Source organism: Acipenser ruthenus, chromosome 8, assembly GCF_902713425.1.
Source record: "Acipenser ruthenus chromosome 8, fAciRut3.2 maternal haplotype, whole genome shotgun sequence".
Taxonomy (NCBI): Eukaryota; Metazoa; Chordata; class Actinopteri; order Acipenseriformes; family Acipenseridae; genus Acipenser; species Acipenser ruthenus.
The window spans coordinates 60,424,946-60,497,034 of record NC_081196.1 but is presented as its reverse complement, the minus strand read 5'-3'; the positions used below and the strand labels follow the sequence as shown (position 1 = coordinate 60,497,034).

The 72,089-nt window shown below is 39.8% G+C and overlaps 2 protein-coding genes across 3 annotated transcripts; one reads left to right on the top strand and one right to left on the bottom strand.

Annotated features, from left to right (window-relative positions):
• Positions 1 to 41,297: 41,297 nt before the first annotated feature.
• LOC117406628 (uncharacterized protein C3orf38-like) lies at positions 41,298 to 47,474 on the bottom strand. Of its 2 annotated transcripts, XM_059029408.1 has the most exons (4): positions 47,179 to 47,474; positions 46,208 to 46,395; positions 44,877 to 44,963; positions 41,298 to 44,692 (listed from the first exon to the last, which is right to left on the bottom strand). In XM_059029408.1, exons 1-4 carry the CDS (start codon positions 47,303 to 47,305, stop codon positions 44,108 to 44,110), a joined length of 987 nt encoding a protein of 328 aa, XP_058885391.1. In that variant the 5' UTR covers positions 47,306 to 47,474; the 3' UTR covers positions 41,298 to 44,107. The 2 variants fall into 2 exon arrangements, with proteins under 2 accessions (XP_058885391.1, XP_033866688.2); XM_034010797.3 differs by lacking the exon at positions 44,877 to 44,963 and having other exon boundaries at positions 47,179 to 47,472.
• A 984-nt stretch (positions 47,475 to 48,458) lies between these two features.
• On the top strand, positions 48,459 to 68,426 carry LOC117406194 (purine nucleoside phosphorylase LACC1). The gene is made up of 7 exons (XM_059029407.1): positions 48,459 to 48,555; positions 49,328 to 49,934; positions 50,495 to 50,676; positions 63,301 to 63,463; positions 63,894 to 64,122; positions 64,504 to 64,709; positions 67,332 to 68,426. The coding sequence occupies exons 2-6, from the start codon at positions 49,490 to 49,492 to the stop codon at positions 64,676 to 64,678; spliced, it is 1,194 nt and encodes a 397-aa protein (XP_058885390.1). The 5' UTR covers positions 48,459 to 48,555; positions 49,328 to 49,489; the 3' UTR covers positions 64,679 to 64,709; positions 67,332 to 68,426.
• Positions 68,427 to 72,089: the final 3,663 nt, after the last annotated feature.

The window sequence follows — 72,089 nt, the reverse complement described above, 5'->3', positions numbered from 1 at the left end:
CTAGCTTGTGAGTAAGTAGAGTAGTTCTGAAGCACAAACCACTGCCAGCAAGCATCATTTCAGTGAGATTGCTTGCTAATCAGGAGCAGGGCCCTATTAGTTTGAAAGCTTTGCGAATGCAGTTGCGTGAGGAAAGAAGTTTGGAAATTCGTGTTGTTCGTGCAGCAGAGGACGCGTGCAGCAGAAGCTGATCTCTCCTCGACCAAGGTTCCCGTATGTGGGATAACAGCCTCTCCTTGCATGATCAGAACACAAAGCGAGAGCATGACAGATACTCCCAGAATACCCAGCCTTTAAATATGCAGGAGCTGTACGCACGCAGAAGCAAGTAAGGTAAATGTATAAATTATATTAAATAAAATAAATCAAAAAGGTAGCGGACATCACCTACACCAGGCAACAAACTTTATAACATGCTAAATTGTGTTTCCAGACATTGCACACGTGCCAACTAAATGAAAACTACTACAAAAAAAATAAAAAATCTTAGATTTAACTCATGCAAATTATAGCTGCTATGAAATAAACATTTATGTGGCTTTTCTCTGATATAAGGTAACAGATACACTGCACTTGCAGTGATTAAAGGAATAACGCGGTGTACAGAAGAGCACTTCACTTTCCATTAGCAGATTTTTATTCAAGCTTTCTTTTTTTTGTCAGCTGCAGTGTACAGTAACATTCTCACCTCACTGTTTTTTGTTATAAAAGCAATTAGGAAATGAAAAATCATATCTGCCAGATTATTTCACAAACTGTAAAATAATCCATTGGCAAAAATACATCATTAAAAGTAGCTTTGCCTTGGGAGGATTTTGTTTGTGTTGTTGTTGTTGTTGTTGTTGTTGTTTGTTAACTAAGCTTCACTAATAATTTTCGAAGGTAAAACTTTACCAGGTCATCCAGGGTTTTTTTTTTTTTTTTTTTTTTAAACAAATAATTTGAAACTATAAATTGGGATGGAGATAAAAATTGAAAAATTAAGCATTCCAACTCCTAAAACATGAACTCATTGCCATAAATACTGTGCAACAGTAATTATACTTCATATACAACATATAGGTTTCTATAGCAACACAGCTGGCCCATTGGAACATGTACAGTATATACTCCAAACTGTACACATTTATTTTTATTTCTGTTTTTCATGCTACCAAATATAGAAATGGCTTCCTTTGGAACTGTACAGGTACAATAAAAACCTTTAAACATACATCATTCTCTAAGAGAATGCAAGAACCACTGCTGGTGTCAGTCATTTGGTAAAAGAGGAGTATGTTTCTGGTTTATACCTATGAACGCATCAAAAACCTTTCACCTAGCTTTTCTGTTAACTCCATCCAGCCCTGTTTCGTGCTTTCCAGAGCAATGCTGGGATAAGACAGAGCTATTTCTCTAGGCCTCCTTAAACTGCTCATAGCAGTGTGACTAATTTGACCATGCAAGCCATAGCACAATATTAGGAACCAAAAAAGAATCTTTCATTCAGCCCAAGCCAGAGAGAGAGAGAGAGAGAGAGAGAGAGAGAGAGAGAGATGAAAAAAAACATTGAATCCCTTATACTTTCATGCTGGAAGTGAGGACAGGGCATTAAAGATACAGTATAGAGCAAAAACAAAAAAATGAAAGCATTTTAAAATATCCTAATATGTGAAATACGTCAGAAAGAAAGGAGTCCCTTTCTCATGTACATTTAAAGTGGTTCATTCCTGGGGGGAAACAAATGGTAGTTTAAACACTTAGCATGCCAGTCTTTATTTACAAACTAGAAAAGGGGGATTTAAAGATAATCCTTCAAAGAGACATATGTTAAGTTCTTAACGTATCTATACATTACTGTCATTCTATTTTTAGTCAGTGCAGGTTGCAAAATATTTGTTTGATACAAAGGCCATGAATAATTGCTGCATTATTTAATAATGCAGTAAACCTGAGAGACTCTCCAAAACAAGCAAACAGTTCTGAATGCTTTGCCTGGCTATCTTGACAACCAAACTGACAAAAGAATCCCTTTGCAGTGCGCATTTAAAAATTCCACATTATTGTCATTTTTCTGCAGGGGGTTATGGGATTGTATTCATGAGGTTGATATTTGAACCAGTTGGTCCCATGCTCTATTAATAAATTCAATAAGTGAACCTTTTCGTTTCTTGTTACCGTTGTGAATTTCTAGACCGGGGATCTGCATCATTTTGTAATTCAAGTAATTCACCAGCCTCTGTTAAGGGGGCACAAATGAAAGAAACTCAAGCTTACATACTGTGCGTTTCCCTTAATGCCTTTATCTGTGTTATCAGGCAGGCTTGCACAGTACTTCTCCACGTTTGCTTTGAATTTAGATTTTTCAGACCAGTATACTCAATGCACTTTCAAGTTATTTCTCAAATAACAGGGTTTCAGTTGTGTAATAATCAGCTAAAGGAAGAACACTCAGCAATCTGACTGGTTGGTAAGCCTGCAACTTGATTTAATAGAAATGACCCGTGATTTTCAAAGTGCCTATATTCACCAACATATATATGTTAGGGTAAAAGTAAATGTCGTCATTTTTCCAAGCAAAACTGTAAATGTCCGAAATAAACATGATAATCACAAGAATAATGAAGTGACTTAGGCTAATGATCGAATGTCTGGCTTTCGTGTATCAGGAGGCTGTGTGGTCCAGTGGTTAGAGAAAAGGACTTGTAACCAGGAGGTCCCCGGTTCAAATCCCACCTCAACCACTGACTCATTTTGTGACCCTGAGCAAGTCACTTAACCTCCTTGTGCTCTGTCTTTCGGATGAGACGTAGTTGTAAGTGACTCTGCAACTGATGCATAGTTCACACACCCTAGTCTCTGTAACTCGCCTTGGATAAAAGTGTCTGCTAAATAAACAAATAATAATTGTTTGTAAGGCTTCAGGTGTCCTGTGTAAGTCCAAGTGCTACAAAATACTGCAGTGAGTGAGTCAATATATCTATTAACTGCCTGTCTTTGTGGCATAACCAGAGTTACATTTTTGGTAGAAAAAATGCAGGTCCTAAATGATTTCATTTGCATTTAACAGAATGTTATTTTTCATCAAACTACTAAGTATTTGGAGTACAATATTATTCAACACCATTGTGAATTGTTTTATACACAAATTTACCAGAATATTGTTCTACATAAGTGGATCACAGTACCATGTTGAGCTACTTTAAATTCCTCAATTGTGCATTACTGCAAGCTCATGAATAATTATTTTATTAATGGAAAATGTGTATGCAGAAATAAATATATTCTTTGACATTAATGATTATTTTGTTAATTGGTCATTTATATGCAGGAATAAATACATTCTTCGATGATATACCTGCATTTACCAATAAGCTTTGGTAAATCATAAGATTAACTGGTAAATGTTTGAAAAGCAATCTATTTCTTCATAACTGGACATTTGCCACCTTATCTGGTAAATGTTGACATTTACCAGTAAAACTTAAGATTGACCAGATTCAGACTTTCACCGTAACATATATATGTATTAGAGCCCTCTGCTGCTCAGACTAAAATGGATACAATTTGTCAGAACTCGATCTACATTATGAATGTGGGGAAATCCTACAGATGCACAACAGCAATGTAGTGGGAATGACTGCTTAAGAAAGCCCCTCCCTACTGCACCTGGGAGCTCACAGCGAGTCAATGCATCTCGGGGCTCTTGTAGATATCCACTGACATCATTAACACACAGTTAGACACACTGCTGGGGCAGCTTGAATTCTTATAAAAGCTGATAAGAAGCTGCTGGTCGTAAATAAAGTTCATGCACAGGAACTAAACCCAGATTACAGACTCAGTCTGCCATGAGGGAGACGTGAGTCTTTACTGGGAAAGATAGCTAGCTGTAGGAATAGTTCAGATTACAGACTCAGTCTGCCATGAGGGAGACGTGAGTCCTTTACTATGAAAGAGAGCTAGCTGTAGGAATAGTGAGCACAGAAAGAAATACAAGAAAAAAATAGGGGCTTCAAATGCTGATGAAGTGATAATTGGCCTTGTATAATTGTGCATAGATTATAACATTTAAAAACTTTTGATGAAACTTTTTTTTATATTATACATTAAAAATACAATAAAACTTTATTGCCTAATTGTAAAAAAAAAACAAAAAAAAAAAAAAACATATTGTCAAGTTGTGGCACTAGCCACACAAGTGTTTAAATAAACACTCCCTTTAGTTAAAATGCCTGGCCAGGTAACTTCTTAATTATGGTATCTATTTAATTAAGGATTCCCCTTTAAGAAGGCTGAACTCCCATGAGCCTTTGTTCTTTTTTAAACAGGTAGAGGGGGATGGGAGGCAGGTTTTTTGGTGTTCTGGGTTCCTCCATTTTGTGGATGGCAGTGTGGTTTGTGTGTAGGTACTGAATGGGTTCCAGTTTTTTGTTCAGGATTTTATTTACAAGAAAATTATGTTAAATAAGAACTATACTACCTTGGAGCATCTCTTGGACAACTGGTTGCTGTTGGACTGCCACTGGAACTACAGAATAAGCATCAACAAACAAACAAACAAACAGTCGGGTGAGATCATTCTGGGTTTTTTTTCCATTTTTTGCATTTTTGATTTGGATTTGTTTCTTTTTTGCTCGGTTGGATTACTTGGATTATTTTTTGGACTTGATTTGTTCGGGACATTGTTTTGCATGCCTTACCCTCTACTATTTGTGTGTTTGTCTTAAATCATTTACGATTCACTTGTGTATAGTTTACTGGTGTGCGTGGCATTAAATTTGTTAATCGAGGACCCTCATTTTTTCTATTTTATTCGCTGTCGGCTGAAGCTTTTAGTTTCAAACCGTTACAGAATTGGTGGCCCGTACGAGGACAACTTAAATAGGCATATTGGAATTACCACCACACCTGTGTTCGGTATACTTGAAATCCCATCATATTTTTATAAAATGGAGGGTCCAGATGGCATCACCACAAGTCCTCAGGACAGTAGTAGGGGTATGTTAGTGGATCTAGACTTCACAGCTGATCCATTTATTACACACAGAGCCACTGTAAATGAAGTAACCCAGTTGTTGAGTGGTTTATATGTGAGTGAACCTGAGATTGATGCAGAGGTTGAGAATGATGATAATGATGTGTATGTGACTCAGTCTGAGTTAGTAAAAATTAATGATGTTCTAAATAAACGCATTACAGAGTTAGAGACTGATTTTACTTCCTTTCAACAAAGTAGCATTAACAGAGAGGAAGGTTTGAGGAAACACCTTGAACAAATGTATAAAGAGCTTGAAAAGTTAGTTTCCACAACCACCTTAGAAAGGGCTGTGTTTGATTGTTTCCAGCGTCAGGACATTCGATGGCAGAATCAGCTAAGTAAAGTTTCAAGAAAGACTAGTACGCCTAAAATAAGATTTCAATCTTCAGTCCCTGGTCTGGATCTCAGTCCTGATTTTGAAGGCTCATTTGCAGGCTTGTCTATGGCCCCCATGGTGACACAGAAAGTGGACAGGGCTGTAGTTTCAAGTAAACTTCCAATTAAAATTAATTTTCCTGAATTTGGGGAAGGTGAAGGTAAATTAGATGCTGTAAATTACCTTGATCAATGTGATGAGTTTTTAGCATTGAGACCCATGGAAAATAATGGCTACCTTGTCTGCAGTTTTAAAAGGACCTGCTAAAAGTTGGTGGATTGCTGAGCGACAACATATCCATACCTGGGTCCACTTTAAACCTGCTTTTCTTAAAGCTTTCCTGCCAACTGACTACTTGACCGAGGTTGAAGACCGCCTAAGACAGCATGTCCAGTTGCCAGCTGAATGTATACGTGATTATGCTTATGACTACCGCGCGCTGAGTGTGCGCTGGAGACCAGACATAGAGGAACCCAACCTGGTTAGGAGGATTTTAAACAATGCCAACCCTAAGCTTGCTGGGAGTCTTCGTGGGACAGTGAAAACTGTGGCTGAGCTGGTCAGAGTTGGAACCATGGTGGAGAGGGACCTGTCTAGTATAAAGGAGTACTGGGCTAAGTTCAATGTACAAACTCCCGGAGAAAAGAAGACCATGAAAGCCCCCACCAAAAGAAACGCTGAGGTCAGTGTGGTTCAGGTTAAAAGACCCAACCCGGTGAAGATTACAAGACCCAACCTGGTGAAGATTACAGTGCGAGGAGAGCGGAGCCCAGCTCTATTCGACACTGGCAGTACCTACACTTTGATGCAAAGCCAGATGTGGGAAAAGATTAAAAGACTAAATGAACATTTGATCCCATGTGATGAGCTAGCTTTTACACTGGCTGACGGACAGTCTTACAGATCTCTGGGAAGAGTGACAGTTACTTTCGAGTTTCATGGGGAGTTTTGGTCATTAAACATCTTTGTCATGGCTAATCAATATCTGGCATTTCCTTTGGTCTTAGGGCTAGATTTCATGGAGAAAGTACAGCCGCAGCTGGATTTTGCCCACAGGCAGTATGGAGAGAAATGCCAAGATAAATATCATTTTTATCCCTTTTTAGAAAAATCTGAGTGGGAATCGGCTTGGCGTGGTGGAGACCTGGGAGACCCTAGGGTGAATGTGTATTTTGCAATTCAGAGCAAGCTAAGCACAAAACCTGCTGAATTCAAAGGGAAAGAAATTGGTGAAGTCCAGAGAAGAGATTCTAAATCTTTATCTTCACAGTTGATTTCACAGCTTGCTGAGGTGCAACATCTTCTGGACCAGTGGCCAACTGTTTGTTCCCCACACCTAAGAATGACGACTGTCACCCGACACTCCATTTACACAATCAATGAAGTACCAGTGAGAAGTCGGACTTACAGAGTATCACCCTTGAAGCGCTCCATCATCCAGCAACATCTTGAAGAGATGATTAAGGATGGGATTATTGAACCATCCTCTTCAGCCTGGTCTTCTCCGGTGGTCTTGGTGGAGAAACGTGGAGGATCATATAGGTTTTGTGTTGATTATCGTCAACTTAATAAGACCCATTTTGATGCCTTCCCAATGCCTCGGGTTCATGAGATCTTGGAGTCTCTCCAGGATGCCTCCGTGTTCAGCACTCTTGGCTTAAAATCAGGATATTGGCAGGTGGCGATGGATCCGGAAAGCATTCAGAAGACAGCATTTATTACTCCTTTTGGTCTCTATCACTTTAAAGCGATGCCCTTTGGGCTGAAGAATTCCGCTGCAACTTTCCAGCGCTTGATGCAGCAGGTGCTTGGTGATTTGAATGGACAGTGTTGCTTCGTATATATAGATGACATCATCATCTACTCCTCCAGCAAAGCTCAACACTACAAAGATCTTTCTCTTGTCCTTGATTGTCTTCACAGTGCCAATCTCACCCTCAATCTGAAGAAGTGCCACTTCCTCAAAGACTCTCTCAACTTCCTTGGACACGTCGTTTCAGGGGAAGGGGTCTCTCCTGATCCTGGAAAAATCAAGTCAATTCGGGACTATTCTGTGCCGTCCAATCTGAAGGAAGTTCAGAGGTTTCTAGGACTTGTGGGATGGTATCATAAGTTCATCCCACATGTTGCTGACCTTTCTGTTCCTTTGAACAACTTAAAAAAGAAGGGTGTATCATGGGAGTGGATTGAAGCCTGTCAGGACAGTTTCAATGCCCTTAGGAAAGCTCTGTTAACACCACCAGTGTTAGCTCAGCCCAACATGGCTCTACTCTTCAGGGTGAGCACGGATGCCAGTGAGGTAGGGCTTGGAGCAGTGCTTTCTCAGCAAAATGGAGAGGAAGAAAGAGTAATTGCCGATGCTTCCCGGAACCTCCATGCAGCTGAGAGTAATTACTCTGCCTCATAGAAAGAGTGTTTGGCCATTGTGTGGGCGGCGGAGAAATGGAGGCAGTATCTAGAAGGCCAGCAGTTTGAGGTCGTCACTGATCACGCTGCTTTAACTTGGGCATTTAATACCCCCAAGATGTCATCTAGACTAACCAGATGGACCTTGAGACTCCAGCAATTTTCCTTTACAGTTCACTATCGGAAAGGAAGTCTCAACGTTGTCCCTGATGCCTTATCCAGAGCACCTTGTTCAATATCACCCACAGTAGCTGTCTATGCTGGTAAGAAATAGGACTGCAGCCTAGAACTTCCTACAACCTTAGACCAGATTGCCACTGCTCACTCAAAGACCCATACATTCAAGAAGTAATCTCCAATTTGCACACGTCCACACAAGGTTCTGATAGGATCACCTTCTTACAACAGCAAGGACTGCTATATAGAAAAGTTCCTGTCTCTGGGATCGGCCACAAGTTCCAGCTAGTGGTACCCTCTGAGCTGATTCCAACATTCCTTCTGTACTTCAATGATAATCCTCTAGGAGGTCATATGGGGCGTCTTAAGACCCTCGTAAGAATTCTGGAAGTAGCTTGGTGGCCATCAGTCAGGAAAGACACCTGGCAACACACAAAGGAATGTACCATCTGTCAACAATATAAGCCCTCTAATACTAAACCATCGGGTCTCCTACAATCTAGTTCTGTTAGAGAACCAGGCGAGATGTTGGGACTTGACCTCATGGGGCCGTTTCCGAAGAGCAAAAAATGCAACGTCTACCTCCTGGTGGTAGTGGATTACTACACCAAATGGGTTGAGATGTTTCCCCTAAAAAACAGCAAGACTCCCAAGATCGTCAGTCTCCTTATTCAGGAGATATTTACCAGGTGGGGCACTCCTCGCTATCTTGTTTCGGACCGTGGACCTCAGTTCACAAGCCGCTTGCTAATGGATGTTTGTAAAAACTGGGGAGTAGTACGCAAGTTAACAACCAGTTACCATCCCCAGACTAACTTCACAGAACGCATTAACCGTACTGTGAAGATAATGGTTGCATCCTTTGTTGGTTCACAGCATACTACGTGGGATCAATAGATCGCCGAGTCCAGGTATGCCATTAACTCCGCTAAACAAGAGTCCACCGGCTATACCCCTGCTGAACTGGCATTAGGACGCCACCTTAAAGGACCTCTTGAACGACTAGTAGCTCCAGCTCCATCCACTCCTCAATATGTGCTCTTAGAGAAGCAACAGCAAATAGCACATGAAGTTAGGCGTAATGTAGACAAAGCTCAGGCCAAGCAGGCTAGATATTACAATGCCCATCGAAAAAACCTTCAGTTACAGGTCGGTGACATAGTCTGGGTCAGAGCCCATCCTCTTTCTGATGCCTCTGCTCAATACTCCGCTAAACTAGCCCCTAAATGGGTAGGTCCGGCTACGATCCTTAAGAAACTTTTAAAGAAAACAGTTAACCTCAAACCGTACTATGGTATGGTAACCCCAGCACCTCAACTGGGGGGGGGGGGGCTATGTGGCACTAGCCACACAAGTGTTTAAATAAACACTCCCTTTAGTTAAAATGGCTGGCCAGGTAACTTCTTAATTATGGTATCTATTTAATTAAGGATTCCCCTTTTAAGAAGGCTGAACTCCCATGAGCCTTTGTTCTTTTTTAAACAGGTAGAGGGGGAAGGGAGGCAGGTTTTTGTGTTCTGGGTTCCTCCATTTTGTGGATGGCGGTGTGGTTTGTGTGCAGGTACTGAATGGGTTCCAGTTTTTTGTTCAGGATTTTATTTACAAGAAAATTATATTAAATAAGAACTATACTACCTTGGAGCATCTCTTGGACAACTGGTTACTGTTGGACTGCCACTGGAACTACAGAATAAGCATCAACAAACAAACAAACAAACAGTCGGGTGAGATCATTCCGGGGTTTTTTTTCCATTTTTGATTTGGATTTGTTTCTTTTTTGCTCGGTTGGATTACTTGGATTATTTTTTGGACTTGATTGGTTCAGGACATTGTTTTGCATGCCTTACCCTCTACTATTTGTGTGTTTGTCTTAAATCATTTACGATTCACTTGTGTATAGTTTACTGGTGTGCGTGGCATTAAATTTGTTAATCGAGGACCCTCGTTTTTTCTATTTTATTCGCTGTCGGCTGAAGCTTTTAGTTTCAAACCGTTACAAAGTAAGCATATATGCTATGCTATGCTATGCTATGAGATGGCCATATTTAAAATATGTATTTTATATGCATCTTATAATATAAAGACAGGTTCTGTATTTCTACCGGTATATACCGGTGTGTGTATGTGTGTGTGTGTATGTGTGTGTGTGTGTATATATATATATATATACACACACACACATATATATATATATATTTGGTATGGGGGACCTTGGAAAAAACAGTCCTTTTTCTGCCAAATCTCTCCACCCCCCAACCCCGCCACCCCCTCCTCCAGCATGAACCCCTCCACACCCCCACAGACAGGACAGGAGCACAGGCTGAAAGGGTTAACTTTGTGTGGCTGCACCCCCTCCTGCAGCCTCCTACTTTCTAGCCTGCTTTGCAGGAGAGAGTCTGGTGGTGGGCGCATCCATTTCCTCCAGCGAGGGGGACAGGAGGCCTATCAAGCATGGCTAATCTGAAAGGACAGTTCCTGCTTATTATAGAACCATTGCAGATAATAAAATCTGAATCAAACTGCCGGCTGAAAACCACAGGAGACTTTCCTCCTCTTTAATTTTTAAAGTTATGGAAGCACTTGACACTGAGGTGGATCAGATATCACCAGTTTGCGTGCAAATACTTACTTAAGCAATCCAGTGTGCCTAAAACTGTGCAAAAAAAAAAAAAAAAAACATCAGGTGAGCACCAGTGCTATGGCAACTAATTATGATGTTCCATTCCCCTGCTCTGGCTGTCACAATTGTCCCTAAGTGGTCACGGTTCATTTGTTTCAATTCGTTTTCACAGGGCTAAAGTTATGACAAATTTATGTTTTGGCTGCAGGAAACTGGTAGCAATCACGAAACCACCAAAACATCAAAACAGAAGGGAGTGCGTCTGTGAACATGCAGGCTGCTGAAATCCCCAGGCTGACTGCGAGGCAGAGCTGAGTTCAGTGGATAAGAGGAGGCAGTGATGCCTGCTGGCTGCATGCAGCTCCTCGATGCTGGTTCTTTATGTCCTGCAAGAGATTCACTTTGGTAATTAGATTTGTTTTTTTGCTCTTTTGTTGCACTTCAAACAGCTAACAAGTTTGTCTCTCACATTGTGGGAATGTTCCTCTGAGTTTGAGTTTGAAATCCCACTTACAGTACACAGACAAAATGATGTAAAGTTATTGATCGTTTGTGTTGAATCTAAAACAGATGAAGTCCTAAATATCATTGCCAAAATGTAAGTGGTCTTGAACCAGTCCAGTTTCCAACTTGTTCCTGAACCAGTCCAGAAGAAATGTGAAATAAAAATTAGAAGGGGGATGTTTATGTGGAAGTTAATTTGTAATTATTTGTAATTATTATAACGTGATGGCAGTTTTTATATTTGCCACTGTTTAAATCATTACGGTAGTATTCTCAACATGCTATTCATTCTGTGAAAGGAAATTAATATTTAAATGTTATTGTTTAAAGATGACTAGCTCTTGAACCAGCATGACCAGTTGAACCTTTACAACCAGCTCTTTCCTATTTAAAAAAAATAAGCAATGGCAGTAAGATTGACTTGCTAAGGGGCAGACGTCTGTTATATAACAGATCCGCAACGCATGCCACTTTTTAGTGGCCCTTTTCAATTTAAACCTATATGAAGTTTTATAGCATTGTATAGGTTCAGATGCGATAACTGGAAGCTGCAGGGACAGGAAGTTGAACATCACCTGCCTGTTGCATAGAAAACAGTGTTACAGCTCTGTGTGCTATAAGAATGCACCTTGTTATCAGTTACAGCGAAGCGTGTACTAATCTGCAAACACCTGCGGGGCTGCCCATCTGTTTTGGAGGATGCAATGGGCAGGTTGATTTGTAGCTTCTGCAGAGAGATCCAAGCACATCAGAAGAACAACACAAACATACATGAACACAAACACCCTGGAAGAACACCAGGAGCTGCTCAGAATGAAATGATAAAAACACTCCCTCGTCTCGGTGATCAAAACCAGGGGTTTAATTCCCAGGCTTAATCCCACTTCATTTTTCTCTGTGATTGGGAATTTTCACATCCTTATCCAGAGAATGTATACATTACCACACTGAAAGTCACCGAAATGTCATTTTCAGATAGAAAATGTATGTATGGTCATACCAGACTGCTCTAGGTATAGAATAGTTTAGTAGTATAAAAGTGTTTTCTGTCCACAGACAAGGTGGTGAGGCAACCAGATGCACAGGCAGTGACTGGGAGCAAACACAGATGCACAGGCACTGACTGGGGCATAAACACAGATGCACAGGCACTGACTGGGGCATAAACACAGATGCACAGGCAGTGACTGGGAGCAAACACAGATACAAAGGCACTGAATGTGAGCAAACACAGATGCACAGGCACTGACTGGGGCATAAACACAGATGCACAGGCACCGACTGGGGCATAAACACAGATGCACAGGCACTGACTGGGGCATAAACACAGATGCACAGGCACTGACTGGGGCATAAACACAGATGCACAGACAGTGACTGGGAGCAAACACAGATACAAAGGCACTGAATGTGAGCAAACACAGATGCACAGGCACTGACTGGGGCATAAACACAGATGCACAGGCAGTGACTGGGAGCAAACACAGATACACAGACACTGACTGGGGGACAAACACAGATGCACAGACAGTGACTGGGGCACAAACACAGGTGCACTTTTTGAAATGTAGACAGACTACATCACTTCCTATTCCTTTATGCAGTTCCCTGTGAAAATTCCCATTTCTGAAATAGTGTAAATATACATTTAATCAGTTAAAAATAAATACAAGGGGCTCCCTGGTGGCACATCCAGTAAAAGCACTCGCCTAGAGTGCACGATGCGCCTTATAGTCTGGATGTCGCCACTTAGAGTTCAGGCTATTCCTTTGCCAAAAAGCGGGCGGCTAACGGCACACGCTTCAGAGGACAGCGTGTGTTCGTCTTCGCCCCTCCCGAGTCAACACAGGGGTGGTAACAGTTAGCTGAGCCTAAATATAATTGGACACTACTAAATTGGGGAAAAAATAACAAAAAAGGAATTGGCGACTACCAAATTTTAGAATAAATAAATAAATACAGCAAACGTTTGCCTTATTGATGCATTGCCTGTTACACTGCATTTAGGAACCTGCACACAGTTTCTTTAAAATGTCTTCAATGAAAAAGACACCAGCTGCATCAAAGTTGGGAAATATTCCTACTAACGATCATTCTGTCCAGTACAAGAAGGTTTCATTTGTCTGTTGTCATTTTTATATTTATTTATGTTTTTATTTTGTTTGATAATTCACTGCAGGTGAAAACAGAATTTAGCATATGTTTTTCAGGTAAGCATTTTAATATTTAGGAACATTTGTTGTATAATAACTCTAGAGAAAATTATACATTTTGAATGTGACAGTATTTTTTTCTGCTTTTATACATTATGTTTAATTGTGAAATAACTTGAAATATTTATTTTTAGACTGTAGAAAACTACAGACCTAACCATAAATCTTTGCTATTTACAATGTTTTCCTGTACTTTTTAATGTTTTTACCATGCTTTACTGCATTTCCCGATGTTTTAGGGTATACTGCATTAATCCTTTGAAAGCAGTGTACTAAAGACAGGTGTTTTTAGAAAGAAAAAAAATACAATAATTGAATCCCAATTAAGATGACTGACAGCACCCTGGTCTATGGAAGTAATTTCGTTTTTTTGTTTGTAAGCGACCAAGTGCCAATTACCAATAGCTGCTAGACAAGGGATATGATAAGTTGTCTCTTGCCAAAATCCGTCATTGGCAAGCATTGTATAGCAAGGGTCAGACCACAACCTTGAATGTGTTATTTTTCTGGCTGATAATTTTAAGAAATATGAAAGAGGTAATAGAGACTCTGACAGCCTAATGAATGACTTCACACACTTGAAAGGCAGAAGAGTTTTGTTTTTAACAACTGATCTTTATTTCGAACAAAATGTGCTATTTGTTAATTACAATAATATGGAATTTTTAAGCAGTCTATGAATCATTCTGCAGGTGTGAGGAAAATGAAATGACTCTTTGGGTCCTTACATTAATAAATGACCTAAGAGGAGAAGGGGAGAATGGAATATTATTTTGATAAAGTCGCCAGCACTCTGCCAGTAAGGAAGAGATCAACCAGCTGAGCCTGAAGAACTGTCACATAAACCAGACCAGAAAAAACATGTAATTGGAAAAATATCCTGGAATCCTGTCTGTTTTTTTTGTTTTGTTTTTTTAGTATTATTCTTAATATTATGCTGGGGCTGTCAAATTGGTGGCAATTATTTTTTATTAGGAACCTCAGAATTGCCATTTACCAATCAGGAAGCTCCATTGCAGGACACCACCACACAGTAGTTAACCACAGAACTTTCAGATAGAACCTCTAGCAGATGACATGACAATGCCCTTTTTTTAGGGTTCTATTGCGTAATGCATTCATTCTGCATGTGTACACTGCTCTCTATTTTATACAATACACACAGACATCTTCAACTTCCTTACAGGTTTTAGGTAAAAAAATAAAAAATAAAAAATAACATAATAACACTGTTTTGATCTTCCTAAAATGACCTATTTTGAAATCTTCTTTTTGTGAACTTCAATATCTTCATTATATGATAAGTATGTAAAGAACTTACAACTGGATCTATATTTTTTTAACAAAGGATTATTACTGTTTTTGATGAAATACAAATAGACACAGCAAAAGACTGTAAGTACAGTTTAGGATAAGTACTCCAATATTACTCTTGTGACCAGAATCTGTTCCCAGAGATTTGGAATTAGCGAGGGTAAAATACTCTACTGTACATGGCAGGCATTCTGTTTTTTGGTCTAATCTCAGGATTGTGTGTGTGTTAATAAAACAAAGAGATATAGACAAGATTCAAGCTTGGCTTGACACATGGCAGATGCAAAAACATTAGAGGCAAGTACAATATGAATAGTAACGAAATAGAGGAGGCAATGTATAAAAAGGACTTGGGGGTCATAGTGGATGAATCTCTTAAACCAACTAGACAGTGAGGAGAAGCTATAAAAAAGGCAAATAGAATGTTAGGTTATATAGCCAAGACAGCTGAATTCAAATCAAGAGAGGTTATAGTAAAATTATACAATGCACTGGTATGACCACACCTAGAATACTGTGTACAGATCTGGTCCCCATATCATAAGAAAGACATTGAGGCATTGGAGAGAGTACAGAGGAGAGCAACACGATTAATCCCAGGATTGAAGGGTATGTCATATGAAGATAGACTGAAAGAGTTCAATCTGTATAGCCTAGAAAGCAGCACCAGAGGCGACTTAACAGAGGTATTTAAAATTGTCAAGGGGTTTAACAAAGCAACTGCTGAGAATTATTTTTCACAGGTCCCAGAGAACAGAGCCAGGGGCCACGGGTGGAAGCTGAAGCAGGGCATATTCAGAACCCTTTCTTTTTCACAGAAAGGGTGGTGAACCATTGGAACAGGCTGCCGGGCAGAGTTGTTGAAGCAGAGACTATCAGATCCTTCAAGAATAGACTGGATGCGGCCTGTTTAGCCACGGAATCCCAGAGGTTTCATTTCCCCTACTAACCTGTTTTTTTAAATTATTATTTTCCTCTCCTGAGTGCTAACAGACCACTCTGGCATTCTCGTTCTAGAATTTCTTATGTTCTAATGTTCTATGGGGCTTCCATTGAAACATCAGCAAACTTCAAATTGAAATCCTGTTCTGTCATCTGTCTATTCTGCTGCCATTATCTCAAACATGAGATAGCTTAATCACAAACAGGTCTATCTGTGGGCAAATGTTCAAATAGATATAAAAAAGATACATACCAATCCAAACAAGCTACTTATATACTTTGCAAGAAAGGGGCATCTATATATCAGAATCCCTACACTAGCTGTGTGAGAGAAAGAAAGAAAGAAGCAAAGGAACGGCAGAATTCTGCAATAAAAAAAACAATTTTACCTTTGCTAATAGCAGGGGTAAGAGTATTTTTTTTTCTTTTTTTGTGAAACAGAATAAGCTGCCATTATTATCTCAAATTTAATTATTGCTTTATCGCCCACACTAACCACTTTCAGGCAAAATCAGGTATTTATCAAGAATAATTAAATACCCATAAAAGTCAGGGCCTTTACACTACAGTAGCTGGTTAACCTTTATATTGTTGTCAGTCAGTGTTCATTTTTAGGCGGATGGGGAAAAAATGAAAAAAATATGCCCAGAGGGTGAACTTGAAAAATGATTAGTCTTTTCAAGCAAATATTCTGAAGTGGAATTGGCTTTATCGTCTATAGAAAAGTGAACTTTAAAGATGCTGAGATATAAAAATATAATTAGAGTGTTACTAATTGCACAGGCATATTAAAAGGACCCCAGAAAGTGACCTCCTTTAATAGGGGGAATGTGTGTGTGGAAAAATATGTCTTAATCTTCCCACAATGCTTAGATAAATGTCAAGTGTATCTATCACCTCAATTAACCACAGAGAAAAAAGCTGTCAGGATCTAATTCTTTTTGTGACAAGGCGTTTATACTGCGATCGGCAGAGGAGGAAGCAGGCATCTGCTTAGGAAGAGCTGTGAGTCAAAGGTACTGAGACACATGCTTTGGATTCCACATGCAAACTGCTGATTAGCACCATGGTGAATGCACAGTGCCTCTGCAGCCTGCACTGAATACCAGGGTTATATAACAGGGATACTGTACCACAACATGATGAAAGAGTAACATTCGGAATTCAGCAAGCAAGTTCACTGCTCGGATCACTAGTGTGGTAAAGTTACTTTTCCAGCTTTCATTGTTAGGCATGTAAAGCATCTCCCATAGTGTATCTGTACCTTTATGAGGAGCCATGTCTTTATATTACAATACGCTACATTGAGGTTTTAAAATCCATTTGCTTATCAAGGTTTTTATCAGACAATTTTGTCTTCCCGTGACTCGGGTGTTTTTCGGGTGGGGTTGTGGGTTCCATAGATCCTACTACAGTATTTCAATTGTAATCATTGTTACAATAGTCTGTATCTTGTTCAATAATAATGTATTAATACATTTTACATAATATACTAGGTGTGTCTATAAACTATTTCTAAATAACATCTTGTGGGAGAAGAAGACTGGATCCGAGTGTTGTGAGACACCATATGAAAATCAAACTGCTCAAACTGTGCCAGGATAAACTGCTCTTAATATTTATTTTTATTTTTTATTTTTTATGTAAGTCTGGTAGCTGAATAAGTGCACTGTATAGAAGCAGCTGTAATAATTTATACAAAATGATTGTATTCATATATCATACATGGTAGTTTTGGTATTGGGACATGAAGTGTACTACTCCAAACAGCTGTGTGTGATTTGTAATTAGGGCTTCTGATTGTCAGTGTTTTCCAGGGTTTTTCCATGAAATAACTAAATGGGCTTTTAAATCGTAAATCTTACTTTTTCATTACAAAGCAGAAGCGACTTCTCTTTATTAATATAAATACAGTCACGCAGAACAATTGTAATAAAGTGTGTCCAGCAAAAATACTGTATTTTTCATTCTAGCTTTCATAAAGATGAGTCGCTTATTAACATGTTGCAATCTAGTTTGTACAGTTCTGCTTGTTCATCAACAATTCAGATTTGGCCAATTTAAAAGCTAATTTAGTTGTATCACAGAAAAAAAAACATAAATTAAATACATTTTCCTATTAACATGTTTCTCTGTTGTGGTTGAGATACACGAATGGCTTAACAGGGAGAGAGAGTAGAAAAGTTGGCAGAAGACACTGAAAATCAGAAGCCCTGTTTATAATTCAAATCTCAGCATCCATATAAAAAAAGAGAGAAATAAAAAAAGCGGATTGTAAGTTTGTTTCACTAGCCCTGCTATCAACTGTTAAATCAGATGCTGTTTGGGTTTTAAAATGTACATTTTCAATGTGTTTCCTTTGCCCTGTACTGTGCATGTGGGTAAGTTAGTTTTCTTCTTAACAGTGGGATTGTTTCTTATAAAAGGCTCCTTCCACCATCTATATGTTCAACCATTCCACCTTTTACAAGATGCTGCAACTAAAGAGAAGTCAAAGAGGGTAAAGCAAGCAACATGTTATCACTGCTGCCCCACGTGTTCTGCTTAGGATCTATTGGTTATCCTTGTATTGCATACTTCGGAGTCTTTCATTTCTCAGTTTTACTACAAAGTTCCAGCTGCACTCACACCATGTGACCTTCTGAACAGCAAGTGATTAGATGACAAGTTGAATTCTCTTTTTTTCTACAGCTGTGTATCCTGAATTAGTATACAAAACAAGCAAAGCAACACAGGTCTTGTTAAAATGAGAACAGGTCCTGTATAAAAGGTTACCATAATAAAAGTGTAGCAAAGTGTAAGAAAGCTTAGTGAAAGCATGGTAAAGCATAGAGAAGTATTGTAAAGAATAGCGAGCTATGGTAAAGCATATTAATGAACATGGAAAAGCTGGGTAAACTATGGTAAATGCATATAGTATAAACATGTGAAAACTGCAAAAATACGGTGTAATAATATCATGGTAAACGTTTATAAGGGGTTGGGGTAATGCTTCAAATGGCAATTGGAGATAAGCAAATGGATTTTAAAACCTTGTGTTTGTCTGGAGCTGAGACAGAACTCGGAAGCTAAAGAGCTTAGATGGAATGGGTCTCCATAGGATTTGATAAGACTGCAGTCCGGCTCTGCGAGCGTGGCAGCTGCAAGCCTTATGGGAAGCACCACAGCAATCTTGTGTGGTAAACTTCCAATTTAACTTAATTTCCTGCAAAAAGAGGCAGACTGGCGTTAACTGATAGATAGGGTTCTGTCTTGAAAGATGAAGTATCCGTTATACTTTGTGTTTTTCTTTCTGTGCATAGCTGCCAGGAGGATAATTGCTGGGTAATACAATCATGATTAAGAATTAAGCTTTTTTTACATAAGTGTGCAGACTGCAGATCATTTCAAATGTTGACTGTGCATTAGGCTATCAGATGTACATTATAGAAAAGGAGAAAAGACTACATCTGGTTTACAAATTAAGGCTAAAAAAATATGCAGTACGAGACTCAAGCAATACATCTGAGAAAAGGTGGAACTCACAAAACAAAGGTGAGCAAAACAAGTTAATCCTTCTATCTATCATTGTTTACTTCAATGTAGTAATAACCTATTTACAGCAATAGTCACCTATGCAACAGCAACACAAATGCAACCCACACCATGTAAATATGCCTGAAACTATTCTGTTAAATGTGTAATTAAAGCCTTGCAGTTATACTACAGTCCCAGAATGAAACTTGGTTCACAGTTGAATTAGATGCCATTTATGTGTCATGATTCAGTTCCAACACGCCCAATGTTGTGTTCTCCAGTTCTCTTGTGTTTTAGTACAGTGACAGACTCGGGGTGGTTATTGTGCCATGTTCACATGAAAATGAACACAGTGTCTATATTTATCCACACATATGCTCTTTGTTTCTTTTCTCTGAATAAACACACCAACTATGACTGACAGCTGTTCCATGCTGCTTTAATTGTGTTTAAATCACCCAGCGCGGTGCCACGGTAAGCAGTCTTTATATTTTTACAGGAAAGCTGGTTTTCTTTAATTGTTTTCAGGGTACCCACCCAAAACCCCCTCCTGCCACACTGTACGTCAGTGTGCTGGGACCTGTGGTAATGTGGTACCAGCTGGAAGCACTCGTTTCAATATACAGATAGAGGCTTTCAGACTAGCCAGTAAACCAAAAAACTGAAATCACAACCAAGTACGGTAAAACTACTAGGTTAGGGTTGTTCTTATTAACACGTACTAATACATGCATGTTCTTTCACAGCACCCGGGTTACCATGGCACTAGGGCCTTGCCATCTGCTACCCGTATTCAAATGATAGCTCTGGTTGAAAATTATGTTTAACAATATGGGGTGCTCATGGTAAGAGACAGGACTTGCCACACAAAGGTATCCAGGCACCACTCCAGCAAACAGTGGACAATGACATACTGGAGAAACAAAGCTTTAACAGAAAGAACCGATTTGATTGGTCTGTAATTGCATCCTTTTGAAAATGGTTTGAATGCAATACTAATTACAACCAAATTGAAAAGAGCAGCATGTACTCCAGTTATATTCCATGAGAAATGAAATATGTATTTCAGTGAAACCAGTGCAACTAGAAAATGGCTTATGGTATAAATGCCATGGATGAATAAAGACCCTGTTCAAACAATCTAAACACCTCCACGTTTGGGTTTTATAATGCCGACCATTTAAACACCCAATGATACAAGCATCACCGCTGCTGTTTTCACACAGTCATTGTGCTGTTTCCAGGATAGCTGCTGAAACTATGTGGAAGTAAAGTTAATCTATAGCAAGGTAGAGGTGGTTCACCATATCCCAACATGTCACAGTGTCCCCTACCAGTAAGGCACACAAGGAGGCCAGGCGGAGACTAGCCAGATTGGTCCTTGCCTACAGGTTCAGTTGCTTTGGTTCATCGGATGAAATCAGACGTTTGTCTTTACTGCCAGGATGGAGGTCGCACTTTGATCCTCAGTCCTCCTGACCGGCATCTTGCAGCTTTGATGTGATGGAGTCAAATAATTGAATTAGCAAAAAAGAAAAAGAGGCTAAAACTAAAACTACAACGATCTCAAAACTATAAATAGAGAACTTGCTTTTGTGTGTGTATGTGTGACAAGGGGTGTCGGCAAAAGACTTTAGCAGAATGAATAAATGTGTTAATTGAAAATCTCTCATGCCAAAAGCAAGAAATAGCACTCAACACTTTCTGAAAAAAAGTGAAGTTCACAGAGGTGTATTCTCACAACATAATGGGGATGGATGTCTTTGGAAGACATGTGCTATTGTCTTTTGAGACACTGTTGAGCTTGGAAATGTGTTCTCATTAATGGATTTTCCTGTCAGTTGATTTGGGGAGTCCGCTGATGTAGAACAATGTGCACACTTGGACCGGTTCTAATCCTGTATGTTAATAAAGCAGGTGGTACTTTATCAACAAGCCCAGAGCACTGAAGTCGATGCATTATTCAAAGTCACTTTGACAATCTGTTTATTACAATCATGTCACATTTTTGTGTTTTGTCTTTATTGCTGTTGGTATTCTTGCATCTTTCATTTGCTATTTGTAATTAGATTCCTGAGTACTTAAATCTTTGCAACGTGTGCCTATCACAAGGCATTTTACCAGCTGTATGTTTTCTTCATCTTGCATTTCTTACACGTTTAAGATCCCTTTTGCATTTGCATGTGCTGTATCATTCTCTGTTGCAGTTTCTGGTTTGAACATTTGCTGCCATGCCACAGTCTACAATGTGGAGGTATTTGGATCATTTTGAATAGGGGGTTTTCATTTGATGCAGCATTTATACTATGATTTGTTTTTTACTTATACTGGGAACTTTGAAACAAGAACGACAATCATACTGTATAATGCTTTCTGTTATACAATTACCGGAAATAATAGTGTTGTGTTGATGTTGACAACTAATGATTGCCGTGATACCTCAAATATTACCTGTTTACTACCAGTGCAAAACGACTGAGCGGAACATTTGTTTGTGATTTTAACCCCATCAGAAAATGTCTTTGTGCAATATTCACTGTCGAGACTGGTACTAGAAGACCAGGTAATCTGCAGAGGCAGTACAGTACTTTCTGGATCTTGCCAGAGCTGATGCCTAGAAGCCAGATACTTTCTGGCAAAACACACTGGGAAGAAAAATTACTGAAATAAATGTGATGGGAAAATTTAGGCTTGGTTAATAGAGAGATCCACTAGGATTGTTTCTGACCCATCGGCAGTGCTCCTGCTGCCTAGTACATTGTTGTAACTCCAACGGGATGTTGTGAAACAGTAAATCACATAAAACAATGTCCAACACATTTGCAAGTGCTAGGAAGTTCGTTGGGCAGAGGTTTGTGGTCCAGAACCCATGTCTTATTACAGTATAAAATTTAAATAAAGGCCAAGGGGATGGAGGGGCCTGTTTCATCTAAATGCTATTGAACACAGCTAGCAGGAAGTGCAGCAGTGTCTCAGGTCAAGGTCTCCGGGAGCTTAGTGCCCAGGCTATCTATGGAAGTGTGCCAGAAACATGTGCGGACCACGTCTCCCAGACTGTAGGAAGAGATCCAGGATAACACAGAGCTAACATACTATTAAGGCATTGTGTACATTGATTGGTTTTATGCACTTGTTCAAATAACTTTTGGCAAATTAAGTTTTGCTTCGGTTGTGCAATCCCATGACCAAGCCAGTTGTCTCTCTGCAGGTGTCTGCTTGAGCCCACCAGGCGACTGGCCAGTTGGGTCCTCTGTAGCACAATGAGGAGAAATAAGCACAAAAGTATGAAAACCGGCGACTTTACACAGCCCGGACGCTCACCTGCGCTCACCTGCGCTCACCTGGCTGTATAACTCTCCCTGTCGACCGCGCAGCCGTGTTTTTACCAAGTAAGCCACTCAGGGATCCAAACCTTAAGTAACATTTGAGGTATTTATTATCACAGTTGGGTGTACTTCAGAATTGGTTTGGAAGAATTGATGTGAAGATTTAGCAGTTGTCCGTATAGTTTTAAAACCTACTGTTTATAACCTGGACACCACAGAGTGAAGCATCACACCTGAGGGACGGCACTTCCTTTACCTAGGTTCCCCTCAACACCATGCTTGTTTAACGGACATGCAGAGGAGCCTGGCTCTTTAGCATAGTGGCCCAATCTCTCCCCTTACATTGGTGCCGTGACTCGGCTCTTACAGATTTATAGTGTGTGGCGCAGATGTCTGACTTATAGGACACCCTGTAGAATACACTTGTGCTTTGTGAGATAATCATGTATATTGCTGTTGAAAACAGTTCCAGTTGATTTGATTTTATTATTTGAGATCTGATCTAATACTTTATATTACCACCCACCAAGTCAATTAAAGAGGGCTTAAGTAAGGGAGGACCCACCAGTCATTCATTTCATGTGCTAAAATAATACTTTGCTACCACATTTCCTCACCTCCAACCCACCTCAGAGAAATAAGTAGAACCGTTTTTCACAAAGGCTGTATCTCTCACTATCTCTCACTTATTCCATTTTCACTATTCAAGTCATTCTAGCCTGCAGTTCATATTATTTCCATTTTCAGAATAGATTACTTTATTAGCCTTTCGTACCTTCTGTATTAAATCTTTCAAAATTTATTTCAGGTTTGCTTTTGAAACATGTGTCAGCCTTGTTCTCCAAAACCACCAATCAAAGTCTTTTTCCTGTATGTCTAAATCCCTCTCTGATCTCTTTTCATGTTTTTCCCACTGCAATGTAAATATTATTTGTGGGCTACAGGCCGTGTCAAAATCTAGATAACATGCAACACTACACAGATGAGTTTAAGTATAAGGTTTTCAACTACATATCTGTCATTTTAAAGCCAAGAAAAATGAATTCCTAACTATTTTGTTAAGGATATAACCAAACGAATAAGCCCTTAATATTCTGGATTTGGGTTGGTGCACATTCCTAAGTAAGACCTCTCATAAGCCATACAATCCTCTTGGGTATTATGGGGTTTACTCCCTTGCTATTCATTTCATATGCTAAAATAATGCAACATCTTTCTTTCACCTCAAACCCACCTCAGAGAATTAGGCACAAAGGGCATGTATGAGGCAACTTCAGAAAAACTGGTTGATGCATCCTTTCTTTCCATTTCTCTCACTCCATATTCCCTACTGATGTTAACTTCCATATCCCTGTTCTATTGGGTCGTATTATCAAGTAACCGCTGATATGATTGCCCTGTCTTACTCATTGATGATTCATTTTCTTGGAATAGGAAGACTAATTTCCAAAGAGAAAATGTGGTTCCTGCAAAGCAATGCGTATATCATGGTAAAGCACATTTGGTTTATAAGGAATGATTGAAGGGAAAATAAAAGCCCAACAAACTACAGCCAGCATTCAGTGCTTCAGTCAAAAATAAGGCAGTTTAGTCAGCAACAAGTTGGCAAATATAACATCTTGGAACATGCCCGGCTGAGATTTTTGTATAAATCAGAGAAGTGGTTTCTTCATATTTTTCCCTGGTATTGAGACAAATGTTCATAACCTTGACTGACGTCTGAAATAAGTAACATGCATTCTACTGCGTAAAAAATATTCTAATATTCTAAAAAATCCATGTTTGTCCCAAAACTCTCCCCCCCCCCCCCCCCCACCCTTAAAAGGGGGACAGCTGCTGCTCAATTATCAACACGAGCAGTTTGAAGGTGCAAGGAGAGTCATATAAATGGGTTTAAATAACTATCATCCATTTGTAATGTATTTAGGGTTATAAATTAGTGATGCTGCTTGCTGAAGGCACCATCGTGTTTGCTTTAATCTCTGTACTCAGATTAGTAAACCAAACATCTCAGTAGCAGTTTCAAAATAGTTAGAAGTCGGAACTATTGAAAAAACTAAAACATGCTGGTAGGCCGTTTTGTAGGCTACCTAGTGTTAGCTGCCTTCATAACTTACCTTGTGGAATTACCTACAGTGTAGTAATGATATACACAGGTAATCCATTGAGATACCTTGAACTATATCAGTTCTCAAAAGTGATTCTGTGTCCGGGCTACTGTGCAAACATGTGGAAACTCAATGATACTTAGTCACAACGTCTGCATCAATTCTATTTCAGTTAGATCTATAGTTGGTATTGGTGCAGTTTTTAATTCCAGGTCAAGTGTCAGTCTTCTGGATTGCAAAGGCATAACAGTTTCCAAACCATCTTACACATTTCTCAAGCGTAACTACATTGTGTCTGCTGTGCAAGGTCTGAGGCAACGTGTGGAAAACTGCGTTCCATATTTACATACGTTACGTGTTTAATTAGACATTCATCACTAGATGGCAATACCACAGTGTTGCAAAAGCACACATTCAACAAAATGGCTTCACTAGCAAAGCTAGAGCTACATTTGAACCTGGCGTGGTTACCATGCGTTGCAGTTTGTCAGACACAGCCCTGAAACTCACTTATTTGTACACACACCATTGCCTAGCTTTTGTTCAAAAAGCCCCCTCAGTTTTTCACACAAGTCCATGCCTCTGAATCCATATGGTAAGCAACTTCATTGATTTCCCAGGTTTATAACACCTCTTTCCTGCCACAGTCGACATGAAAATAAACAAAACGGACAGTCGTGTTATTAAATCTTCAAGCTGTTCTACACATATTGATTCGTTCTCAGTCTCGTAAGGATTAGTTCAGGATAGAATGCCAATGCTAGCAGTGCCAGGTTCCTAATACAGGAATTAGGAGGATGCCAAGACTACATTTTGGTGTCAGACAATCACATGCTATCACATCTCCAGGTATTCTTAATAAGAATTTGAGCTCCCATTTCAACTTTACAGACAGGGAATGGGGACGATTAGTTTAGCCTGGGGACAACACTGAGGCTAACGGTACCTATTGAGTGTGTGAAGTGAAACTTTATACCTTAGTGGAAGCATTTGATTGATGGACATCATTTTAGACAGTTTGTTGCAATTATAAAAGTTCACTAAGTTAACTAAATACTGGGGGCTATTTGAATTAAAGCACGACAAGAATAACCTTCAGTTCTCAGAAGAAGAAATAAAATTCACAACCAAGGAGCTAATTATATTTAGCTCTGAAAGGCAGTTAAGGTTACAGGGAAATGAATTCAAGTATTAAAGTATGGAGGAGACCCCATAATGCAGAGGTCAGAAGAACGTAAGTGCTGTAAATATAGAAAGAGACCCTTTCTTTTAGTCTACAAACAGGGTGACTTTGTCAAAGTGCCCTGTGTCCTACATTGTACAAGGGACTTTGTATTCTCCTTTCTCTTTTAGGAACCGATACCAGTTTGAACTTCGCTCATGGTTATGAATATAGGCTAATATGTGGCTTTGCTGTGTCCCAGTCTGACCTTCTTGATTCTTGTCTCTAGAAGCACTTGGTGTTTGCAGGCATACGACATTGGAGCAGGATCCTGGCAGACCTCATCTTAAAAAATGCCTCCCCTTAAGAGTATTCTCACGCAATATGAATAATATTGAATGCTACCAACAGACCTATGGGATTCTACAATTTAAACACTGTGTGTGCGATCAAATATTAAATCAATGTGTGCCATATCCAGGCTGGTAGTACAGTATACTTCATCCACTATTCTTCTTATTATTCAATCTGGCACCAGTTTTATTAAATACAATATGTCCAGATGTGACCTTGCCAGATACACAATTTCAATTCAGTAGAATTAAAGACAAGCAAAATGCCCAGGTGCAGGATATACAAGGTACATGCAAACTCAGTAGGCAGCCATAGATATAAAGATACCGTATGCAATTGCTTGTGGAGTAGATTAATACAATGTAGTGATTAGTCACTTGAGAAATAACCCTAGTCCCTTCTCTCAGTTAGTATGGGGAAGTACATTACAGCTGCTGCAAGTGTAAATACAGTACAGTATTGTGTGTAATGAACATCGCATATAAATTTAAAGATCTCAGCAACTGTTTTGTTCAACTGTCCAACACTATAGTATTTTGACACATGGGGAAACCCCAGAGAATCATATTATACCTCTGTTTTGTTTAAAATTAATCAACTATAACTGCTTACCTCTATCACCTCTATGAGTAAGAAAATTACTTTTTTTTTTTACATTCCAAATGGCAAAACAGCAAAAAAACAAGCGTTCTTAACAACAACAGTGATTGCATTTGATCTGCCCCTGGTGAAACAGGTCACAATCACACGAGTGCATGTCAGCAGTGATTGTGTTTGATCTGCCCCTGGTGAAACAGGTCACAATCACACGAGTGCATGTCAGCAGTGATTGTGTTTGATCTGCCCCTGGTGAAACAGGTCGCAATCACACAAGTGCATGTCAGCAGTGATTGTGTTTGATCTGCCCCTGGTGAAACAGGTCACAATCACACGAGTGCATGTCAGCAGTGATTGTGTTTGATCTGCCCCTGGTGAAACAGGTCACAATCACACGAGTGCATGTCAGCAGTGATTGTGTTTGATCTGCCCCTGGTGAAACAGGTCGCAATCACACGAGTGCATGTCAGCAGTGATTGTGTTTGATCTGCCCCTGGTGAAACAGCTCGCAATCACACGAGTGCATGTCAGCAGTGATTGTGTTTGATCTGCCCCTGGTGAAACAGGTCGCAATCACACGAGTGCATGTCAGCAGTGATTGTGTTTGATCTGCCCCTGGTGAAACAGGTCACAATCACACGAGTGCATGTCAGCAGTGATTGTGTTTGATCTGCCCCTGGTGAAACAGGTCGCAATCACACGAGTGCATGTCAGCAGTGATTGTGTTTGATCTGCCCCTGGTGAAACAGGTCACAATCACACGAGTGCATGTCAGCAGTGATTGTGTTTGATCTGCCCCTGGTGAAACAGGTCACAATCACACGAGTGCATGTCAGCAGTGATTGTGTTTGATCTGCCCCTGGTGAAACAGGTCACAATCACACGAGTGCATGTCAGCAGTGATTGTGTTTGATCTGCCCCTGATGAAACAGGTCGCAATCACACAAGTGCATGTCAGCAGTGATTGTGTTTGATCTGCCCCTGGTGAAACAGGTCACAATCACACAAGTGCATGTCAGCAGTGATTGTGTTTGATCTGCCCCTGGTGAAACAGGTCGCAATCACACGAGTGCATGTCAGCAGTGATTGTGTTTGATCTGCCCCTGGTGAAACAGGTCGCAATCACACGAGTGCATGTCAGCAGTGATTGTGTTTGATCTGCCCCTGGTGAAACAGGTCGCAATCACACAAGTGCATGTCAGCAGTGATTGTGTTTGATCTGCCCCTGGTGAAACAGGTCGCAATCACACGAGTGCATGTCAACAGTTTTATTCTGGCATTTTTGTATACTTGTTAAAATATTAATAATATTTTCAGTATTTCATCTTTTTTTTTTTAAATCACTAAAGTGTTAACAACAGTGTTAGGTCTAGACATCTTCAAATGTCACAGTAGTAGGTACCAACTGCCGAGCAAGCACCAGCTAAACAGTAATTGGTACACACACAAATAAAAAACACTTGATTTTCCTTCTGCTCAGTGATATCATCAAAGATTCCACACTGCATGCTGATCTGTACTGTACAAGCACACAAACAAACACAAAAGACAGGGAGAGTGGATCACAATATCACAGCATCTTCCATACAGACTGAGACAGGGAGAGTGGGTCACAATATCACAGCCTTGTCCATACAGACTGTGAGACAGGGAGAGTGGATCACAATATCACAGCCTCGTCCATACAGACTGTGAGACAGGGAGAGTGGATCACAATATCACAGCCTTGTCCATATAGACTCTGAGACAGGTAAAGTGGATCACAATATAACAGCATCTTCCTTTTGGGAGACATGTTTTTAATCAAAGTGACCTTCCTTTAGGAGAACGAACTGCTTCTTTACCTTGCCTTCTCTTTCTGTCTGTGACACCCCAGGGAAAAAGAAACAGAAGAATAGCTTGGCACTGACTTAGAGAAAGGCTCCATTTTATACCTCTAGAGCTTTACTGTGAAATATGCAATTTGCACCTTGGAATGTTTCTGTACTTGGAGTGTTGGCATCACCTTTAGCGTGAGACAATCTGGAAAGCTGAACATTAGAGAAAGGAAGGAACTCCTCTCCTTCACACCTTCCGTTCTGTTTTGAAGTTTATAGTATTTCTGTGTAATATGCATGTAAACACACATATACAGAGCCTTTAGAATACTCATATGTATTTGTGTGCTAGGTTTTTGTGCCAAAAACGTATTATATAATTAATATATGAATGTGCAGCATGGCGCTCCAGAAACACATCTTTTGCTGAATGGTGCAAATATTTTTATTTATTTATTTTATGAGAACATTCTTTAACTAGTAGTTTAACACGGGCAGTAACGACACATTTGAGCCAGCAGATGCCTAGCTGAATGAGTAATGAAAAACTATTTTTGGCACAGAATAGCCAGTTTGGCCATTGTTTTGTTAGTGTGTATTAGTTCTAAAAGAATAAAGTAAACAAAGCGTGGTTTATCTTCTAGGCTTAGCTTTTTATTTTAGCTTTCTCACCCATTATACACATCTGTTTGTTATTGAATGGCTGCCGTATGCATCTCTCCCCCCAACAGAGACAACATTTTTAGGCTTCAGTCTATGCAAGCTGTTGATGACAAAATATGAAGATGGTACTTCTCAGCTTCAGTGTGTGCAAGCTATTGATGGTAGAATACAGGTGATTAAATACTGTCTCCATTGGTGGATGTACTGTAAGCGGTAAAGTGCAAACTATAAAATATAATATTATCATTCATTAGAAGAGTGTAAAAACTGTTACAGGTAAGTACCTGAACAGAAACCCAGAAAAGACCAAAACTACTTAAATATATTAGGTGAACATTGCTTCTCATGTGTGCACTGGAATTAGAGTTAATTTATGGAGTGCCAAATTGATTTTAGAAACTTCTTCTGAAGTGTTCTTTTTATCTATAACTGCTCTATTCCCCTGCATGCTGGGAGGAGGGGGGGGGGGGGGGGGAGTGTATAGAATACATTAGAGGGTTTAATTTCCTTCAGAGAGCAGAATCTGACTGGAACACATCTCACTGTGAATTAGCTCAGCTTGTGACAGCCAGTTTTAACTTCTACAGTTGACTTGACAACATGCTGACTCGCAGATAAATGGTTCGCTTGTTAGATCCCGATCTCCTCCACTTTCTGTGAAATGTATTTTCCAGATTCCTTGCAGGCTGTTTGCCTAAACCCAATTAATTCTCACAAAACAGAGAGGCACTCTCTCCCAGTCAAGAAGCAGGTTGGGTTATATTTACCAGTGTTTGATGAGCCTGGGATTTGGGCTTGGGCTTGGAACTGATTTTGCACTTGGATGTGTGAGAACCAGACATGGACGTTTTGGAGATATCCTTAAGATGCTATAAATCAATTATTGTCTACTGTAGTGAGGGATCACTTCACTTAGCTCCATACAGACGCCTCAGCCTGGCATTACTAAGCCTCAGTTATGAAATACAGTATTCTGTAGTTACAATAATTTGTGAAGAGTGCTTAAAATCTTGGGTTCCTTTTCAAACGATAGTAATAAAATGAATCAATAATGGCCAATACCCCAGGCCCACATTACTGTAACACTATCCTTTTAACTACATTGTGTAAAGCATATCATTTATATAATATCGGCGAGGTCCTTGCAATAAAATGTTTCAGCATTACTGTACCTCTCACAATACAAATCAGACTGCATTGTTTTTCAGATTTGAAAGCGTTGCTTCTATTCAAGAAAGGTGACAGACGCTCCACAAGCAAACAATGATGAGATTCTGTGATTAACTGTGATTAGGTGTAATTAGCGACTCAACAGCCCCTCTGTAACTCAGATGCTCATGAATAACTGCTCTTGAAAGTGGAGGAAAGGCGATTCTTGTAAGACATAATTAAAGATAACAAATCTGGTAAAATAGATGGTGCTTACAGATCCAGGACACTTACAGATCACTTTTTGATTTTGATTTTCCAATTTTGGTAAAGATTTGCTTCTGATACCCCAGTCACATGTATAGGAATTCAATATAAGAGATATTAAAGGCTTCTGTTCAGTCTTCACAGGGTAGAATGCTGTTTTAGAGGTATGCTGCAGAACATACACATCAGTGCTTATAATAAAGGACTGCGTTTCCCATTCTAGTTTCAATTTGACCCTACTGTGTTTTATTAAAGACGATGGGCGGCTTGCTAAGTAGTTAATATAGTCCAGTAAGGTTACCTGAACCTGTGCAGCTCTCTGGAGTGATTTCCATCTGGACATTAATTCATTTACAGCCAACTATATTTTGGTTCAGGTATATAGGTATAGTCTCTCATGGTATTACAATGACCCCAAAAACATAACAGAACAATCGAGGATTGAATAAATACATAATCTAAACCTGTTTAAAAAATACACCAAAATAAAAAACGTAACCACAGATGTTCAATCTGTCAGACATGTCTATAAAGCAAAACAAAGTATTTCACTTGATTTCACTAAGCGTTTCATTCCCTCCACCGGTATTTCCTAAATAAAGCTCATCAGTCATAACGTCACTTTTTATGGGTTATTTCCTTCACCGCTTCTGTTTTATTGCCGTCGCTTGTTTTCTTTCTACTTGTTCTCCTTGTCCTATTACTCATAGCCCTACAGAGCCTGCAGTGTGTATTACCAGTGTTATTACAGCAGAACTACTGTTTAGAAAAATAATAATATTAATAATAATAATAATTGCATTAATAAAAAGTACATCAGGTACCCACTTCCTGTGCTCCTCTGAAACTAGGAACACAAATCTGTGGGGGTTCAATTCTATTGCAGGAAACTAATTTCTGCAACACTGTAGTCATACTCATGTCACATTCGAAGATTCACTTTTGGAATCAAGGAGTTTTTTGTTTCATTAAGGAGTACAAAGTATTTAAAAGGTCTTGTGATTTGTGAACCGTGCTGTGTGCGGACTGCTGTTTGAAGCAGCAATCTTGAGGAGGCTTGGAGCACATCTTCTTTATCAGGTTAAATTCTGGAGTCTGACATAAAACCAACTACAACTGCTGTCACATAAGAGATTTAGTTTACCTTTTGCGATGCTAGAAAGTCTCATATGTTTTTTCCTGTTTTTTTGTTGTTTTTTTTTGGTAGTTACTGGTGCGTTTAACCCTTTAGTAAGAGTTGATTTATAAATGCAAAGTATGAACATTTGGCTTCAAGGTGAAAAAATCCCAAATACAGTATTTAAGTTTGGCAGAATAAAACAGCAGCTTTCTCCAAAAGTTATTTTAATTTAAAGCATCGCTTCTGACTTTCAATATATTTATCAAAAAGTAAAAGTCACTTGTCTAACAATATATTTATACATTCTGGTGATTGGACTTCCTCACCGGGTCAGTAGACCTCTTACTTCCAAGAGCTAACACTGTCTGTGGAATGAAACAGTGCAGACAGGAAATCCAAGGGCAGGTCGAACGACAGGAAGCTTTTGAAATCTATTCAGTGGCATAAGGCTGGACACCTGGCGACTCCGAGACGTCTAAAAGGCTGACTGCAATGTCCAGGGGAATGCTGGGAATGCTGGTCACATCGATTGGGATGATGCGAACCGGACTGGACATCCTTGTTTCTTTTACTGGGACCTGCTGAATGCGGGCGGATTGCATAATGACACAATCAATGAGGTGTTAAAGGGTTGGACTGAGAAGGATGAGAAAGCTGCGCTTGTTATCCCTTGTGCTTCTATCATTGCTATTTCAGACGTATTGAGGCAGTCAACTAGCAACAAGTGCAATAAAACATGTGTAACTCTATAGGATTATACATGGGACATGGAGCAAAACAAAATAATAATATTTTTATATAGTACCTTTCATAGCACTTTACAGAGGTAGGCTGTGAACTGTGCATTCTATGGAGCACAAGGAGGTTAATTGACTTGCTCAGGGTCACACAGTGAGTCAGTCAGTGCCAGAGCTGGGATTTGAACCGGTGACCTTCTGGTTACAAGCCCTGGACTTTAACCACTGGACCACACTGCCTCCTAAATGTGACGACTTAATGCAGATTAAATCTGCCTTTTGTATTATAATTGAAATGATTTGTCTTCTAAAAGGCTTGTATTTAAAATGATTATAAATATGAATTTGAATATGAATGGCTACTGCACCAGATGCAGGTGACACGTAGTGAAATAGCCCTCGAATATGAGATGCAGTAAAGGAGCAGCTGCTCAAGTGCTGTGTTTTCTTTTGTAGCTGCTTGTTTCTTTTAATTCTTTATTTATTGATTCATTAAATTCATTCAGTTTGAAAGTGATATCCCTGACAGTTCCATTAAATAAGCAAATTATTTCTGCAAGCTTTTTTACACACAGGAACATCCATGCCATGAAGATCGATGTGATGTGTTGCACTCGGGGGCAAATGTCTGTGAAATGATTAGTTGTTCTTTCACTTGAAATGTTTAACTTCTTCATCCAAGAGTGTGAGAGACTGCTTGAGAGAATGAAGGAGACTGACATGAATTGAAGGATGTGTGTATCCTGGAGGCACCACAGTTAAAAATAATATTGACCCACCATGGATAAAAAGAGTTTGGTGTGGAGTGGCGTGTATGTGCGTTTTGTGTAATTGACATTTATAAAAAACACAGAAAGCATGAGACACCTGACAGGCAGCTTTACCTACTAGAAGTCTCTCTCTCTCTGTCTCTTTAGGATGAAAAATTCAACTGTCTAACTGGCAGAGATGGGGTTGAATTATTTCTCTTCTATGTAAAAGCTAAGATCTGTCGATCGACTAACAGAGTTTTCCCCTCAGTAAGACAAAAACACATATAGACATCCTCCATCCACTCTCAACATCACCCCTTCTGTGTGACCTGTTCAAGCACAGCAAGGAGAAATAATGTCATCGGAAGACAGGACATCTCATGAGTCGCACCCAATCAGAACTCTCAAATTATGCACAGGGAGTAGTGCCAGTAGAGCTTTCATTTTACACTACACATGTGGGTTTGCAGTGGCCATCTTGTTGTAGCACCGACATCACAAGCTTTAAATCCAGTGCTTCCCACAGTAACTGCAATATAAATTGCCTAATTAAGTCTACCATCATAAAGTAAATGGTTAATTACACAGAAAACACAAAGCTTCTTTGTGGGTTACTCAAAAATACATGTGTGCGTAAAAACAAATAATCCATTAAGCAGAACTACCTTCAGCCTCTCCACTTAACTGCAAGCTAATTTATGGGCAGGGGTACCTCGAAAAGGCAAGGCCAAAGAATGTAGTGGAATACATGTATAATGTAGTATTGTAGTCTGTGTTTCAATAACTAATCTCGGTGTACAGGAGAGCTTTCAGATGCCATTCATACCCCCTTGCTGCTGCTGCTGGTCGTAGCAGGAGTGTGCCGTTTAGTTTACGGGATGGGGCAGGGTGCAGGAGGCACTGTGGGGAGTAGAGTACAGTTCCTAGGAGCAGTGAGGTGCAGAGTGCTACTTCACATTTAGTTTACGGAATAGGGCAGGGTGCAGGAGGCACTGTGGGGAGTAGAGTACAGGTCCTAGGAGCAGTGAGGTGCAGAGTGCTGCTTCACGTTTAGTTTACGGAATGGGGCAGGGTGCAGGAGGCACTGTGGGGAGTAGAGTACAGGTCCTAGGAGCAGCGAGGTGCAGAGTGCTACTTCACGTTTAGTTTACGGAATGGTGCAGGGTGCAGGAGGCACTGTGGGGAGTAGAGTACAGGTCCTAGGAGCAGTAAGGTGCAGAGTGCTACTTCACGTTTAGTTTACGGAATGGGGCAGGGTGCAGGAGGCACTGTGGGGAGTAGAGTACAGGTCCTAGGAGCAGTGAGGTGCAGAGTGCTGCTTCACGTTTAGTTTACGGAATGGGGCAGGGTGCAGGAGGCACTGTGGGGAGTAGAGTACAGGTCCTAGGAGCAGTGAGGTGCAGAGTGCTACTTCACGTTTAGTTTACGGAATGGGGCAGGGTGCAGGAGGCACTGTGGGGAGTAGAGTACAGGTCCTAGGAGCAGTGAGGTGCAGAGTGCTGCTTCACGTTTAGTTTACGGAATGGGGCAGGGTGCAGGAGGCACTGTGGGGAGTAGAGTACAGGTCCTAGGAGCAGTGAGGTGCAGAGTGCTACCTCACGTCCTGCTCAGTGGATGTTCATAACTTCAGCAGGTTTCATTTGTCAGCAATACTACAGTCTAATTAATGACACTACTCTACTATGACTACGATATGCTTGTTTTATGTAGCGAGCAAACATAATTACTGTGATTACAATCCACTGTGACTCCTGCATTAGCCTTAATAAAACAACATAAAGATGAAAACAGCAGCCAGCACGGTAGGACCGCAGACAAATGGTTGTGTTCCACTTCTGAAGTGCAGCGACCTGCTGACCCTTACTGATCTCTTCACAAATGATTAATACTGTAGCTTTTCTTAGCTAAGAAAGAACTGTTTCATTGAGGAGACCTCCTTGTATACATCAAACAGCAGCAGGGTCTGACTGCCTGGTAGAACTCCACTGGCGGGCTGGCTCACAGCTATCTCAGGCATGGTTAGGTGCATACTGGGGACCTCACTGTACCCTAAAGAACTGTCTCTTACACCAGCCACCGCACAGGCCCTGACCACTGGCCCCCTGCCTGAGTACAGTCTGACCTATCAGAGCCAAGCATCATCTCTAACACGCTAATTAGCATGTCGTCGAACACTACTTTGCTCCCCCAGGCCGGGGTCACACCCAAAGTGGAACCCAGCTACTGTACCTGAAGGTAGAGAAGCCCCTGTGTGGCCCACCTCATTAAGTAGGGCTCTGATATCATTAGAATATTTCTTGTAAAAGCCTTTTTTAACAGATCATTTTCTATTTCTAAAACGAAAGTCATTTTGACCTCTTGGTCATCAAATGTTGTTCCTTTTCAGTCACTATAATGCTGGAGTTTCTATTCAAAAACTGCACGCAAATGCAAATGTAAATACATACATTAGTATCCCTGCACTCGCCTGTATTGTTAACACTAGGCAATTAGAGATGTACCATTTCTTTAGAAAAACTGTAGGCAAGCACTTCACTCAATGCCTTCTTCAATGTAACGCAAAGCAGCTCCCAGTCTAAACCCTAATGTTGCTATTGTAATTTCTGAGATCAGATGCTATCTCCTGGTATTAATCAGGTTTTCTCAGCATCAAGTTTGTTTGTTTGTTTGGTGAATGCACACAGCTTATACAGTCACGTGTTTCTTTCACTCATATATACTGTCTCCTTCTGTAACTGACAGACAGGCAATACAGGTGACAATATTTTGTAATCAAAGAGAATCTGCAAAGCATATTTTCTGCAAATATATTTCCACACACAAACTCCCACACAGTGTGCATTTTTAACAGCCGCTGCTAATTACATCCAAATGTCCAAACAGTGATGTCACGGGTAAAAAGTGAAAGCGGAGGTCTTTGGGAGTTTAAATACATGAGTGTAATCACTGGTGTACACCGAATGAGGCATGTCCAATTCATTTAAACTGTATACCAGTCAACAGCAAAGTCTTATTAAAACATTGAACAGTCAACAGAAGATGTCTTAATAGACAACAACAGCACTAAACAGTAATACATGCATTATAATAACACCAATAATACTATGACTACTACCACAAATAACATATAATAATAATAATAATAATAATTACTGCTACTAAGACTAACAGAAATAATAGCAATGATAATACTGTTACCACTAATATGAAGACCAAGACGAAGACAAAGAACACAGTCACCTCAATAGAAGTAACCTGCACTTATTGATATGCCCAGAGCTTTGAGATATGAGGCTTTGAGACAATTTACTTATAGAGCACCCACAGTATCATCCAGAAATCAAAAAGGCAAATAACCCCACTATGGTAGACATTTTAGGTACAGGACACAGTGAAGGGTGCTGTTTGTTTTTGTTTGAGGAGTTTCCATAACACTGAAAATATCAAGCAATGTCTGAAATGTTTTATTAAATAGCAGCTGAACTTCCAAACTCATACAAGCTCCCCTCATGCTTTCTTTCAAAGCTTTTTTTATTTGTGTATTCTTTTTATAATAACTACTGAATGTTAGAAAGTGTAACTGTAATGTGTAAACCAGTTCTCTAATTCCAGCCAGGAACAGACAACATTCTCTGCTGTGTGATCTGGGGAGTACTACGGCTAATTTATAATGTTAATGAACCTGTTATTTTGAACTTACGAGAACAGGAAATTCAATCGGAAAGCAATTTTTCCAAGTTACAGAATATTTTTCAGAAAGCTAGCCAGTGAAAATCGTGACCGAACAGTGCTGTAATAAATACTGGGTGTTGGGATTCTCAGTTCAACATCAGAGTTTCATTACTGAACGTTCTCCGTCAAATTTACAAACTGTTCGAGAACTTGCCCTGCCAAAAGTTATATTATAAAATAGATACATAGACAGGAAACTCGACAGGAAACTCAACATGATGGTACAATTATACACGCTGTGACTGAAAGGGAAATATCATTGTTTTAATAAAAGCTAGAAATTAAAAGAATATACACTTTATTAAAACTAACACAGTGGGAAATAGAACTGAAGATAATTAAGAACATTGACTTCAGGAAAAAACAAAAAGTAAAGGGCTAGATTCTCAAAGCTGTTTGCTCCAAATCAGCACATGCAGATTTTTTGTCTGAAAGGAAACATGCCAACTGCACTAAAATGAGTAAGAACTGACTTCTACTCATAAGCCCCTAAATGAAATGTCTGCGATGATTATTTCTAGTTTGGTACTTTCTTGGGTGCATACAGAGTACATACCGATAGTTCTGAGAATCTAGCCCAGAGTGGACTCAAATGTGAATTTAAGAAAGTGTGCTAGATTGCATTTAGTCATGGTAGGGTATGTGGGAGCAGCGGCTGCATATTTCATTGACCACAAAGTCAGTTAATTCACTAGACGCAGGTTAGTAAACAGGTTTAAACACTGGACTGCATGATCTATCTGTATGGTGGCTCATAGAGGAGATTACTTTTTTTTTTTTTAAATAAAGAACATTATCTAAAGATCTCTAAGTAATTATTTATTTTATTTTCGTGTCTTAAACGAGTCACTCATATTTGCTGAATTGTTTTCCATTTGTGACAATTTATTTAAAAAATAAAAATGAAACTTTTATTTTTTTTATTATGCTAACAAAAGTCAGATATGGAATTTAACATCAGATAATTAATCAAAAAGTTACAATTATACATTTACGATCTGTGCTACGATAAGGTGTAATGCAAGCTGTATACCTCCAACACCCTCTACTGATACACAAAGTGAACTACTTCAAGTCAATGATCCATTCATTTTAGCAGGACAGTACCTGAGAAACAGCAGCAGCACACATTTGTGCTAAGTTCATGAAACAGGCTTCAAGCAAAACGTTTTTGAAAATTAATTATTTGGTTTATTTTAATTACTAAAAAAGCAGCAGAAGAAATGTATCTCAAATATGTATTTTTTGCAGTTTAAAAAAATATGAATGTGTCAGAGTAACATTTAAAAAATTTATAATGCTGTTTATTTGCTGTACATATTTTTTATTATATGAATGTTCATTCAACATTCAGATTAAATATTATTTCATATTAATTAAAATTATAAATATCTCAGAAGTAACATTAAAACCTGTGCAGGAGCCACACCAAATGTCCATACTAGAGAGGGAACCAGCCTAGACTTAGTATTCTAAAACAACCAAGACAGGGAATGGAATTAAAAGAGTGGAACCACTGGGAACAAAGACTCACAACATGATCAAATGTGAAGTCTACAGGAAAAGCAAGGCAGCAACATTCACAACTGTACTCTATCACTTCCAGAAGGCCAATTCTGCAGGAACGACTCAAAGCCTGCCACTGGAAGGTGACTCCAAGGAGGATGGATGGACAAAGTTCAGAGACATCATGCAGGAAATGGAGGACCAAGTCATTCCAAAAGATTAACAAGTAACTAAGCAAGTCCAAACTAAACAAACAACGGTTTAACAGATCTGTTACGCAAAGCCTCAGGAAAAATAGGGGCACTTATTGTGCATGCAAAAGAGACAACTGCACAACAAAACAAAAAGAGCTCAAGGAAGTGCTTGCACGGGTAAAACAAACAAAAAGATATTAGACCTGCAAAAAGACATATAGTGAACATTAAACAAAACTCACAAAGTGCCAATACCACACAGTAAAAAAACAAAAGCATTAAAATCAAGAGACACCCTCAAACAATAACAGACGCATGAACTATAAATCAAACAGAAGTAATAACAGGACAGGGGGTCTCTATAACAAAAAAAAAAAAAAAAATCTAAAAAAAAAAAGAGTAAAATCTATTTTTTTTTTATTCGTATTGACTAAGCTCCTACTAAACTTGTGTATGGTTTTATCACTGTACCACAGTGAACTGTTACATTGTTTACTGCAAGTTAATACTCAATGAAGGAGACAAAATCAAGAGCACAGCACAGAAGTTCAAGTAGCATTCTATAAAGTACCATTAAAGGCACAACAATTGTTCTATAAATCGATTATTGATCAACATGGCTTTTATTTTGCAAGACTCATTGATCAATCAGTCACCCTGGTGCCCTATTTGGAGCATCAAATGCATATATACAGTATTATATAACTAGCATAGATAAATAAAGCCTTTCATACAATCTAATGATATGCACATGCATGTTGCTTCATGGATTTTGTGAAGAGCCTACACAATTCTTTTTGCTTCTTGCTTTTGAATAATATTATGAATGCATTGATTATTCTTGATTGTTACCTGTCCTGTTTTCTATTGCAGATTGGTTGCTATTGTTGTTGTTGCTACAGACAGTACAGTTTGCCATATGGGCTGCTAAGAGAGGTGCAATGAGAAGACTCATGTGATAGTATTCTTGCGCCCTCTAGTGGCATGTCTATTATTGAGTAAAGAGTTCAAACTGTCTGCTGGCTTAGTGTAAATCATTACACAGAAGCCAATAAAACTATTCAGGAAATAAAAGTCTTAAAAAACGTTACGACTGAAAATAAAATACCAAGACTGTTTTATTGTAGAACTTATATATCAGAAGCCACGGCATCCCCTAGAAATGAGACTAATGCTCATCTGGTCACAAAAAGGCAACATGTCCTAAAATGTGTTGCAAAGTTAAAAAATAAATAAATAAATAAATGGGTTATGCTTTTTTTTTTTTTTTAGCATAACCCATACTCACTTAAGCTAAACTTACAAAAAAACTAAACTAAACTAAAATTGCAAAAAGCACAATGTAAAGCACATTCTCCCAATTCCTTGGGTGAACAAGATGGAGTCTCTTCAGATAGAACACACGGTTTAACACTGGCTGTACCTACAGTGTCCTACTACAGAAACAAGTGAATAGAACACCCTGTACCTACAGTGTCCTACTACAGAAACAAGTGAATAGAACACACTGTTTAACACCCTGTACCTACAGTGTCCTACTAGAGAAACAAGTGAATAGAACACCCTGTTTAACACCCTGTACCTACAGCGTCCTACTAGAGAAACAAGTGAATAGAACACCCTGTACCTACAGTGTCCTACTACAGAAACAAGTGAATAGAACACACTGTTTAACACCCTGTACCTACAGTGTCCTACTTGATAAACAAGTGAATAGAACACACTGTTTAACACCCTGTACCTACAGTGTCCTACTACAGAAACAAGTGAATAGAACACACTGTTTAACACCCTGTACCTACAGTGTCCTACTAGAGAAACAAGAGAATAGAACACCCTGTACCTACAGTGTCCTACTACAGAAACAAGTGAATAGAACACACTGTTTAACACCCTGTACCTACAGTGTCCTACTTGATAAACAAGTGAATAGAACACACTGTTTAACACCCTGTACCTAGAGTCCTACTAGAGAAACAAGTGAATAGAACACACTGTTTAACACCCTGTACCTACAGTGTCCTACTTGATAAACAAGTGAATAGAACACACTGTTTAACACCCTGTACCTACAGTGTCCTACTTGATAAACAAGTGAATAGAACACACTGTTTAACACCCTGTACCTAGAGTCCTACTAGAGAAACAAGTGAATAGAACACACTGTTTAACACCCTGTACCTACAGTGTCCTACTTGATAAACAAGTGAATAGAACACACTGTTTAACACCCTGTACCTACAGTGTCCTACTACAGAAACAAGTGAATAGAACACACTGTTTAACACCCTGTACCTACAGTGTCCTACTTGATAAACAAGTGAATAGAACACACTGTTTAACACCCTGTACCTAGAGTCCTACTAGAGAAACAAGTGAATAGAACACACTGTTTAACACCCTGTACCTACCGTGTCCTACTACAGAAACAAGTGAATAGAACACACTGTTTAACACCCTGTACCTACAGTGTCCTACTACAGAAACAAGTGAATAGAACACACTGTTTAACACCCTGTACCTACCGTGTCCTACTAGAGAAACAAGTGAATAGAACTTTAACACCCTGTACCTACAGTGTCCTACTACAGAAACAAGTGAATAGAACACACTGTTTAACACCCTGTACCTACAGTGTCCTACTAGAGAAACAAGTGAATAGAACACCCTGTACCTACAGCGTCCTACTACAGAAACAAGTGAATAGAACACACTGTTTAACACCCTGTACCTACCGTGTCCTACTAGAGAAACAAGTGAATAGAACACACTGTTTAACACCCTGTACCTACAGTGTCCTACTACAGAAACAAGTGAATAGAACACACTGTTTAACACCCTGTACCTACAGCGTCCTACTAGAGAAACAAGTGAATAGAACACACTGTTTAACACCCTGTACCTACAGTGTCCTACTAGAGAAAAAAGTGAAAGGAACACTGTACAACATAGAGAGCAATGGGAGGCAAACAGCCACTGAGCATCATGGAGGATAGAGTATTCTTTTGTGGTTTTCTTTGCTAGCTTTAATCTGCAATTACTTTATTTTAAAAACCAAAATATTATTATCCAATATTTTCTTTAGAAACACTAGGGGAAAAAATGTTGCTGCATATTAAAAACATGAAAGGGCTAGAAATAAGTAGACGTTACTGAGGGCAAACAGATTGTTCTATTAAAAACGTCACTGACGTCCTCAGACAGCAGTAAATTGTATTTCTGAACTTGTTCAGAGGCCTCTCATTAAAACAGATGCCAAATGCTAGGAAGATGGGAGGAGGGGACAGATTTCACACAGTGAAAAGATCAGTGCATTTTATAAGAAATGTTGCCACAGGAAGGACATTGTTGCAAAAGAAGCCTACAGAAAAAGACAGAGACTGTTCAGTGGCCTTTGAAGGAAAGACTCAAAATAATTTCCCCACATGTTTATTCCTATCTCCAAAATCAACAGAAGACTACAAAGCTAGTGAATGCCTTGGGCACTCGGCTTTCATGTAAAACATCGCTGTTTCACATCCCCCTTCAAAATGCACATGGAAACAGTTATTCTAGGACTATTCACACGCTCATGTATTTACAAAAAAAAAAAAAAAAAAGCATTTATTGGATATGCTTAAACGTCATACAGACAAACCAATGATTTACAAAGTTTCAAGCATTGTGCTTTTCCAATGTAGGCCTATTATATATTTTGTATTATATATTAGAGAAAAAAACTGAAAGCCAATGACACCCAGCGACGAGATATTAGCTGCATTAAATGCTTGCGTTTAAAAGCCACACTGTAAAGCAAAATCATAAATCACACCTCAGTGGTGCGCTTGACTCCAGTTATTGGTCATATGACTCCCTTCCAACATTTGAATGCAATACTTTTTACTGTATTTATCTTTACTAACAAAAACAGGTGAAAGGATTTTTAAGAAAAAATGTTAAACAATAAATCACATTGTTATTTTTTTTTGGTTATAATAACTGAAGATTACGGACTGGTATGGCAAAACCATTAGTAACCAAAGTAGACCCTTGTGTCTCAGAATCCCCTCTGCATTGGGCACTGCTTCATTGTTCCTTGCCAGATTTTTGAGGAATGCACCTGCCTCTTACTGCTTTCATGCTGACGCAGACTCCTACCTTAAGATTTGCAAGTCCAAAGGGCCTTCTTTTTGCCCATGCCCGAATTGCACAGAACTTGGCAGACATGTAGTGGCATGTGTACTATATGAAGGAAATCAAAGTATCTAATCTTGACGTCATGGGCTGACACTCACAATTTCTGGAAAAGCTTTCATTCTCTAAGAATGTCCGTTTTGTGATAAAAGTACCTCTTTCTATTCTAAGCTGCTGATCATTGGATGTGTTTAACAGCACAATTGTTCTCCTGACAAGAACAGCCTCACCTGCAGAATCATTTTGCAAATACTGGAAACCATGGAAGCCCAGATAATGGACATATGTCGTCCTCTCTGCTGTACAGGAGACATCTTTGAGCCGCCCGCACCAATTCAGGTTGAAAATGTGAGTGGACATGCCAAGTATTCATCCCCTTTGTCCACACACCCTTCTGCTCCTTTGCAACAATGCAGGTTTACAGACAGTTCTTCACTCAGCATTCCTTTCTTTAAAACTTAGCATTCTTTTTTGTTGTATACAATACAAAATGTTAATAAATGCAATACTTATTATAAGCCATTTTTCAACAAATGCGTACACTCCTATTGCTTCCAGAGAAAGTAGAGATTATATACGCCATTGCTTTAAACACTCAATCATCAAATTACATTTTGGCTCATGAAGACACTGTGACTAGCCGAAAAATGTGTTTACTTCGCTTGTCTCAACGTATTAACCAGCTTGATTAATAAAGAATGTTGTGACTTGACTGATTTTTTTGTTTTTAGCAGGGAATACTTTACTGTTGGAAACTACCATTACAATAATCTTCAATGAGGGGTCAATTTGATTAACTTTTAGTTTTATCCTACCAGGTTAAACTAGATTTTTTTAAAGAAAAATGAATTAAGCAATTGGCTGGTAAGTGTGTATGGGGGTCTTTTGTGGTCACACAGAATCCCCCTGGTGGTCAGATAGTGGTCTGGAAGTTGATCTCTCCAGGAGCCTCACTGGGTTTAGGATGGGAGAGAAAAAAATGGTTTCAAGTGTTTAAAGCTATGAGTGAATTGTCAAAAAACAAAGATCATGTATCTAGATCAACCCAGCTTGACCACATTAAAACTGATCATTTCCGTGTGTTTAACAGAAACCACAGTTACTGCTGACAGCAGCGTGCTAGAGTTCCTCAGTCAGGGCAGTTACAAAATACTGGATAACAAAGAACCTGATCTTAGTGAAAGATCCAAAACGCATGCACAAGTTTTATTTCATAACTTCTATTCTGCAACATAAATGAGTAATGCCTTTAAACAAAGCCTGCATGAACAGTATATAACATTTAACTTCCCCCTATCTTGCAATATATGGCCGATATATTTTGGCAGCCATTCTTTGGGGAGAGGGGAACTGTGGACATGGTCATCCATAGAAGACCTGTAGTTCGCTGGACTGGTATGTTAATGTAGGCAGTGGCTGGTGCTTAGCCTCCCCATCTTCCACAGCATTTTGCCCTGTGATATTTAAGTTCACAAACTTTATTTTCCAGCTGCTGTTTCCAATCGCAGCGCGGATAAGACCAAAGACTTGTTCAAAAATGCCCAAGCAGGCAGTGTTCCTGTGAATGGTTCCAGCTACCGCCACCACCACCAGTCCGTGGGGAGAGGACACACATTTCAGCCCGTTTGCATCCAGGTTGGGGTTAAGGAAGAGCAGTTCGTCTCTTACAAGTGCAAGAAGGCGCAGGCTGACCAGCTCTGCCCCCTGGTACTCCTCAAACTGCTGCTCTGAGGTGCTGTAGCAGAACTTGAGTTTGGCGTCCTCCCAAAAGTGCTGGGGGCCCCACTCTTGTGGCACCAGCCCCAGTGAAGGATTCTGGGAGTTGAGGATCCGATAGAACCACTTGCAAAACTCCTCCCCTAAAACCTGGTAATCGCAGCCCTTGGAGTTTCCTCCCTCTTTGTGTACTTCATTGTCTGTTTTAATTTCTGCCGCTGGTTTTCTCACCTAGTATATAAATTAAACAGAAGATAAGACGGTTACTAGTTATTTACCGTACTACAGATATTACCCCTTTGAATCCATTATAGTGTTGTTTTGGCTACCAGTGAATACACCGTGCTATAATCAATAGCATTTTAATACTCCACCGCGTGAATTAATGTGCAATCTGAAACAAACAAATATTTACAATGGAGACACCTTTTTTTCTTTGTCTGTGGCTTGTCACCAGCTGGCAGCTTCGGGTTATGCATTCTGATTTGCTGGTAAAAGGACACTATGACATTAAAATAATAAAGGAAAAAAGAAATTAAAAAGAAGCGATTCCAGCCAGGGACACAAGATCAAAGTGATTGTTAAAAGATAAATAAATACAAACTAACACACATTAACAATGTCTTTCCATTGGGGGTTCTGATTTAAATCACTCCAACACTTTACATATTAAAACACGTGATATAAATAACTTACACAAAGTTAAAAAAAAAAAAAATCCATTTGGGGGTAAAAGTCATGCCCTAGTTAGCATGCATTGAATCCACCTGAAGAAGGAACATATCTCACCAGATGGTATTTGGATACAGAACAGATTGGGATGCTCTTGAAAAAGAGGGATAATATAATTGATCAATAGCCTCAAGTGTTTAACTGTTAAAACTACTGAGATTTCCATGCAGCCGTGAAAGTGTTCAAGACCATAAGAGCATGACATCAAATAACCTCTACGGGGGCAGGGGGACACAATACATACGATATTCTAGAATATTTAAAGCCCTGTACAACCTATATTATCTTTGCTACCTTATTCACGTCAAATCGTATAAACAGCTTAGATCAAATGTTCTGCCATGGTTATCCAGACTGGTTTTATAGCAGAAGGAAGTAATATAATAACAACTACATCAACATTTACAGCTGAACTATAGCTAAATCTGTATAATTTAAAAAAAAAAAAACTGGATACGTAATTTGTTGTGTGTATTTTATTTCGTTTCACACAAAAGCCAAAACATTCCAACAGTTCTCTTTGTACATTTATTTCAAAGGAAACATTTTAATGAGGGGCCACTAGGTGGCAGCGTTTAACAAAAAGAAGAAATGAACATTATGTTACTGCCAAAGCCTGGTATTTGATAATACAGTAATAGAATTATCCAGATGATCTTAAAATGAATCAAGTATAGTATATTGGATAAAATACTATAATTTAAACACCTTAACTTTAACCAAATTCTTTAAAATATATTGATGTACTGACTATTTAAAAACAAACATTCTGACTTTATGTGGTTATCACACCTTCAGTTACTTACCTTTCACAATAAAACATCACAAACTGAACTTTGGAGTAAGACCATGGTAAACCTGGCTTCGACATTTATATAAAATACACGAAAAAAAAAAATATACATCTCCAAAAGGCAAACGCCAGAGACTGCTGCAGTTTTTCCTCCTAATAAAACCCCTTTGCATACATTTCAAATGCAGTGTGCCTGTACAGTTAGCCTCAGTGTAACATACCTCCACGCTGGGCTTTGGGGTCTTCCAGTACTCCAGTGCCTTCTTAACAAGCACATGCTTTTCCGCATTTGGAGGAATGACGACTCCTTGGTTTGCCAGGTATGTGAAAATGACCTCTCTGTGCACCTTCTTGCGTTTCAACAGTTCCTCTGCACACTGACTGTAACTTATGATGGCCTGCACTGCTTCTAAAATGCACAAACATGAAAACCATTAACAGCAATGTCAGTGATGGAAACAATGCTTCCACTGCATAGCACTTTGAGCCATTCCAGGTTTTACTAGGTAACAAGTACAGGTGTGTCAAATTATTAGGCTTGAAGTAAAACATGGAATGACTCAAATTGATATGCAATGGGGTCTTATTTAAGTCCTGACATTGGACTCTAACCACTGCCTTAGAAATAGACAAAGAAATACTGTACTCATACTGTATGCTCAGTCCAGACGGTTGTCATGCTGATTCGCTTAAGTAGCTGCACTGTGGTTGTATTGATTGATTGAGATATATATATATATATATATATATATATATATATATATATATATATAGATATATATATATATAATGATAAACACATCAAGGTAATCGTCCCCTTTTGTTATATGTCATAGTTTTGTTTTCATGAGATAGGCCTACAACTGTTTCTCATTCTGAAGCATGCAAAAAGGTTGTTCAAACTCGTGAGTTTTTCAAGTCAGATGTTATGATGACGATATAAATATATTCGCTTTGCAGAAACAAAACTACCCAGCAGAGTAACTTGGAGAATGACAAACTGAGCTAAGCCGGAAGTAGTGCACTGTAAGAAAACATTATTAAAAACGCAAGCTAGACTAATGCCCCGGATGACAGATAATACAATGCGAACGCTTCTAAATGTAGAGGCCAAACAAACGGACACAACACCGCTATGCTTTCTGTTGTTTCTCGGGTTTTCTTGACAAGTTATTAGTTATGCCTGACCCACCTTTCACACTCTCGACTGTAATCATCCTATTTGTCACGGTATCTTTCAGAGCGAACAACTCCGTGTTCGACAGAGAGTTTAGTATCTCTTTACAGCCCTCTTTCTCCTTTTCGGACAGTCCCGACATATCCTTTAATTGTGTATCCAAAAATTACACAGCAGCTGCAGTTTGCCCAAAGCTCTTCCGGCCGCAACTTAAAATCGTCCCACTACAATTTTCTGTCGGGTAACGCAAATTCCGATCTCCAAAGTTCCGCTGGGAAGAGCGTGCCTCTACAGTCGTGTAGCGATGTATGCAAATCAACACTCAAGTATACTAGAATTATGTCTTCAGTGTGAGTTGTATATCTTGTAAAACTTAACTTAATTGTTTTAAAAAAAAATTATTATTATTATTATTATTATTATTATTATTATTATTATTATTATTATTATTATTCATGCTGTAGTAGTAGTCGTAGTAGTAGTATTATAACATATATACAGTTTTATATTTTGTGTATTTAGAATAATATAGACTACTGCAAGCAAAAAAGACTTTAGTGTATGTGGGAAATACTGCATTAAATCTCTCGTTCTATTTTAACTTGCAGGTGCTGTAAGACAAGTTAAAGGGCCAAGTAAATAGTGAATTATGGAAGTCAATGTGTGTATTATTATTTGTAGTCGTAGTAAGACTACGACGACTACGACTACTACCACTACGACTACTACCACTACTACGACTACTATTACTACTACTACGACTAATAATAATAATAATAATAATAATAATAATAATAATAATAATAATAATAATAATAATAATAAATCTGTTTATTATAGTAGACTATGTTAAATGATAGGTTCAATCGAAAAGAACTGAACGTTTTGTTGATCTTTATATGCATTTTTAGTAAGATATACATAAATGCAATGGTATAGGGTCTCACGTCAATTTAATTACATTATAACATCCATTACAACTTCTAGTGAATGGCTTTACCATTGTATGTGGTTTTCCTATGATCATATACAGTATTAATATTACTTTATACATATGCAATTGGTTTAATATCCTTTCAGTTGTGTTCGTGGTTATATACAACAGCCTATATTACGAAGTTTGAATCAGAACTAAAAAGGAAGTACTCTGGAAAAATGGGGATGTCTGTATTTATGACTGGCAGTGGCAGGCAGTAACGAAGACCTTCCGTTTTGACGTGAGCAGTCAAACGCAAATTGTTATATCCACTTAGAAAACAGAGGGGCGGGTTTCCTTGCAGTTTAGTAGACAGTGTCCATTCTTGCTTTCTAAAGGTAAGTAGTGCGTCTGTTGAATTGAGGAGGTAAAGGGGGTGTTCGGATTGGAATACAGTCATTTCTGTGTGCTGCGCGGTAAGTACCCTACCAGAGAGAGAGTGGCACTTTACTTAAACTAATGTATTCTATTCTGCTACACGATCTTCTACCAGTCGTAATGACTGGCTTATAGATACCTCTGAAAGTCGTGCGATATTGAAGAGAATTCGGCAGAAAATATATTAATGTTCGACCCTTATGTCTAGAGTTAAGGTGATTGCAGAATAACACTACCGGTGTACTGTATAAAGATGACTGTATGTATGGCTCCGTGTTCAGCGGGATAGTTTGGCATAGTTCATATTTTTCAACACGCAACCCAACGCATTCTGGTATGTTTTACCTGTCTCAGGTACCATTCTTACCTTTAAGAGAAGCAGGACTACGCTTACCAGAATGCATTGGGTTGCGCATTGAAAAGCCTGTCCCAATCTATACCGCTGAACACGGAGCCGTACTTGTCGTATTTTCTAGTAGTCACATGACAATGAGTTGACTTGTGCAGGTATCTAATTTAGTTCTACAAATTAATGATCTGCAGTTCCTGGTCGATCTAAACAGTCCAGACTGTGCTTGTCGTACTGTCGTTTTTGTAGACTCCTGGGTAAATAAAAAACCGGGACAGTTTACGTGCACCAGGTGACAACCCGTGAGTCTAGCGTGACGAGAAATAGTGAGGTTTCAGGTGTGGGAGTTATTTTTTTCCGTCACTGGTTATGCACAGTAAATCATTTTTGCCTCTGAAACTATTATTAAGCTTCTTGAATAAAACATTTCGCTGGATAAACCTTTTTTTTTTTTTTTACAGTACATTCTTCAGATATATTACATGCATTTTTCAGTGGAGATATGACGGAGGCTGTGATTATTGATCTTTTCCACGGACATTTGCTGAGTGACACAGGAGACATGGCTAAGAGAAGCGATCGTAAAAAACTACGCTACTAAAAAAACAAAACAGGTGTTTATAATGTGCAAACAGCAAAGCCGTAAAAGTACTAACGACAGTACACAAAATACCGTTATAAATGTGCTTGAAAAGTTTAGTGCCCTCAAAGAAGTCATTGAAACAGTGGCGGAGCCTAGTATGGCTACTGCTTTCTATCGCTTTAAGAGAGAAATTGATGAACTCAACCTGAGCACTGTTAAAATCATTGCACCCACTCCGAGGAAAGCCATATTGGAGGCCTATTTAGATCTGCTGTTCACTGCAGTCTACCAGTTTGAGTTTGAAGTCCTGCCCAATGATCCTGAGAGCATGCACATAGAATCACCAGGGCCAGGGCATTGCAGAGATGGGGAGATTCTGGCAGGCCAACAACTTGAACAGATCAAAAGAGAGGTCAGCACGTTCCTAGGACAATTGCCCAGTCTCAGAGGAGACATCACAATTCTACATTCGTCTTTAATTCCAGGTATGTCCTTATTTATTTCAATGCAATACTGGAAATGCACCCTTAATAAACACTAGAATATTGTCTTACTGGTTAGATAAAAAGAGTGAGACAGGATTATCCAGGTTTCATTTCCCAATGTATCCACCAGCACATGCACATCTCAGGTATAACAGTACATTTGATGCATGCAGATGAATCACAGTAACACCTTCAGTGTCTCACGCAGGAGTGATGATATGATTTATTTTGTAATGGCGTAGTAGGTGGTGTTTTCTTTAGTTTAGTGGGTGCTTGTTCAAAGAAGTACTACTCTGTTCCACCCGTCAGTCCCAAATTCCCAATGCCAATTCACCCAATAGACCCAAATTCAAGGTCTTATGACGATTGTCTTTGCTGGCTTCTACTGTAAGTTTTGTATGACTGTGTTAAGTCTCGGAGTGACGTGATTTACTATGATCATTTTAAACGTCCTTCCTATTCAGAAAGACTTTCGAGTTTGCTGAAGTCATCTGGGTTTAATTTACAGTACAATTGATCAGCTCTTCATCAAGGTGTTTTTCACAGTTTCTGTTCCACAGACATGTGTTTTTTACACGGCTTTACGACACGCACAGGGGGGATATCGTACACACCCACCCTGAGCTCCCTGAACCTCTTTAGCAGCTCAAGTCGCAGGGATCCCAAAGCTGTCGTTGCAGAAAATATCTGTGGATTATCCCAAAAGGCAGGCTTTGACCAGGAAAGCTATCGTCGTGTCCAGGTACAGTATATAACCAGGGTAGCGTTAACCCATTGAATAAACAGTGAGCCCTCACACGATTACTGTGAGCCTGAAACACATTGTTCAAGTACAGTATATAACCAGGGTAGCATTAACCCATTGAATAAACAGTGAGCCCTCACACGATTACTGTGAGCCTGAAACACATTGTTCAAGTACAGTATATAACCAGGGTAGCGTTAACCCATTGAATAAACAGTGAGCCCTCACACGATTACTGTGAGCCTGAAACACATTGTTCAGGTACAGTATATAACCAGGGTAGCGTTAACCCATTGAATAAACAGTGAGCCCTCACACGATTACTGTGAGCCTGAAACACATTGTTCAAGTACAGTATATAACCAGGGTAGCGTTAACCCATTGAATAAACAGTGAGCCCTCACACGATTACTGTGAGCCTGAAACACATTGTTCAGGTACAGTATATAACCAGGGTAGCATTAACCCATTGAATAAACAGTGAGCCCTCACACGATTACTGTGAGCCTGAAACACATTGTTCAAGTACAGTATATAACCAGGGTAGCATTAACCCATTGAATAAACAGTGAGCCCTCACACGATTACTGTGAGCCTGAAACACATTGTTCAAGTACAGTATATAACCAGGGTAGCATTAACCCATTGAATAAACAGTGAGCCCTCACACGATTACTGTGAGCCTGAAACACATTGTTCAAGTACAGTATATAACCAGGGTAGCGTTAACCCATTGAATAAACAGTGAGCCCTCACACGATTACTGTGAGCCTGAAACACATTGTCCAGGTACAGTATATAACCAGGGTAGCGTTAACCCATTGAATAAACAGTGAGCCCTCACACGATTACTGTGAGCCTGAAACACATTGTTCAGGTACAGTATATAACCAGGGTAGCGTTAACCCATTGAATAAACAGTGAGCCCTCACACGATTACTGTGAGCCTGAAACACATTGTTCAGGTACAGTATATAACCAGGGTAGCGTTAACCCATTGAATAAACAGTGAGCCCTCACACGATTACTGTGAGCCTGAAACACATTGTTCAAGTACAGTATATAACCAGGGTAGCATTAACCCATTGAATAAACAGTGAGCCCTCACACGATTACTGTGAGCCTGAAACACATTGTTCAAGTACAGTATATAACCAGGGTAGCGTTAACCCATTGAATAAACAGTGAGCCCTCACACGATTACTGTGAGCCTGAAACACATTGTTCAAGTACAGTATATAACCAGGGTAGCATTAACCCATTGAATAAACAGTGAGCCCTCACACGATTACTGTGAGCCTGAAACACATTGTTCAAGTACAGTATATAACCAGGGTAGCGTTAACCCATTGAATAAACAGTGAGCCCTCACACGATTACTGTGAGCCTGAAACACATTGTTCAAGTACAGTATATAACCAGGGTAGCATTAACCCATTGAATAAACAGTGAGCCCTCACACGATTACTGTGAGCCTGAAACACATTGTTCAAGTACAGTATATAACCAGGGTAGCGTTAACCCATTGAATAAACAGTGAGCCCTCACACGATTACTGTGAGCCTGAAACACATTGTTCAAGTACAGTATATAACCAGGGTAGCGTTAACCCATTGAATAAACAGTGAGCCCTCACACGATTACTGTGAGCCTGAAACACATTGTTCAGGTACAGTATATAACCAGGGTAGCGTTAACCCATTGAATAAACAGTGAGCCCTCACACGATTACTGTGAGCCTGAAACACATTGTTCAAGTACAGTATATAACCAGGGTAGCATTAACCCATTGAATAAACAGTGAGCCCTCACACGATTACTGTGAGCCTGAAACACATTGTTCAAGTACAGTATATAACCAGGGTAGCATTAACCCATTGAATAAACAGTGAGCCCTCACACGATTACTGTGAGCCTGAAACACATTGTTCAAGTACAGTATATAACCAGGGTAGCGTTAACCCATTGAATAAACAGTGAGCCCTCACACGATTACTGTGAGCCTGAAACACATTGTTCAAGTACAGTATATAACCAGGGTAGCATTAACCCATTGAATAAACAGTGAGCCCTCACACGATTACTGTGAGCCTGAAACACATTGTTCAAGTACAGTATATAACCAGGGTAGCATTAACCCATTGAATAAACAGTGAGCCCTCACACGATTACTGTGAGCCTGAAACACATTGTTCAAGTACAGTATATAACCAGGGTAGCATTAACCCATTGAATAAACAGTGAGCCCTCACACGATTACTGTGAGCCTGAAACACATTGTTCAAGTACAGTATATAACCAGGGTAGCATTAACCCATTGAATAAACAGTGAGCCCTCACACGATTACTGTGAGCCTGAAACACATTGTTCAGGTACAGTATATAACCAGGGTAGCATTAACCCATTGAATAAACAGTGAGCCCTCACACGATTACTGTGAGCCTGAAACACATTGTTCAAGTACAGTATATAACCAGGGTAGCGTTAACCCATTGAATAAACAGTGAGCCCTCACACGATTACTGTGAGCCTGAAACACATTGTTCAAGTACAGTATATAACCAGGGTAGCGTTAACCCATTGAATAAACAGTGAGCCCTCACACGATTACTGTGAGCCTGAAACACATTGTTCAAGTACAGTATATAACCAGGGTAGCATTAACCCATTGAATAAACAGTGAGCCCTCACACGATTACTGTGAGCCTGAAACACATTGTTCAGGTACAGTATATAACCAGGGTAGCGTTAACCCATTGAATAAACAGTGAGCCCTCACACGATTACTGTGAGCCTGAAACACATTGTTCAAGTACAGTATATAACCAGGGTAGCATTAACCCATTGAATAAACAGTGAGCCCTCACACGATTACTGTGAGCCTGAAACACATTGTTCAAGTACAGTATATAACCAGGGTAGCATTAACCCATTGAATAAACAGTGAGCCCTCACACGATTACTGTGAGCCTGAAACACATTGTTCAAGTACAGTATATAACCAGGGTAGCATTAACCCATTGAATAAACAGTGAGCCCTCACACGATTACTGTGAGCCTGAAACACATTGTTCAGGTACAGTATATAACCAGGGTAGCGTTAACCCATTGAATAAACAGTGAGCCCTCACACGATTACTGTGAGCCTGAAACACATTGTTCAAGTACAGTATATAACCAGGGTAGCGTTAACCCATTGAATAAACAGTGAGCCCTCACACGATTACTGTGAGCCTGAAACACATTGTTCAAGTACAGTATATAACCAGGGTAGCGTTAACCCATTGAATAAACAGTGAGCCCTCACACGATTACTGTGAGCCTGAAACACATTGTTCAAGTACAGTATATAACCAGGGTAGCATTAACCCATTGAATAAACAGTGAGCCCTCACACGATTACTGTGAGCCTGAAACACATTGTTCAAGTACAGTATATAACCAGGGTAGCGTTAACCCATTGAATAAACAGTGAGCCCTCACACGATTACTGTGAGCCTGAAACACATTGTTCAAGTACAGTATATAACCAGGGTAGCATTAACCCATTGAATAAACAGTGAGCCCTCACACGATTACTGTGAGCCTGAAACACATTGTTCAAGTACAGTATATAACCAGGGTAGCATTAACCCATTGAATAAACAGTGAGCCCTCACACGATTACTGTGAGCCTGAAACACATTGTTCAAGTACAGTATATAACCAGGGTAGCATTAACCCATTGAATAAACAGTGAGCCCTCACACGATTACTGTGAGCCTGAAACACATTGTTCAGGTACAGTATATAACCAGGGTAGCATTAACCCATTGAATAAACAGTGAGCCCTCACACGATTACTGTGAGCCTGAAACACATTGTTCAGGTACAGTATATAACCAGGGTAGCGTTAACCCATTGAATAAACAGTGAGCCCTCACACGATTACTGTGAGCCTGAAACACATTGTTCAAGTACAGTATATAACCAGGGTAGCGTTAACCCATTGAATAAACAGTGAGCCCTCACACGATTACTGTGAGCCTGAAACACATTGTTCAGGTACAGTATATAACCAGGGTAGCATTAACCCATTGAATAAACAGTGAGCCCTCACACGATTACTGTGAGCCTGAAACACATTGTTCAGGTACAGTATATAACCAGGGTAGCATTAACCCATTGAATAAACAGTGAGCCCTCACACGATTACTGTGAGCCTGAAACACATTGTTCAAGTACAGTATATAACCAGGGTAGCGTTAACCCATTGAATAAACAGTGAGCCCTCACACGATTACTGTGAGCCTGAAACACATTGTTCAAGTACAGTATATAACCAGGGTAGCGTTAACCCATTGAATAAACAGTGAGCCCTCACACGATTACTGTGAGCCTGAAACACATTGTTCAGGTACAGTATATAACCAGGGTAGCGTTAACCCATTGAATAAACAGTGAGCCCTCACACGATTACTGTGAGCCTGAAACACATTGTTCAAGTACAGTATATAACCAGGGTAGCGTTAACCCATTGAATAAACAGTGAGCCCTCACACGATTACTGTGAGCCTGAAACACATTGTTCAAGTACAGTATATAACCAGGGTAGCATTAACCCATTGAATAAACAGTGAGCCCTCACACGATTACTGTGAGCCTGAAACACATTGTTCAAGTACAGTATATAACCAGGGTAGCATTAACCCATTGAATAAACAGTGAGCCCTCACACGATTACTGTGAGCCTGAAACACATTGTTCAAGTACAGTATATAACCAGGGTAGCATTAACCCATTGAATAAACAGTGAGCCCTCACACGATTACTGTGAGCCTGAAACACATTGTTCAAGTACAGTATATAACCAGGGTAGCGTTAACCCATTGAATAAACAGTGAGCCCTCACACGATTACTGTGAGCCTGAAACACATTGTTCAGGTACAGAATATAACCAGGGTAGCATTAACCCATTGAATAAACAGTGAGCCCTCACACGATTACTGTGAGCCTGAAACACATTGTTCAAGTACAGTATATAACCAGGGTAGCGTTAACCCATTGAATAAACAGTGAGCCCTCACACGATTACTGTGAGCCTGAAACACATTGTTCAGGTACAGTATATAACCAGGGTAGCGTTAACCCATTGAATAAACAGTGAGCCCTCACACGATTACTGTGAGCCTGAAACACATTGTTCAAGTACAGTATATAACCAGGGTAGCATTAACCCATTGAATAAACAGTGAGCCCTCACACGATTACTGTGAGCCTGAAACACATTGTTCAAGTACAGTATATAACCAGGGTAGCGTTAACCCATTGAATAAACAGTGAGCCCTCACACGATTACTGTGAGCCTGAAACACATTGTTCAAGTACAGTATATAACCAGGGTAGCGTTAACCCATTGAATAAACAGTGAGCCCTCACACGATTACTGTGAGCCTGAAACACATTGTTCAAGTACAGTATATAACCAGGGTAGCGTTAACCCATTGAATAAACAGTGAGCCCTCACACGATTACTGTGAGCCTGAAACACATTGTTCAGGTACAGTATATAACCAGGGTAGCGTTAACCCATTGAATAAACAGTGAGCCCTCACACGATTACTGTGAGCCTGAAACACATTGTTCAAGTACAGTATATAACCAGGGTAGCATTAACCCATTGAATAAACAGTGAGCCCTCACACGATTACTGTGAGCCTGAAACACATTGTTCAAGTACAGTATATAACCAGGGTAGCGTTAACCCATTGAATAAACAGTGAGCCCTCACACGATTACTGTGAGCCTGAAACACATTGTTCAAGTACAGTATATAACCAGGGTAGCGTTAACCCATTGAATAAACAGTGAGCCCTCACACGATTACTGTGAGCCTGAAACACATTGTTCAAGTACAGTATATAACCAGGGTAGCGTTAACCCATTGAATAAACAGTGAGCCCTCACACGATTACTGTGAGCCTGAAACACATTGTTCAAGTACAGTATATAACCAGGGTAGCGTTAACCCATTGAATAAACAGTGAGCCCTCACACGATTACTGTGAGCCTGAAACACATTGTTCAGGTACAGTATATAACCAGGGTAGCATTAACCCATTGAATAAACAGTGAGCCCTCACACGATTACTGTGAGCCTGAAACACATTGTTCAAGTACAGTATATAACCAGGGTAGCGTTAACCCATTGAATAAACAGTGAGCCCTCACACGATTACTGTGAGCCTGAAACACATTGTTCAGGTACAGTATATAACCAGGGTAGCGTTAACCCATTGAATAAACAGTGAGCCCTCACACGATTACTGTGAGCCTGAAACACATTGTTCAAGTACAGTATATAACCAGGGTAGCGTTAACCCATTGAATAAACAGTGAGCCCTCACACGATTACTGTGAGCCTGAAACACATTGTTCAGGTACAGTATATAACCAGGGTAGCGTTAACCCATTGAATAAACAGTGAGCCCTCACACGATTACTGTGAGCCTGAAACACATTGTTCAGGTACAGTATATAACCAGGGTAGCGTTAACCCATTGAATAAACAGTGAGCCCTCACACGATTACTGTGAGCCTGAAACACATTGTTCAAGTACAGTATATAACCAGGGTAGCATTAACCCATTGAATAAACAGTGAGCCCTCACACGATTACTGTGAGCCTGAAACACATTGTTCAAGTACAGTATATAACCAGGGTAGCGTTAACCCATTGAATAAACAGTGAGCCCTCACACGATTACTGTGAGCCTGAAACACATTGTTCAAGTACAGTATATAACCAGGGTAGCATTAACCCATTGAATAAACAGTGAGCCCTCACACGATTACTGTGAGCCTGAAACACATTGTTCAGGTACAGTATATAACCAGGGTAGCGTTAACCCATTGAATAAACAGTGAGCCCTCACACGATTACTGTGAGCCTGAAACACATTGTTCAAGTACAGTATATAACCAGGGTAGCATTAACCCATTGAATAAACAGTGAGCCCTCACACGATTACTGTGAGCCTGAAACACATTGTTCAAGTACAGTATATAACCAGGGTAGCATTAACCCATTGAATAAACAGTGAGCCCTCACACGATTACTGTGAGCCTGAAACACATTGTTCAAGTACAGTATATAACCAGGGTAGCGTTAACCCATTGAATAAACAGTGAGCCCTCACACGATTACTGTGAGCCTGAAACACATTGTTCAGGTACAGTATATAACCAGGGTAGCGTTAACCCATTGAATAAACAGTGAGCCCTCACACGATTACTGTGAGCCTGAAACACATTGTTTAGGTACAGTATATAACCAGGGTAGCGTTAACCCATTGAATAAACAGTGAGCCCTCACACGATTACTGTGAGCCTGAAACACATTGTTCAAGTACAGTATATAACCAGGGTAGCGTTAACCCATTGAATAAACAGTGAGCCCTCACACGATTACTGTGAGCCTGAAACACATTGTTCAAGTACAGTATATAACCAGGGTAGCGTTAACCCATTGAATAAACAGTGAGCCCTCACACGATTACTGTGAGCCTGAAACACATTGTTCAAGTACAGTATATAACCAGGGTAGCGTTAACCCATTGAATAAACAGTGAGCCCTCACACGATTACTGTGAGCCTGAAACACATTGTTCAAGTACAGTATATAACCAGGGTAGCGTTAACCCATTGAATAAACAGTGAGCCCTCACACGATTACTGTGAGCCTGAAACACATTGTTCAGGTACAGTATATAACCAGGGTAGCGTTAACCCATTGAATAAACAGTGAGCCCTCACACGATTACTGTGAGCCTGAAACACATTGTCCAGGTACAGTATATAACCAGGGTAGCGTTAACCCATTGAATAAACAGTGAGCCCTCACACGATTACTGTGAGCCTGAAACACATTGTTCAGGTACAGTATATAACCAGGGTAGCGTTAACCCATTGAATAAACAGTGAGCCCTCACACGATTACTGTGAGCCTGAAACACATTGTTCAAGTACAGTATATAACCAGGGTAGCATTAACCCATTGAATAAACAGTGAGCCCTCACACGATTACTGTGAGCCTGAAACACATTGTTCAGGTACAGTATATAACCAGGGTAGCGTTAACCCATTGAATAAACAGTGAGCCCTCACACGATTACTGTGAGCCTGAAACACATTGTCCAGGTACAGTATATAACCAGGGTAGCGTTAACCCATTGAATAAACAGTGAGCCCTCACACGATTACTGTGAGCCTGAAACACATTGTTCAGGTACAGTATATAACCAGGGTAGCGTTAACCCATTGAATAAACAGTGAGCCCTCACACGATTACTGTGAGCCTGAAACACATTGTTCAGGTACAGTATATAACCAGGGTAGCGTTAACCCATTGAATAAACAGTGAGCCCTCACACGATTACTGTGAGCCTGAAACACATTGTTCAAGTACAGTATATAACCAGGGTAGCGTTAACCCATTGAATAAACAGTGAGCCCTCACACGATTACTGTGAGCCTGAAACACATTGTTCAGGTACAGTATATAACCAGGGTAGCATTAACCCATTGAATAAACAGTGAGCCCTCACACGATTACTGTGAGCCTGAAACACATTGTTCAAGTACAGTATATAACCAGGGTAGCGTTAACCCATTGAATAAACAGTGAGCCCTCACACGATTACTGTGAGCCTGAAACACATTGTTCAGGTACAGTATATAACCAGGGTAGCATTAACCCATTGAATAAACAGTGAGCCCTCACACGATTACTGTGAGCCTGAAACACATTGTTCAGGTACAGTATATAACCAGGGTAGCGTTAACCCATTGAATAAACAGTGAGCCCTCACACGATTACTGTGAGCCTGAAACACATTGTTCAAGTACAGTATATAACCAGGGTAGCGTTAACCCATTGAATAAACAGTGAGCCCTCACACGATTACTGTGAGCCTGAAACACATTGTTCAAGTACAGTATATAACCAGGGTAGCGTTAACCCATTGAATAAACAGTGAGCCCTCACACGATTACTGTGAGCCTGAAACACATTGTTCAAGTACAGTATATAACCAGGGTAGCGTTAACCCATTGAATAAACAGTGAGCCCTCACACGATTACTGTGAGCCTGAAACACATTGTTCAAGTACAGTATATAACCAGGGTAGCGTTAACCCATTGAATAAACAGTGAGCCCTCACACGATTACTGTGAGCCTGAAACACATTGTTCAGGTACAGTATATAACCAGGGTAGCATTAACCCATTGAATAAACAGTGAGCCCTCACACGATTACTGTGAGCCTGAAACACATTGTTCAAGTACAGTATATAACCAGGGTAGCGTTAACCCATTGAATAAACAGTGAGCCCTCACACGATTACTGTGAGCCTGAAACACATTGTTCAGGTACAGTATATAACCAGGGTAGCGTTAACCCATTGAATAAACAGTGAGCCCTCACACGATTACTGTGAGCCTGAAACACATTGTTCAAGTACAGTATATAACCAGGGTAGCGTTAACCCATTGAATAAACAGTGAGCCCTCACACGATTACTGTGAGCCTGAAACACATTGTTCAAGTACAGTATATAACCAGGGTAGCATTAACCCATTGAATAAACAGTGAGCCCTCACACGATTACTGTGAGCCTGAAACACATTGTTCAGGTACAGTATATAACCAGGGTAGCATTAACCCATTGAATAAACAGTGAGCCCTCACACGATTACTGTGAGCCTGAAACACATTGTTCAGGTACAGTATATAACCAGGGTAGCGTTAACCCATTGAATAAACAGTGAGCCCTCACACGATTACTGTGAGCCTGAAACACATTGTTCAAGTACAGTATATAACCAGGGTAGCGTTAACCCATTGAATAAACAGTGAGCCCTCACACGATTACTGTGAGCCTGAAACACATTGTTCAAGTACAGTATATAACCAGGGTAGCGTTAACCCATTGAATAAACAGTGAGCCCTCACACGATTACTGTGAGCCTGAAACACATTGTTCAAGTACAGTATATAACCAGGGTAGCGTTAACCCATTGAATAAACAGTGAGCCCTCACACGATTACTGTGAGCCTGAAACACATTGTTCAAGTACAGTATATAACCAGGGTAGCATTAACCCATTGAATAAACAGTGAGCCCTCACACGATTACTGTGAGCCTGAAACACATTGTTCAAGTACAGTATATAACCAGGGTAGCGTTAACCCATTGAATAAACAGTGAGCCCTCACACGATTACTGTGAGCCTGAAACACATTGTTCAGGTACAGTATATAACCAGGGTAGCATTAACCCATTGAATAAACAGTGAGCCCTCACACGATTACTGTGAGCCTGAAACACATTGTTCAGGTACAGTATATAACCAGGGTAGCGTTAACCCATTGAATAAACAGTGAGCCCTCACACGATTACTGTGAGCCTGAAACACATTGTTCAAGTACAGTATATAACCAGGGTAGCGTTAACCCATTGAATAAACAGTGAGCCCTCACACGATTACTGTGAGCCTGAAACACATTGTTCAGGTACAGTATATAACCAGGGTAGCGTTAACCCATTGAATAAACAGTGAGCCCTCACACGATTACTGTGAGCCTGAAACACATTGTTCAAGTACAGTATATAACCAGGGTAGCATTAACCCATTGAATAAACAGTGAGCCCTCACACGATTACTGTGAGCCTGAAACACATTGTTCAAGTACAGTATATAACCAGGGTAGCGTTAACCCATTGAATAAACAGTGAGCCCTCACACGATTACTGTGAGCCTGAAACACATTGTTCAGGTACAGTATATAACCAGGGTAGCGTTAACCCATTGAATAAACAGTGAGCCCTCACACGATTACTGTGAGCCTGAAACACATTGTTCAAGTACAGTATATAACCAGGGTAGCATTAACCCATTGAATAAACAGTGAGCCCTCACACGATTACTGTGAGCCTGAAACACATTGTTCAAGTACAGTATATAACCAGGGTAGCGTTAACCCATTGAATAAACAGTGAGCCCTCACACGATTACTGTGAGCCTGAAACACATTGTTCAGGTACAGTATATAACCAGGGTAGCGTTAACCCATTGAATAAACAGTGAGCCCTCACACGATTACTGTGAGCCTGAAACACATTGTTCAAGTACAGTATATAACCAGGGTAGCGTTAACCCATTGAATAAACAGTGAGCCCTCACACGATTACTGTGAGCCTGAAACACATTGTTCAAGTACAGTATATAACCAGGGTAGCATTAACCCATTGAATAAACAGTGAGCCCTCACACGATTACTGTGAGCCTGAAACACATTGTTCAGGTACAGTATATAACCAGGGTAGCATTAACCCATTGAATAAACAGTGAGCCCTCACACGATTACTGTGAGCCTGAAACACATTGTTCAGGTACAGTATATAACCAGGGTAGCGTTAACCCATTGAATAAACAGTGAGCCCTCACACGATTACTGTGAGCCTGAAACACATTGTTCAAGTACAGTATATAACCAGGGTAGCGTTAACCCATTGAATAAACAGTGAGCCCTCACACGATTACTGTGAGCCTGAAACACATTGTTCAAGTACAGTATATAACCAGGGTAGCGTTAACCCATTGAATAAACAGTGAGCCCTCACACGATTACTGTGAGCCTGAAACACATTGTTCAAGTACAGTATATAACCAGGGTAGCGTTAACCCATTGAATAAACAGTGAGCCCTCACACGATTACTGTGAGCCTGAAACACATTGTTCAAGTACAGTATATAACCAGGGTAGCATTAACCCATTGAATAAACAGTGAGCCCTCACACGATTACTGTGAGCCTGAAACACATTGTTCAAGTACAGTATATAACCAGGGTAGCGTTAACCCATTGAATAAACAGTGAGCCCTCACACGATTACTGTGAGCCTGAAACACATTGTTCAGGTACAGTATATAACCAGGGTAGCGTTAACCCATTGAATAAACAGTGAGCCCTCACACGATTACTGTGAGCCTGAAACACATTGTTCAAGTACAGTATATAACCAGGGTAGCATTAACCCATTGAATAAACAGTGAGCCCTCACACGATTACTGTGAGCCTGAAACACATTGTCCAGGTACAGTATATAACCAGGGTAGCGTTAACCCATTGAATAAACAGTGAGCCCTCACACGATTACTGTGAGCCTGAAACACATTGTTCAGGTACAGTATATAACCAGGGTAGCGTTAACCCATTGAATAAACAGTGAGCCCTCACACGATTACTGTGAGCCTGAAACACATTGTCCAGGTACAGTATATAACCAGGGTAGCGTTAACCCATTGAATAAACAGTGAGCCCTCACACGATTACTGTGAGCCTGAAACACATTGTCCAGGTACAGTATATAACCAGGGTAGCGTTAACCCATTGAATAAACAGTGAGCCCTCACACGATTACTGTGAGCCTGAAACACATGACTGCCTGATCAATCAGAGTAGCTTTGGCTAAGTTGGCTGCATTAAGCTGCAGTCTTGCTCAGGAGGTCTGGCGTGTATATAATGGCAGTTTGAACACTGGAATGGGAGCACTGCTTTGCATTTTAACTCGTAGGTGGATCATGGCAGTGACATGTGGATTATAGGGAGAAGGGAACCTGAGAGCTATGATGAAATAGTGACTAACCAGAGCAGGGTAAATCTTGTGGCCCCGGGAGCAGACTGCATGCCTCTACTCTTCGCTGATCCCGTGCAAAAAGCCATTGGTGCAGCTCATGCATTTGACCTGAGGCAGTGGCATAGTAATACAATAATACCGTGTCTGAAAATAAGACATGAGATACAGTACAGTAGTTTGCAAGTCCACTCATATCCTTTTTAGGTGAACTCGTGCATGACCCAGAAAGTGGCATCTCTTACAGACACCTCATTCCCTTAGCGGTTTTAACATACTGTACTTGTATAAGTGAACCAAAGTTAAAGCATGGTAAGTGAATAGAAAAGAATGGAGGCATTAATATAAGTGTATTGATAACTTCACTGTCAACATTTACCATGGTAACAGAAATGGTCGCATGTACTAAGCTTTTGTTTGAAAATATATATATTTTTTAAAGCATAAACTTTTTTACATTATATAAAATGTAATAGTAATAACACAAATTTTAATATGATTTTGCTTTTTTTGTGGGGGGGGTTGGGGGTTTCCAGGATGGAAAGGCACCCTTCTGGGTGTTGCCATGGCTACAGTGAATGCCTTGGTTTCAGAGTATGGGTGTGATGTGAAAGACATTGTGGTCGTGGTAGGCCCTTCAGTGGGATCCTGTTGCTTTACACTGGACCAAAAATCAGCCAAAGAATTTCATGAGATCAACCCGAAGTGTGTTAGAGAAATGGATTCTGCTAAACCTTATGTTGACATAAGACTGGCTACCAGGTAATCATACATACATTCATTCATTTGGTAAAGTTGAGAAGGAGCTCATTTACATTGTATTGGTCATGGCTGACCTAAATTATTGTGGTTTTACCTCCAGGTGAACATTTCTGTATGCTGTTGCTCCAGATCAAGCTTGTATTAATACAACAAATGCATGTATTCATTTGGACACTACCTTGTGCCTGAAGTGGTCTTCATTAAAGAATGTGTCTACCAAAAATCCAGTAAATGCACATTAATTGTATGTATAAGTACACTTTTTGTTTTTCTTCACATGGATTTGTATGTCTGTGTCAGCTCCCCATTTTGTAAGGTTAGCAGTACTGTGTGCTGTCACCACATGGCTGCTTGAATAGAATCACGTTGTTGTTTGTTTAGGATTCTGCTGGAAAGAGGAGGGGTTCTTCCTCACAATATTCAAGACGACTCCGTGTCCGGTGAATCTCACAGCCTCGGTTTGTGCACTGCTTGCCACGCTGACAAGTTTTTCTCCCACGTCCGAGATAGAAACAACTTTGGGACACAGATCGGTTTCATATCGATTAAGAAATAGAAAGAAAAATAGAAATATTTCACTTCACCAGGTAAGGAATCATTTATTTTTAATGCTATTCCTGACTTCTTCCAAATGTTCTAAAAAAAAAACAAAAAAAAAAAAACGACGTCAGTGTTAAGAGGCTGTGTGACTTACAACAGGGATGTGGTTTCAAATCCAGGCTAAACTACTGACTTCTAGGGAAGTAACTGTACACTGGAGTGCACACGGTATTACTGTGCGGCCGGGGAGGCAAGCACAGCAGGGACTTGCTTCTGTTTTGTGTGTGTTTTTTTTTATTTGTATACAGTGACGGTGATGTAGCTGGAGACTGGTGTCAGACTGACCCTTGACATATTGTGAGCCTGTTTAATCGCCCCTCTTTCTGCTAGTAGCATGATCTTCAGATAGAGAGAGATCCCTTTATTTGTATTTCGTATATATTCTTAAATCCTGTATCCAGGATTTCTAGAACTCATTAAAAAACAGGGCATGTACATACAAAAGGTACTCATAATCTCTTAATAACACTATGTAACACAATTTTTGTTCCTGGGTAGTAAGTGTTATTTCCTAATTGCTTATGCCTCAAAAGTATAGAAAATGGCTATTATTCCCCACAAACTTTGCTTTTGTGACCAGACAGTGATATTTTGAAATTTACCTATTTCCAATGAGAAAATGGGCGAATTTGTGTCTTTTCGTTCACATAAAGTCAGAAAAAAACAACATATGAATCCAAATCAACATGTATTTATACTAAAGTAATACAAAAATGACTACAAAAGATTTAGAAGTGAGTAGTTTTCCGAGATTTACGATTATACTGTAAATCACTTTCACGAATCAGCCCCCAAATGTAGTCTCCCATCATGTTCTCGTTATACTGTCCTTGGTAGCGGTGTTCAAAGTCCAGTATATCCTGGTGGAAGCGCTCACCTTGCTCCTCTGAGTACGCTCCCATGTTCTCCTTGAATTTATCAAGATGAGCATCAAGGATATGGACTTTGAGGGACATCCTACAGCCCATTGTGCCGTAGTTCTTCACCAGAGTCTCAACCAGCTCCACATAGTTTTCGGCCTTGTGATTGCCCAGGAAGCCCCGAACCACTGCGACAAAGCTGTTCCAAGCCGCTTTCTCCTTACTAGTGAGCTTTTTGGGGAATTCATTGCACTTCAGGATCTTCTTTATCTGTGGTCCGACGAAGACACCGGCTTTGACCTCTGCCTCAGACAGCTTAGGGAAGAAGTCTTGAAGGTACTTGAAGGCTGCCGACTCCTTATCTAGAGCTGTGACAAATTGTTTCAAAAGGCCCAATTTGATGTGCAGTGGTGGCATCAGCACCTTCCGGGGGTCCACCAGTGGCTCCCACTTGACGTTGTTCCTCCCCACAGAGAACTCGGTCCGCTGTGGCCAGTCCCGCCTGTGGTAGTGCGCCTTGGTGTCCCTGCTGTCCCAAAGGCAAAGATAGCAGGGAAACTTGGTAAAACCGCCTTGGAGACCCATCAGGAATGCCACCATTGCAGCCTCTTGATGCCATCTCAGAAAAATGCAGATATGTATCCACTTAGGCAGCTGGAACTAAACTGAACTGGTGGGCTTAAGGCCCCTGTATTTATACTACTATTTTTATTACTGGAAAGTTCTAGAAAGTTCTAGAAGTTACTCCAAGTTTACTCAGCACTGAATCTATCTGGAATGTTGTGGAAAATAGGTAAATTTCAAAATATCACTGTCCTGGTCACAAAAGCAAAGTTTGTGGGGAATAATAGCCATTTTCTATACTTTTGTGGCATAAGCAATTAGGAAATAACACTTACTACCCAGGAACCAAAAAAAAATAAAAATTGTTACACGGTACCTGAAAGATTCAAGTATTTGGTGTTTGGTGTTCATTACTCTGTCCCTGGACCCAATTGGTGAGCCCAGGGTTATTTGTAACATGTTAAAGGTAAAAAAAAGAAAACCATAATACTAAATGAGCGCAATAATTTAAATGAGTGTAATAATCTAAATGAGTGTAATAATCTAAATTAGTGCAATAATTCTATTTATTTTATTTTCATGTATATGCCCTATTTCATGTATATGCCCTATGTTTTATTTCATTTTTATTACTTTTAAAACAGTTTGTGTGAACTCTATGGGCTTCTAGAAGTTGCCCTGCCATACTGTAACGTATCCAAAAAACATTATAGCATTATAAAATAGATACATAGATAGGAAACTTAACATGGAACAGTTAGACAGTGACTAAAGGGGACTTCTTTTTTATTATTATTTTTTAGAAAAAAGTTAGGATTATTAAAATTGGATTACATATCACCTTACTATTCTATTATTTATTTATTTCTTAGCAGACGCCCTTATCCAGGGCGACTTACAATTGTTACAAGATATCACATTATTTTTACATACAATTACCCATTTATACAGTTGGGTTTTTACTGGAGCAATCTAGGTAAAGTATCTTGCTCAAGGGTACAGCAGCAGTGTCCCGACCTGGGATTGAACCCACAACCCTCCGGTCAAGAGTCCAGAGTCCTAACCACTACTCCACACTGCTGCCCTATATTCTCTAATTCCATGATGTTGTATTCTAGTTTGTATTATTAAAATTGGATTACATATCACCTTACTATTCTCTAATTCCATGATGTTGTATTCTAGTTTGTTTTTTGCAGGTTCATGTTCTAAAAAGGCACTTTACAGTAAATAACTTTATAGTTGCACTGACGGTGAAAGGACAGCAGGGGGAACTAAAACCACATTTGATCATTACAGAATGCAGGAGGAGAGCAGACTCGTTCTTTCATGCATTCACTACCTCAGCACTAACTCTTCATCATCACACAGGCCCTGACAGGAATATATGCACATGGCCATGAGCTGACACTCTCATAATGACTGTGAAAGGGGTCTCTGACTGCTGGATATGATGGTATGTTTGATATCTCTTACAATCTCATTTCTCTTGGACTAGAGTGGCAATATATTCAATATGCACGTTAACTGTGACGAGTTTGAATTGTACCAGTACAGCTTTCATAACTGATACCCATTACCATCATGTGAGACATAAATGGCTTTTGTGCTGTCAATAATGCATTAGGGTGATTTATACAGCCACCACTCTACTGTCTGTGTATTTTGTTGCCAAGCAGATTATACTGATGTGTTTCTTAATAACTTTCCCTCCCATGTCAACCTTTATCATGGCATGTTACTGTTTACATTACAACTGACTACATGACTAAATATGCTATTAAGTACAGTAATCTGATACAATTCATACTAATGAGTTTTATATGATTTGCATGCATTTGCTACCACCCTTGCTTGTAAGTGAGCGCTAATATGAAAATGATTGCCAGTTTTTGATTGTGTGTTTGGGTTCATATTGATAAATGTTAGTGTCATGTGTTTGAAGCTCCAGGGGAGTATGTAGCAGGTTGCTAAAACCTTTTTGAAACCTTTTTCACCAGCAGTTGCAAACAGTGTAAGAGTTGTAAAATAATTTGCATGATACAGTGTAGTGCTTGGAATTCTAGTAGTAGTAGATCACTGCTAATCATGGTCCATGACGCTAGCGGTATGGCTGTAAAAATATATTTTTCATGACAAGAAGTGAATTTATGGCATAAAGGTTGATTTTGAATCAGATATAATCAGTTTTATTTTATTTAGTTGAGTCTTAAGAAAGTCTCTTATTAAACATTCTCTCGGCATAATTTCCTTTTGAGTGTTTTTTCTAACAGCAAATATGTAATTCTAATAAAGAAGTGAATAATAAATATCTGATGTTGTAAAACATTTGAATTGTTCTGTCCTTCTCGTCATTAGTATCATTTTCAAAAACTTTTTTTTGACCAGTTCACCGTTACAAATAGTTCCTTCAGTTTGGATACAGCTTGCTTCAGATATGAAATCACTTTTCATTTCGGATATGTGGCTTGCTTTCCCTTTAAATGAAGATGTAGTGAGTGCTCTGCGCAAACACAAGGCCTGCTGGGGTTAGGGTTAGGGAGGGGTCTCAGATGAAGATGTAGTGAGTGCTGTGCTCAAACACAAGGTCTGCTTGGTTTAGGATGCTCCTTCAATCCGTGGACATGCCCTGTCTGATAAAACACTGCAGTGCAAGTAGATCCAGTAACGCCCTGTGTATGTGGCAGCACTCCCATGCTTTATGAATACTGTCCAATACTGCACCCATCAACACTCTCAGTATTCATAATCGATGCCAGGCCAGTATTACTGTCCATGGTGCTCACACACCACATTGGGTATGGAGGGTGGACAACGAGGACCCGCTTTCCCAGCACAGCCTGTACTGTCGAATACTTTCATCGCACCTGATACCCGTTTTGCATCAGAATCACTAGAAGGTGTCAGGCATTATTTCAATACAAGATTTGGGGATTTACAACATCTAATATACTGTACACATCTCTTCATTGCCTGCCTGTCGGAGCAGTGGATATATAATACAGTACTGGCTTGTAAAGAAAGTACTGTGCTTGCATCGTATTCTCTTCGAATGGCCATTTGTACAGTATGGTTGATGACAAGGTCAGTCTTCCTGGGGGCTGTGCTTTGTCCATGGAAGAATACTGTATGCCAAGGGCATTGTTGTGCATGTGTGTTCACAAAGCACATCACAGTGGCATTGTGACAGTGTGTATTATTTGATCAACTCAACAGTATTATGGTAAGAGGAAAGAACACTGCAAGCGTTTTGTGAACGTTCCACTTTGTGCAGTTATTTTACGAAATCTTTGAATGAACAGGGATAAATGGCTGTTCTTTAAATGGGTTTTAAGTGTTTTAACCTATATTTTTCATTGTAAATCTAAATAATACAAGACATGCTGAAAATGCTATGTAAATCAACACTCCTGTATCTTGTATATTGTTTGGCAGCGTGGGAGGAAATTTGACTACCTGGACATTTTGCATTTTGAATGATAAGCACAGCCGTTCATGCTTTTTCCCTAACATCATGGATATTTCTAAAGAGATTGCATTCAAATCATGTTACCATACTCCTTCTATCCATAAATGTCATTGTTACAAATTCAGAAGCACTTTAAGGGTTTAAGGGATAGACAGCACTGTTCAATTAGGTCTGTTCATCCATGGGAATCCACGGGGTGTCACCACTCAGCCCTGCCCTGGGGTAGTGGCCTGTCAGAGGAGCCGGAGGGATAGGTAGTTATCCATGTACATCCTATCCCTGGCCTCACTGAAAGAATAGCGACACAGGGTATCAATTAGTTGCAGTTGTTATGATGTTAACATGGTGTAGACACCTGTTCACTTTACTGGGCAGAGACCAGCTGAATTTCCATTGCATTGACCTCCCCTACGGTGACATAACGTAAATGGCTTTAGATCAATGAAGTGCAGCCAGCCGTCTGGCACCCCAAGGAGTGGAACAATCATATTGCCAATTCACTGCAGCCTCTGAGTCTATATCCTCAAGCTTCGGTTTATACTCTGCAAACATCTTCAACTGTTGGATTGTCAAGAGAGTTGGGTAAAGTTAGTCACAGTAGACCATTTCAGTTAGAAGCTGTTGACATATGGCTGTTATTATTAGCATACTGTATATCTGGGTAGCTGAGAACATTCATTCTTTCATCATTTCCACATGGAATGAGACATTCTACTGGGATTGCAAAAACGGGGTAAAGTGGATTTCTTGTTTTGTGCGGTTCTCATGCTCTTTTTGCCATTTCATGATTTACCCACTAGATGGCACTGTTTGGTCATTTATGCAGCGATGGCACTGTTTCTCTTTTACAGCAGTGGGAAATAAACCTTTAGGCGTTCCAACCAAAAACAATTTACTTCTGCTAATCAGCTCTCCTGCAATGCTGAAGAGTAGATGGGGTTTTTGGCCCAACATGAGAATTCAATAACCAGGCAGTCAGCTCTTGCTGATAGGGGTATTTCTCCAGTACATGCAGCTTCAGTTAAATGCTTCAGTGGAATTCCTGAACATTTTAAAAAGTAACCAAAAAAGCACAAGGATGTAAAGCAGCCAGGAATGTGGTTAATGTGCTTGTTATATCTCAGTAGGCATGTCATGGAGTAGGTGGATCCCCACTGTGCTGAAACCCTGCTGAAGGTTGTGTGCTAAAGCTGCTAGCTTGGCCTGGGCACAGACTGCAGGAACGCATCATTGCTCAAAGACTTGATTTTATTTCTCAAGCACTATCTTTGCTCATTTCACTGCAGTGAGTCGCTGGGTTGATATCCTGCACACTGAGAATTCAAAGCCCGCAGCCTGATCAAAGGTTTCAATTCAAGAAAGTAACTAAAACAGAAGCCAGTATTCCCATGTATGGCAGCCATATGTTGAAATGTGATACCTACTGACTGGCATGAGGTTCTTTTCAGCACTCAGTGGTTTCAAACAATCCCACCTTCTTTTAACCATGTACCTCTGAAGCAGTCTGTATTGTTCAGATAGCACCTATGGGGCTCCCGGCATTACAGTAACCTCTTCCCAATATTGCACACTTTGAAAGCAAAAGGATTTAAAAAGTTCATGAACATACAACTGTGATTATGGGTTAAGATGAAGGGGTTAAATAGGATATGTAGGATATTGATCTTTTATTAAAGACCTTTTGATCAAGTTCACTGCAGCTGCCTGTTCTGTTCCTTTCCTTGGTTTCAGTTTCAGTAGGCATTGTGTTCTCACATTAGTGAGCAGACAAACAAACACACAAACTCATCTCTATAATGAAGTCATAGTCTGTTTGAAAATCCTCCCTGGGACGAGATGATGGCAGATGTTTTCAAAGTGGTGCTGCCTTACATTTCATTCTTGCTGTTTGAAAACCAACATGATGTTGCGACAACTGTGGGCTGTTTTTGTAGCACTCGGATCGTAATGAGAGAAAGTCTGGTGCAGTTTTTGTTTTTCCTTCTTCTGTGCAGGTGCAAAGAGCTAACTGCATTGTCTACACCAAGGTCTACTTCAATCCAACTGAAAGCTCTCGACACACCCGTTTAACCTTCAACGGAACACCTGGGGTGTTCATTTAATGTCTGGTACTATTCTTTTGTCATCATTGTCTGTGACTTTAAGCTTGGTTAAGAATATCCCGTGGCAGAGTTTTAAAATGTTTTCTTTATATATTAAGCTTTGACAATGTGTGCCTTTCACCACTGGAGGCCCTGGGTTTGGTTGTCTAAATATCCTAGCACATGATTTGGAGCAATTGTCCGTCTCTCTTTGAGAGAGGGGGGTGTTCAGGTCAGACATCAGGACTGAGGTGTATCTTGCATGATGGCCAGCACACACACACACACACACACACACACGACTGTAGCCAGCCTCTTTGTCCCTCAGCTTTCACATGCTGTGTCTGATGAGCTAGATCATATCTGAATAAGGTTTGCCTTATCTACTCTTAA

Excerpts from the sequence above, each read along its gene's own strand:
- LOC117406628 (XM_059029408.1), bottom strand. The coding sequence starts at position 47,305 with ATGTCGGGACTGTCCGAAAAGGAGAAAGAGGGCTGTAAAGAGATACTA. Across the intron at positions 44,964-46,207 it reads CCCCAAAGCCCAGCGTGGAG|TGTCCTTTTACCAGCAAATC; the intron begins GTATGTTACACT and ends TTAATGTCATAG. Across the intron at positions 44,693-44,876 it reads GAAAAAAAGGTGTCTCCATT|GTGAGAAAACCAGCGGCAGA; the intron begins GTAAATATTTGT and ends TTTATATACTAG.
- LOC117406194 (XM_059029407.1), top strand. The coding sequence starts at position 49,490 with ATGTGCAAACAGCAAAGCCGTAAAAGTACTAACGACAGTACACAAAAT. Across the intron at positions 49,935-50,494 it reads ACATTCGTCTTTAATTCCAG|ACATGTGTTTTTTACACGGC; the intron begins GTATGTCCTTAT and ends TCTGTTCCACAG. Across the intron at positions 50,677-63,300 it reads AAAGCTATCGTCGTGTCCAG|GTGGATCATGGCAGTGACAT; the intron begins GTACAGTATATA and ends TTTAACTCGTAG.